This window comes from Sardina pilchardus, chromosome 9 (genome assembly GCF_963854185.1).
Source record: "Sardina pilchardus chromosome 9, fSarPil1.1, whole genome shotgun sequence".
NCBI lineage: Eukaryota > Metazoa > Chordata > Actinopteri > Clupeiformes > Clupeidae > Sardina > Sardina pilchardus.
Window position 1 is genome coordinate 18423534 of NC_085002.1, and position 72089 is coordinate 18495622.

The following is a 72089-nucleotide window of genomic DNA, read 5'->3' on the forward strand; positions in this document are numbered from 1 at the left end:
GGATAAACTCTTTAAGTGCGAGACAGGGAATCCAGGCTGTCAGATAGTCAGATATCACCTTTTTTTTTTTTTTAAAGATTATTTTTGGGCTTTTTATGCCTTTAATTGGATAGGACAGTAGAGAGAATGACAGGAAGTGAGTGGGAGAGAGAGCTGGGTGGGATCCGGAAAGGACCACGGGGCGGGAATCGAACCCGGGTCGCCGGCGTGCGGTGCAGGTGCCCCAGCCAGTTGCGCCACGGCTGGGGCCAGATATCACCTTTTTAATGCCATCATTTTATCTTTGCTGTTTCAAGTGGAAATACTCATCCATGGCATTGACTGCTTATTTTGCTCCCATAACACAAATATGCTAACAAGGATACAAACTTGATTTTCCCTGGAGGGAGTCTGTAAATAATACTTAAAGCTAGTTTAGAAAAAGACATGGTATTTACTAAAACATTGAAAAGGCAGGAAGTGAGAATTTAGTGCATCTCTCTGGTGAGAAACTGGAACGCAGCCACATGTCTGAGCCCTTAAGCATCTGGCCATATAACGGAGTCAGCTTTTAAAATGCCAGACGGGAATTTATGAGCATTTATGAAATCTGTGTCCCTATTTCCATTGACCACCCAGCCTTTATACACAGACACTCTCTCAAACACACACACACACTCACGCACACAAGCACGCACACACACACACCAATGTATACACACACTCTCTCTCTCTCTCTCTCTCTCTATCTCTCTCTCTCTCACACATACACACAAACACACAAACTCATTCTCTCTCTCTCTCTCTGTTTCACATGCACACACACACACACGCGCGCCACAAACACACACATACAGTACAAGGACCCCAGGCAATTTTAGCAAGTAGTTAAACGATTATTCTTTCCAGACCATACTGTATTTGTTTGTGATTGTTTATATAGAGAGATGTGTTTATGACATTTTGAATGTTGTGTGTCATTCAGCTGGAAATTTGAGGCATTTAGCGTTTTGTGTGGGCATGGGTTTTGTGTGTAGAGTTTTGAAAAATAGACAGTTTCAAAAATGTGTGTAAACAACTGTTTTTGTCAACTGTAATGGCTGCTCAGTATTGTTTTCATTTTCACTGTTGATGATCTGAGATGATCTGAAGGCAGTGTTTAGTTTCGAGCAGGTAACTGTTTTTGTTTCTTCAGTTTTGCAGAGCTTGTCAGAGGTTTTGTGAATTAGGTTTAAGATTGGTTTGTGTTTAGTTTTGAGAAAATGGCGGAAGGTTTCAAAAATGTGTTTTAGCAATTGTGGAAACACATTTGCAAGAGAGAGGGGTTTTTTGCTGAAGTGTTGGTGTAGCAAGAAAAAATGAAAATGAAAGTAAAGTGGTTTGAGTCACAAATGGCATTCCTTGGCACGTGGGGTAGTATCAGTTATTAGCATATTGCCATGTTTGGTTTGTTTAACAGAGCACATGGGAACCATGATCTTTGATTATGACAGCCTCTTTGGAGGCTGGAGGAACATCTGCCGTGAGCTTCCTGGAGACATAACCTCCCATATGTTGTGTAGCTGCCTCACTAGCAGCCTGAGCGGGTCTGCATTCTGCTCAGAGAGCTCCAGAATTTTAATCAGATGCTTGCTCCCTCTAGCAAGTAAGACCTCTTGCACCGTTCAAATGTTCACATTTGTCTTTGTCATAACTTCGCTGCACAGCAATAAGTCAGCAACTGAGTCTTCTCAATATCTCTCTGCAACACAGTGGCACATTTAGCACAGAGGAGAAATGAAACTGAGTCTTTTACGATAACACCCTTTGAGCTGCAGGCAAAATAGAGTGGGTAAAAGTACCCTACTGACTCGTGAGGCCCTCTGTCACAGTAGGCATTAAGGCATGAGGGGAAGGCTGGCTCTTTCTAGGAAAGCTCCCTGGGGGGATGGGCTCCTCTTCAAAAGGGGGGGGGGGGGGGGGCGCTTTCTCCTGAGACCTGGCTAACTCATCTGTTCTTTGTGTTGCGATTTGGCAGGTGAGGCCAAGTAGCTCATTAACTGGTGTGGCACTGACAAAGCAGCCATGTGAGCTATAGGCCAGACAGGGAGCTGGATGATTCTTTTGAGTTTTTATTTACCGCTTGCCTTGCACAGATTCATATTCCACACTTACCCCAGCTGAATCTGCTTGCTGGCAAATTGGAGGTCCTTTTCAGTACAAAATAGAGGACTTCCACACTGAAGTAAGCATCTATCCTGGAAAACAACCACAGACATCACGTCCCATTTTCAAAGCAACTTTGGTTGAGTAATTTAACGGAAATTAAATGCGTGTAAATAGTGACATTCAGTTCCCAAAACATAATTTAAAAATCTTGATGCAAAGTTTACTGTACACGATACACTAAATATTGCACTGATAAGTTAGACTGGGTAAACCCAGCCCAATTTGCCGGCGATTGGATTTTACAATACAGCTCAGACTCAAGACAAATAAGCCTATTCTGCTTCTTCCAGAGAAGCACTTTAACAGTGAATTTGCAATAAAGTCTTCGTCCTTCAAAGCTGTATGGATAATTTCTGGTCTAGGTGACGAGTGTCGTACTACAAAAAAAGGTCATAGTTTTGAGCCGATGACGAAACATCCAATAGAATGACATCTAGTTCTAATGACATATTGTACAGCAATTGGGGTTGAATTTACATTTGCACATCCCACCCAGAGAGCCAGGTGAATCTTTCGAAGGGTTGAGTTTTATATTCCGCCTGCACAGACTCTGATGCCACACTTGCACCAGCTGAATCTGTGTTCCTTTTGATTAAAAATGGAGGACTTCCACACCCACCGAAGTAGGCGTCTGTCCTAGAAAACAAAAACAGACGCGTTACCCAAGAGTAAAAGAATATTGTAATTTTAGCAACTTTAGTCAAGTTCACTCAGTGTTTGAGTCATCTTCAGGTGACTCAATCTGTACCAATTTCTAACAACCCTTTTTACAGATTTCTGTGGGCCTACAGTATGCCTAATGTATATAAGTACACTATGCGAGAAAGTTGTCCTCTCCTCCTTTTTCAGCGATCAAAGATCCTTCAAACCAATGCTTGAAAACAAGCAAGTGAATGTCCAGCCTGCAGCATGATCCTTCCATCCCCCGTTCCAGGCCCAATGCAACCCTGAAAAGCTTTCAGGGTGCAGCGTATTGCCGAACATGCCCAGCCCCGTGTTCCAGAGCCATCGCAGATGTGGACGGACACGATTCATAGCCTGCCTTGCTGCCAAACATGAGGGGTTTTTTTCTGTTTAAGGATATGTATGCCAGTAGCTAATGTATTAGCAGTAGCATTATGCCAGTGCTAATGGCGCCTTCCTGCCACATTGGACATCTGGTTTGGGTCAGCCACCAGACGAGACAGGGCAAGACTGCGACGGACAATAAGGGCTGCAGAGAGGATTATTGGAGCTGACCTCCCTTCCATCCAGGACCTTTTACCAGTCCAGGGTCAAGAAAAGGGCAGCAACAATCTCTACAGACCCCTCGCATCCTGGTCACAAATTGTTCAACCTCCTTCCCTCTGGGAGACGATAAAGGGCACTGTTTGCCAAAACCAGACGTCACAAAGATAGCTTCTTCCCCCAAGCTGTCACTCTGTCGAACACTCAGAAATAGCACCTTACAACAACAACAACAACAACAACAACAACAACAAGTCAAGCAACCTGTTCTGCTCATCTACCTCATATCATGTGCACTTCAATATTACAGTTATTACTAATACATTATCATTGCACTGAACTGCCTTGCACTATATTTCTATTTAATCCTAAACCTCAGTCTATACTGATACTGCACTATTGCCATCCTCTCTTCAATTGTATATTGCATCCTGCGTCTTGCCTGTGCCTGTTGGGGTGTCCACAACCATGGCAATGCTGACAGGGACGACAAGGCCACACTCCCCCTCCGGACAGTTGCATTACCCTGTCCCACCCATAGCATCTATTTATTGTAAATACTGTATTTATTGTTATACATAGCCTTGTTGCCATTATTCTGTTCTTTCTGTTTTTCTATGTCATTGTTGAGTGTTGTATTTGAGAGCAACGATTAACCCGAGTCAAATTCGTTGTTTGTTTACGCAAACCTGGCCAATAAAGCTGATTCTGATTATGACTCTGATTCTAGATATTCGGAAATTCCGACATCCGAATTGTAAAGTCGAATTGTAAACATCGTAACTCCTTCTTTCAATCTCAGATGCTGACCTCAGAACCTTGAGCTGACATGGCGTGCACAGTGGTTGTACCGTAAGGACCCGAGTTGGCCAGTGTTAGGCCAATATAGTTCAGTCTATTTAAATGATATTCATTAGCATTGTCATGGCATAGATCTATAACTGTCCAGGGAAAAGAGAACGTCTGGTCAACCTAATCAATGAGCAATGTCCCTGAATTTAAATGAGCATTAAATAAACAAAATAATGAATAAACAATCCTGTCTTTGCTTGGATATTAGCAAGATGAAAAAAGTGGTGTTGTTATTTAAAACCAATGTGTGACTTCAAATGTATTCTCATTCACATTTTCATTACGGGCCGTCTATGTAATCTTTGTCAGCCCAGAATGATACCTACCGCACAATACTTCAATCCATGTGTTGTTCATGCATGACGTCATCAATGACTCGGCAATGACTCATGGGTCACTCATGGGTCAGACTATTAAGTCATGTCAATTCCTGACGATTCATGAGATATTAATAGATGAAGTAAATTCATTTTGATAATTCCATTATGTTTGAAATTGTACCTGGTCCCTTACAAATATCAAATAATAAAACATGAACAAGCCTCCTCCATAACATGGAACTGCTGTTTGTCTGCTACAGGGCTCAGGCCTCCTGGCAAAGGCTTTCTCACTGGCTGGTAGCTCTAGGCAAACTCCCTAGCATACAATGCATCCTTACAAATCTTTGGATGTACCCCACCTCTCTGCAACACAAACCACCCAAAAACTCTTCCCCCCCTTTTCGCCCCCTTGGCTGTGCCCCAGTGAGTGCCTCTCCTGTGCCAGTGAGCAGACACCTTTCAACGTATAGCACAATCAGACACCACTACCTGTCAGTATGCTAACTGTGTGAAGTTGTTGGCCCTTGCTCACAACCATCAGCTGGACAATAACTATAATTTAGATTGCATTTATTATTTGGACATGATTTTTCCCTCCTCTCTCCTTGCACTCACCACTCTATATCTCTATGTGGTTGTGGTCGTGTGAGTAGCAATGCTGCACTGTTGGGATAAGGAAACTCTATTCAGAGGCTCACTCTCTCTATGGAAGTGTCCTTGAAAATCGATTTCATTTCCATAGTAGCCCTTATGTATTCCATTAAGGATAGGTATTATAATAATTTCTCATCCTATCCTATCTCATAAGTAATTCACTTAGTGTGTGAGTCATTTCTGAGGGCAATTGTTATAGCCAAATAAAAGGGCCACATGAAACGACCTGACTGCAGCAGGCTTGCAGTGAAGCACAGTATGACACACACACAGGGTCACACATCAGTAGATGTCTAAATAAACACACGCGTAGCACATACAACTTTGCTATTGGTGTCTCACAAACACACACAACCACACGCACCTACCGCAACCCACAGCAACAAATATCTCTTACGTCCTTGACTCAAGCATGTGTTGACAACAAGCTGGGCAATAAATAGTGAAACCATAACATGTGTAGTAGTATCACCTCACAATTTGATAGTAATGGTTTATACTGTATGCTTTCCATGTTCATCATCTTTAATGAATCAATAACCTTGCTCTTTCTTTAATTACTGTGATATGTTTTATTACAGCGATATATGGCTGTAAAATCATTAGGGTTGTCGTCAGCACTTCTTGTCATTTCCGCCTGGCCATTTCACTAGACTCCTTCCCTTGAACGTGTGCTGCACACACAAAATAATTGGCAGTCAGGGATTTTGGGGCTTTTTGTTTCCTTGGTTAGCACAGCTGCAGAGTGGAATTTCAGTTGCTGACTACAGAGCCCAGGAGAGTTCAAAATACATTCTTTAGATCTCTGAGTGATTGTTGTGGATATAGTCAAAACACAAAGCTAAAAATATTATTGCTTACAACAGCAATCATGTGGTCTATGAGACACCACTACAGAGTGGTTAATAAAGCTAAGAAATAAAACATAATGTTGCTTTGGGAATTCATTTCACCTCCACCTACTTTCTGAATCAAACTGATTCAATGAATGCAGGAAATCTGCAGTTTGGTTTTGACTGCTGTATATTTCTGGATGTTGCCATGGAATCAAATACACCAAGCTCAAAAAAGACTGTATCAAAATGTCTGCCACAGAAATAAGTATTTCTCATGACTTTGGTAGTTAGACATCCAACTGACATTATGTGAACATTAGATGAGAGGTATACTCTTATTTGAGACTCATAGTGTTAGCAGTTGGCCCAGAACCACAGGAACTCACATTTTTATAGTGAGTTTACTTGTCCATTTTGCATTAAATTTTTCTCTATGTTTTAAATCATCTTTGATTTGTGTGTGTGTGTGGGGGGGGGGGGGTTGGCAGATGCTATTTGCACCTGGGTGCAAATAATGAACATTACTATTTACAGGTGTAAATAATCAACAATACTATTTACACCCGATGTCTAACATCCATATAACCTTGATTTTGCTTACAAACGGACGGTTTTACCCGTTCACTGAACAAAGTTTATGGAAATTGAGCACCACTTTCCCATCTAAAATATTGTTTTAATAATCCTAAATGGTTAGATTTAGGACTTAGGTAGGCCATCTCCTGCCAAGATAGTCCTGCAGCACGTGAGCAAAATGTTTTAGTTGTTACGTCACAGGGTGTAAATAGCTCAGCTGTGTGGCCAAGGCTATTTGTACCAGGGGTGCAAATAGACACTTTTTTTTCAATATTAGAGGGGCCGGAGGGTTGCCGGTTCGATCCCCGATCAGTTCCCTTGAGCAAGGCACCTAACCCCTGCCTGCTCCCCGAGCGCTGCTGAATGAAGGCAGCTCACTGCTCCGGGTTAATGTGTGTGTCTAATAATTCACAGATGGGATAAATGCAGAGACCAAATTCCTTGTATACGCAAGTATACATGGCCAATGAGCCTGATATAACAGTTTTTGTTTGAAATTGCTGAGCCTGATCCAAGAGATAACATTTCAAACTTTTTGAAAGAGACGAACCGATCAGAAACTTAAAAGGAGGAGGAAAACAAATAATAATTTCCTGAGATTATTTTTCTCAGCAACATACACACACAGAGAAAAACAAGCACTGACATACCATAGCTACTACTTACACACAATAGGCATCAGGTGCACCCACTCCCATTCAAATACACACATTACACACACACGCAGACATATAAAGATTGTCTTCAGACCTCCCACTTCCTTCAGATAGCAACAGTGGCGTATACGTGCTTTTACCCTTTTCCATGGTAATAAAAGTTAGTCTGTCACAGAGAGAGGCAATATGACTCGATATGACTCACAGAAAGACAGAATGGGTGAGCTGGCCTCCAACCGCCGATCCCCTTCCTGTCTGTCTGATAAATCTCAAAATGACTTAATACCTGTGAGTGTCAGCAGCAGGATGAAACTGCCAGCCCCCTCACCCGCCCACTCCACCTCACTCAATTTCATTCAGCGTAGCCAAGAAGACTGGCGAACCCCCTTGGCATACACACTAAATCAACAGTGTCTCTGCAAGCTGTCATTTCAAACCTCATGAAATCCCTATGTTTATTTGATGTCACGTACATTACAGTAGCCTACGTCATGCGGTGATGTGGGATTGGATGTTTTACGTGTGTGTGTGTGTGTGTGTGGATTGTCCTTTAAATCACTTGGCATTTGACACTTGTGTAAATATGAATAGGCTGGCTTATATCTGATCATTCTCCGAGCATGTAAAGCTTTAGATAAATGTTCAAGGTTCACACCACGACAGATGGCTAGGCTATCAGTCGGATCTCAAATATCAGCTCAATGTATGGAAGTGCATAGGAAACATGTATCACTGTATACACGTGACCGACCTGTTACTCGGGCGGGGTGTTGGGCAAGGGCAATCGTGAGCAAGTGGAGAATGAATGGAGGTGAATGGAGTTTCTCCTAAAATCCACTTTTCTCTGGATATAATTTTTTTGTGTAGAAATCGGAATATTGCATGCGAAAGGGGGGTCAAAGAAAATACACACGGCTGAGTATTAGATTTTTTAAGTCCCTTAATTGTTCTAAAAAGCCTTTCAAATGTGTCAACTTAACTTAACTTTAGATTTCCCACATGCAAGGATTGCACTTGCACATAAATGTGTACATTTGTTTGTACATTTGCAAACTATTCCAAAGTTTACAGACTGATTGGTGCTTCGTTTTATAGACACCTAGAGCAAGCTGCTGAAAGCATATGACTGCAAGCCGTATGCTAACCCACTGTTTGCTATTTTGGGCTGTAGCTCTTGCCCGTGCTAGCTCTGTACTGCGTGATCAACGAAAAGTACTTCTTCCGTGGCTTAGTTGGCTTAGTTAGTCTCCCCAAATGGCACTCGGTCATGCTCCACTACTCAGGCGCCTACGAGAGGCATTGAAGGAGATGTATTGCAGATAGATTAGACTGTGTAGATGTGTTCATTCATCATTTTCAAACCTCTATTCATTTCCTACACAATGTGGACGCATTATCATTTCTGAACGTCATAAAGATCTGTTGTGTGTGTGTGTGTGTGTGTGTGTGTGTGTGTGTGTGTGTGTGTGTGTGTGTGTGTGTGTGTTTGTGTGTGTATGAGCAGAGGCAAGAGTGCCTTCTTTGAGTTCAAGCGGTCGGCACTAATCCACTGCAGTGGCCCTGAAATATAGATTTGAATAATGTATACACACCCACACATACACACACACACACACACACACCTTTTCAACTCCAACCCACAAAGAGAGCACAGCAGCATGACAATTGCCTAATATGGTCCAGGCTGTGTGGCAGTAGCAGAGATAGCCTTATCTCCACAGAAGTGTGTGAGATTTCAGCCCTCACTTTTGCCCCAATATCAGCTCAGCCCCAACCCCCCAGCTCTCCGATAGGCATTGCAGAATATCATAGGCCGCGTTTACATTATGTTTTTAAATTCCGAATTAGTTTATTCAGAATTTAATAGTTCGGAATTAAAATATTATCCTTTGAGTTTACATGGAAATAATAATTCCAAATTGGCGTTTACATGGAACATATGTGAATTCCGCTTTATTGTATTCCGCTTAACGTCTGGGGGTCGGGAAGGGTTCCGATTGGACAGGCGGCGCATGAATGTAGCCTAATTAAGGTCTACCGGAAGAAAACAAACTCTAGCTGGCTAGCGGCTTTTTTGTCATCTCGGGTTAACATTACAGCACAGACAATAAATAACATAATGAATACGGTTTTCAGTCATTCTGACAATAGGCTTACTATTTAACCAGCAGCTCGAGAATATTATCAAGCTTCACGTTTGCTAGCTGAGGAGGAGAAGAGTGTCGGAGAAGGGGTCAGAGACAAATTTTCAATGAAAGGAGCATGCGCTTCTTCTTCCTCCTCGTGCGAGCATGCGCCAAACAAACGGAATAAACTTGAATCGGAATAAAGGGTTTACTTGATCAAGTAATTCTGCTTTAACATCGGAATAAACCACCCACTTACTTCGGAATTAAGTTTAATTCCGAATAATCATGCGGACTAAGTGTTAGGTAAAGACCAATTTAGCCGTCTAGCCCCATAGACCCCCATCATTTTTGCACGGAACTGCAACAGGAACTGCAGGTAGGCTACAATGGAGTTAATAGCGAGTGGACCGGCTCTTCCTAGATGGGCTCTGGTGCTGCTGACTGGATTGTCTGCTGTTTGCGGCTAGCAATCACGTTAATCACACTTTGCCTAAACTTTACAAACTTAACTTTAACAATAGACAGCATCAGCCGTCAGGAAACAATGTATTTGGGTCTACCTTTGCCGTAAATAAATCTCCGCATTTATCCACCAGCATGTATTGACAGCAGGTGCTTCTGTTTACAATACTGTACGTTTCGGTTTCTTCTTCCCCGCTCATCACTGATTGGCCAGACATCTTTTTTGTCTGAGGGAAACAGTTATGAACCACGGTGTTCCAGACTAAGGGTGCCTCTCAACCTCGCTTCTCGATCCTCGATGCTGGTAGCCTGACTCTCGCCAGACCCTTGTACTGTAGTTCCGCCATGCTCCACCAGATGCGTTTCGCTGAGCTCCACACAGGGGTCTGGGCTCGAGGGCAATGCAAACTCCTTCAAGGGAGCAAAAAACAATGAACCAATCAGAATCGCCGGAGGGGATTTCATAGAATGTGACGTAGCGCCGAAGTGTGATTCAAACAACAATGGCGGCACGCAGCGAGGAGTCTTGTGCTGACGTTGATTCTGCTATTTCAACCGTGAATAGGGCTCGGGTACGCGCGTTGCATTCTAGGAATATTGCCGTCATGTTGGTAGCGCACCGAACGTAATAATCCATTCATTCAGATGCAGAAGACAAGAAGCAGAAAATGTATAGTATTAGCGACTTACGACCAAGAAGGCAAAATCTAAGTAACAGGAACACACTAACAGGCGGGAGTAAATCCTTACAAGGCGCATAGTAAACTAAAGAGTGAGGCTGCCAATATGGCTGCCCATGGAGTTTTCATGTCACGATCCCGAGCCCTATTGATGATGTTCCAAAATAATCTTACCGTTATTCAAACCTTCTAATAACATTTATTAATTCGCCACCTGATCATCGTTATCTTACATAGCCGAATTTGGCTCAGCTGGCCGGCAAATATGTTGTCAAGGTAAAGTCTAGCAACCGGCCAGCAGCAGCAGCAGAATAAATAACAGGGGCACAGCTGATATAAAGTCGACAAAGGTACTTGAAACGATCAGGCTTTGAGGGTCATGAATCCGTGCCCAAAATTCACATTCCTAACTCCGAACCACGATCATAGCATAAGTGGTGAAATTCTGATCTATGGCCATAGACTTCAATGGAACAGTCTATGCCTCTGCTCTGCATAAAGGGGGATTTTGATTCCCCTCCCCCCCTTGCGATTCGGGTTCCAGAAAGTGGCATTTCATGAAGTATCTTGGCTCCGGCCCCTATCTTTGGTGTCCCTGAAAGAAGCTCTAGGTGGGCGGGGCCAGGCTATTTTGTTGCGGCATGGCCTGGAATCTCAGATGAGAAACCCTGGGGATTAGAAAACAGCGATCAATAGACTCTTCAATCAAATCCCATAGGACAATCAAAGGCTATAGAGCAATCAAAACCTACTCCACTGAGAATTTCATGGATGCCAGAAATCAACATCTTGGTGCATTCCTGTTGGTTTTCGATCACTCCTGTCCCAGAACCCTGCCTCATCCACTGAATATGCACATACATGTATACGGTCGTTCGTGCTAAAGTGGGAGTGCATAGGCTGAATATGAAGATGTTTGTTAATTTATGTGAATCTTCTGATGAATATGGATTTGTTTTCTGAACATGTTTTCTCCTATGCTCACTGCATATGTGTGATGCCAGGCACGTCAAAGGCAGCAGCGTCTCAGTCAATATGAGCTATAATTGGGGCAATGTGCAGAGGAGCGTGTGTGTGTGTGTGTGTGTGTGTGTGTACGGTGTGTGTACTTGAGACTGCTGCCGCACTCTCCAGCACGTCTCAAACAGGGAACAAAGTCCTCTGACCCCCCCTCACTCTGAAGGAGCGAGGCGAATTGATACAGGCTTGTATGCGAAGGAACCCACAGACGTAGCCCGAGGAAATGCTGTTTCTCTGGTTGAAGTTTGTCTGGCGGAGCAGGCAGACTTTGCAGGCACCTAATTCTACGTGTTCAAGGTGTCATCGTCTTGATGCTGGTCAACCCATCCCGTCCCACTCCCATCCCCATCCCCATCCTAGGAAATGGTGTGGTCAGTGGCCCCTTCAGTTGTACACCTGTACGCACTGAGTGTACCATTACTCTACTCAGCAACGAGTAGAAAGAGAATTCCCCTGAGTGTTTATTCAGCTTGATGGTCGTTTGGGCCCCATATGAAGACCATATGACGTTTATTCACAAGTTGGCCTATACTGTATCTGCAGCTACTGAAAGCTAAATGGCTAACGTCTAGAGCAACGACTGTACAGTTTTGCACACCTGCCAACCTTACAGATAATTGAAGGCAATTATAGACGATGCCTTCACATTAAAGGGTCTTTAACTGTGTCTTAAGGCTGAGCATACAGTGTAATGATACTCAGCAGGACGTCAAGCAGGCCATCACATTAGCTCTCCACTAACCTTCTAAAAGGACACCATAATAGCAACACATACCTCTTTTATATTACATTTGTAACATTGCATTTGTCTCAACTTAATTGAGCGCTGCACTATATCAGCAGGGTAATGAAGTAACCTTTGAGGTGCCCTTTCCAAAGGCCTTTGGTAGTGTCTGTGGATGACTGCTCGCACCCTGCTGTTCCTTCTCCAAACAAAATGAATACAAACTGTCATTGTAAAACTAGCTGATTGACCTTAACACAGAGGTCATACATTGTCAGCAAATACATGCATTGTACAGATTGCTTTAGTGTTGGGTCTGTGTTATGTACCATAGCTAAGGAGAAAAAGGTTTAATCATTAATTGGCACTTCAAATCACTTTGCATAAAAGTAAGTGAATCAATGTTTTTAAATGTTAAAACGATAAAAGTCATGCAAGCTCCATTGCACTCCAGGGCCCTACAAATTAACCTAATCCACTGAGTGTGAAACTCCTCAAGGCAAACCCTATCGAGGCGCGTCCATAAAAAAAAAAAAGTCAGACAGTGGATGAGGTCACTGTGAATTTATGAATCCCCTTTTATGGCGTTGTGAAATTGGTTCCCCCATTACTCATTAACCTGGAAAAGAAGAAGCACGATAACCAATCAAAGAGGGTTTCTGCGACACACAAATCTCTTTAAAAGGAGACGGGAGGCCGGTGTTAGAGGCAGACACCAACAGTGACAGCACTTCAGAAGCCACTTCATCAGAAAGGACAACAAGCCTCCCAGAAAAACAACAACATGAAGACCATCTTTGCCGTCTCTCTCCTGCTCGCCACCCTCTTCCTGGCCTCTGATGCTGTCCAGGTCAACGTAAGTGCCGCGTTACAATTAATAAGGCCTTTTTAATTTGTCATGAAGGTTAGATTTTGTGGCCTATAAACCACTGTAGCCCCTTCTTCTTGCAGCCCAAGTCTGGCATGATTTAATGTGTTATTTGTGGTCAGAATACAAATACAGTGCACTTCATGGCCTCATGCCATTCTGAAAGCCTCAGCTTGATGACTCCTGGTCAGAATCCAGCTTGCAGCAATATGTAATGGCTTGTATGACAGATGGGCGCATCCCCTGGCGAGGGAGCCAGCAGATGAACGGCCATCTCACTCGAGCTCATTTTCTTACCCCCCCTCCCCCCCACAGGACGGCGGTGACAGCTTCTCTCTCGAATCGGTCAGGGTGCTCCAGGAGTTGGCAGCGCCGCTCGCCGGGAAGACCATGAAGGCAAGCCCCCGCGTGTCCAAGACCGGCTATAGTGCTGTCTGCGCCCACCCAACGCTGCCCCAGGAGTTTGTACCCTTGTGCCAGCAGGAAGGAGCTGCTATGCGATTCGCAAGGCTGAGTGAGTAATGTGGAGGGAAGCTATGAGTGTGTGAGGGGGAGGGTGTCTTGGCTCTGTCCTTGTGACCAGTGAACAAAATAGGCTACAAATGAGATTATATGGCATGTAAAGTGCAGCTAGAATCAGTACTAAGTGAAAAACGTATACTATGTCCCTACAATGGGTAGAGGCTGCAGAATTACATCGCTGTATTCATTCAAAGAATCCAACTCTGTTACATATATTATTAGCCTATAGACATTATTTTACATTTATTATATATTTAGTGTTATTACATGTTTTATTACAATGACATACATATTACAAGGTTAGAAATTATGTTATAATCATAAAAAAGCATTTACAAGACTGATATATCCAAGGCATATATTTTAAAATGTACTAGTGTAAGGGTGTGAATGTGAGTGTGAGTGAGGCAGGTTTGGGTTATCAGAAGCGTGTTAGGAGAGAATGTACTCTCAGAGGAGGTGCTGAAATCAAGCCCTTAAAATGATTCTGTTGAATAACCCCTATGTGTGTGTGTGTGTGTCTGTGTGTGTGTGTGGTTTTCTCCAGGTGCTGTCCCAATGGATGTGTGTGAGATATGTGCATTCGTGGCCTGCACTGGCTGCTAATTGAGTCCTCTCACACCCACTGGCTGACCAGGAGAAGCAAGCCCTCGCCATGTGCTATCTGGACCTAACGATCTGCCTTGATGTCCCTCTTTCCCTGACGACCACCATAGCGAAACATCATCGCAGATCTTAAATTTAGGGCAAAACTGCTTAGAAACTGTTACTCTTTCACGGCAAGTTCAGGACACCACTTTTAGTTTTTGTTTCTTTCGTTTTGTTACAAGCTAATATAGTTTATTTAATTTACAAGTATTTTTCTACAGCGTTGTTTACTGTTTTGTACGTACATCTCTGCCTTTTGTGTTCAATAAACTGCTTTTCAAGTCATACAGTATGTCAATTGTGTTTTATCAAAAAGCATTAATAACTAAAATGCATCATTCATATCTATACTGTTTATGAATTACGCATATCTCATAATAACGGTATCTCTATTCCAATATTTAATTTAAACTTGAACAACCCCTCTCAACATTTACAAGCCTGTCCTGTTGTAAATCACTCAAGAAAGAGTGTGTTTGTGTAAGTAGCTTGCATGTTTGACTTTCTAATCAGAAATGTCAATGGGTTCAGTGGCCACCCTAGTCGGTGCTCCCAGTTCTACAGGACATCAATTCTCCACACCAAAGAGTTCAGCTCATTTGGTTTGGTAGACAGAGGACATTCTCAATCATAGTGATAACATTTAACACAGCCATCACATCTGTTTCCTGAGAGCTGGGGGGAGCTGCATGCTTCAATAATAGGTAGCAAACCAAAATTAGCCTATAGGTGTAGACATGGGTCATCTCTTGCCTCCTCTGGAATTAAAATAGCCCCACATCATTACCCTTCACCATACTGTACCTAGAGATTGGTGTTTTCAGTTAGCTTATTATCCTGTTTGATGCTCATTGAGCTCAATGCAAATCAAACCAGCTAATAGGCTAACTCTAGGTATGGTGAAGGCTATGTGATGATGTGGGGCTTTTAATTCCAAAGTGTGCGGCCAAGAGAATTAGATCATAATCATGAAATAGCTGGCCTTTAAAGTAACACTCTATTACAATGCAGTACATGCACTTCAACACACAACTTCATGAACACCATATCAGAATGAATGATGTTACCCAACCAAATGCGCTAGAGTCACCATTGAACGTGTAGGGCCTCTTGTACTATATGGACTTGATTTCAAGTTTCTAAATCCTTCCAATGTCAAGATATGAAGTAAAACTGCAAACACATTTACTTTTCATAAACTCATTACAGTTGGCTCAGAATGCCAAAACATGCACTCGTGGGAACTTTTCTCAAAATCCACTTTGGGCTTGTAAGATGTTTTAAAGTAACACTCTATTACAATGCAGTATGTGCACTTCAACACACAACTTCATAAACACCATATCAGAATGAATGATGTTACCCAACCAAATGCGCTAGAGTCACCATTGAAGGGGTAGTAGTTTAGAAGGGCCTCTTGTACTTGTACTTGTCTCAAAATCAACTTTGGGCTTGTAGATGTTTTAAAAATAAAAATCTACCTGCCGCTATATGGGAATTTAACATAGGGGTGCAAATACTTATGCCCCCTGCATTTTAAGGAAGAACATTTATTTATTTATGATACATTCTTCATTCACAAAAAACATTGGTGTCCTTAAAGGATGGACTCTTTCTCATTATAATAATATATTTTTTTAAATAATTACGCCATTAAGATGAATTTCCAAAAGATGATTTTATGTTCCTCTTTTTAGTCAACTTTAGCTCAAATACTTATTCTCCCCACTGTACAATATGTACATACTGTATATCTGCATATACCAGCAACAAGCTTTTCTAGAAAGTGCTGTAGAGAGCTTTCTGCACTTGCATCCATCAGCAAGCCAGAGACAGAAAGATATGAAGTGGCACTTTAAATCACATAGACCTTTCAAAAATGTTTTATGCTGGTGTTGTATACAGCCAGGCAGTGTATCACTTCTCTGTATTCAAGGACCACAGTCTGTTTTTTATGTTACCTGTGGATGCCCTTCATGCATGGTATAAATATACTGTATATCAAAGCAATGTTGCCATATCAGCTTTGCCATCCTTCATCTCAAGGGAGATTGAAACTCTCCACTAGTAGCGTTCAAAGTTGTGCAAAGCTGTTAACACCAGGCAAAAGGCAACTATGTAGACATGGGTGACACAATGTCCAAGCATACAACCACCTCATATACCACTGCCACAATGCTCCCGGATCCCTTCACACACACTTTTGCCCTGCTTCTGTAGCCGTCTAGAAGATTAAACTCCCCGACACCAGGTCTGAAATCCATTTCTATCCTGCCATGATAAAGTGTAATGCCCCCAATGCTTTTTGTGCTAACCACCTCATCACAGGCATATGACGGCCCTAAATTGTTCTTCAATATATGACAGACATGGAGTTTGAAGTAATGAAAGATTTTTCTTAAATGAATATGAGACAATATCAGAGTGTATCTGATCGTCTAAAAGGGATCCGTGGCACTCTACTCAGTTGAGCTGTCAGTGTCAATGGATGTGTCCATTGGCACTTAACCCTTATGTTGTCCTTGGGGTCAATTTGACCCCAAGCAGTGTTTAACATCATAAAATATATGGTTCACTTTTTTTGTTTTGCTTCAAGTTTCATGACTTTTCCTTATTTGAAGGGTACAACAGAGTAAACATGAAATTTGCACAAAAATATGTTTCCAATGTCCTGTAAAAAAAATAGTTACGTTGGTGGTATTGGGGTCAATTTGACCCCATTTTTATGAAACATGATGAAAATGAATATTTGACAAATTATGGATATTATTATTGTAATAGTATGAGAACATGTAGCTATTATCATTATTTCATATACAAGTACATATTACATATAAGTTATTTTGGCAGGTCTGAAAAAGTCCAAAAAGTCAGCCTTTGGGCTGTTGACACTGGATTGGCCATATTGCCAGTCAGGGTTCCAGGGTTCATAAAGGGGTGTGGGGGGGTGGGATTGTTTTGTAGGGCTTTTGATAGTGGTTATTACACTCTTGTTAAGTACCTACCACAAAAAAAAATTGGGTAAAAAAAATAATTTTAATCATTTTTGAGAGTTTTTTGTAGCTGGGGTCAAATTGACCCCAAGGACAACGAACGTCGTAAGATTTTAGGACAACATGAGGGTTAAAACATTTTGTTGACATTAGATTATGTTGCAGACACATTTGTGCATTGCTATGATATGTGTCACTAGAAGCTCAATGTGTATAAGCTTGTCCTAAAGGCAAGGGAACTGCAGGGTGGAGGGCATGTAAGGACAATTTCAAGACCTCTATACACTTAAAGGGGGACCACTGAAATCCCATAACAGTTTATGCATTCAAAATATTTCTTTAATTAAAAAAGTAAAAGAATGTTCCATGTTTATAATGCTGTTGTGTCCCTCCAGTGTGGCCAGTGTTTTTTGTTTACTCCTGTAAACGTAAACAGTGCCTGCATCTGACACAGAGGTCACATTCAAACTATCTCAAGTTGTTTGTGCTTTTTCTCAGTTATATCCATCTCACTTTGTTGTGGAATCGCATTGACCCAACCTCACGCTCCTTGGTGGTAATGTTTATTTATGTCACTTCCCATGTTCCTGTATGCTTTACGATTGCACGAGGACTCTGGGAGACTGAGGACAGGCAGTTACCCACACTTTACACACAATACACCAGGGGACAGCCATGCACGTCATGTCACAGGAGCAGAAAACAATGGCTTCAACAAAGCAATATACACAGTGGCTTCAACAAAGCAATATACACAATCTGTATATAGTCTAGGTCCTGGGTAAGATTTGTATGTGCCTCATTTAGCGGAGAATATCTCAACTGTTCTAGACTAATATCACCCCATTGAACAAGGTGACACTATCACACTATGATATATAAAATATATAACTGTGCTAAAGATTTTATGCTAAATGTGTCTGTTTGCTTGCTTGTTTTGTTTTCTTACTACCTGGCTGATATGAAATAAGATTTCCTGCATTTTACGCACACTGAAATTGAAGAAAGGTTGAGGTAACGTATTCATTTATTTGTCCATTGAAATGTCAGCCTACAGATCACACAGTGTTCCATCTCCAGTCACCAGCTGCAGGTGGCCACTTGCTTCTGGAGCATCTGGTCGCTTCAAAGCAGAGCAAAAACAAAGCACAGCACGACTGAACTTTCAGCAACCATTGTTCACATTGAAGATAAAACATCCAGCATAAAAGCTGTGGTCAACATGGAGTATAGTCACCTGCGTGGATTGGACTGATCAGCTTTCCTGGTCCAGAGCTCTCTCAAACTCTCTATGGTCATAATGCACAGTGACTATAATAACAGTGTTTTAGAGGGTTCGTATGAGTGATGGCCACATAATAATAATCATCACCATACACCATATTGTAATGGTGATAAAAAAAACTGGCCTCATCCATTGGGAACTTTTTTATATGTGTGGATTATACAATGTTTGCCTAAACGGTTGAGTCTATTCATTTGTGGACACAAGCGTCAGACAACCTGTGATGTCTTATCGAGCCAGATAACAGGCTATTGAAAAATCAAACAGATTTATTGGATATTTCAAATATTTTCCCTTAGACGTGGCATAAATCACACATCCCCGGTGATGATGGTGGTTCGTCAAAAAAAAAAAGAGGATCTTGTTAGATAACTCCCAGATCCTCTTTTGTTATCTCTCAGGTGCCTGCAGAGCTCGGGACCAGCAGCCTCCTGAAAGGGTAATAGGTAACTTAGTAAGCTGTCCCCACCACCTTTATAAATGGCCTGCGTACATGGCGTACTCACAGTTCTTAGGGACCACTGCGCGCTACCCTCTACAGCAGCCCCGAAGGGACACCACCAGCTTCGAGACAACATGAGAGGACTCCCCGTTATCGTTCTGCTGATGCTCGGCCTTCTGGGAGACTCGCTTGGCGTGACCGTCTCAGTGAGTAAACGAAATGTTTCACCCGTTTAACCCTTTAACCCCCACGCTCAGGTGATCAAGATCTCTGGCAGGCTGAACAGGGTGCGGGGGAGATGAAGTGGCTTGCCAGTATAATTGATTTTAATCATAATCCCTCATGAAGATGCTTAGTCACCTGCAGATGCTTGTTCACTTTGGTGACGAGGTGATGATAGTCTTTTCCAAATTGGAGACAGCAGTAAATCATTTAACAGCCTTTAATCCAGATGATTTTTTTTTAAATTATTTATTATAAGGAATGTTTATTGTATGCTGATATGTTGTGTGTCTGTGTCTTGTCATCTGGCAGATTATGTAAACCAAATTTCCGTTTTACGGACAAATAAAGTTTTATCTTTATCTTATCTTATTAGGATGTTGAACATGTTTTAGGACTCCTGAAAAGCCCCCGGCAAGCAATAGGTTATGAGCTGAGTCTTGCCCTGTTCAGGATAATAGAGTCGGGTGGGACTTAGAGTATGTGCATCATTGGTCATTGTGCCAGTTAGATGCACCCCATAATATGCAAATGATTAGCTATGTAAGACCAACTCTATGGGAGACCAATGTCACTGTCTTGTATTGCTGTTGTACAAAAGAAGTTCATCACTAATATAAGATCATGTATTGAGATCAAGTATTAAAGTTGATGATCAAACAATACATTTCTTCCTCTGGTTTACAAGGAAGGCTCTGGGTGTTTTCTGGTTCGTTTCTGGATTGGGGAAACCCCTTCCTAAATGTCCAGCAGTAGTATAGTGTGACCATTCAAAGGTCAACGCCATAATCAGTCACTATTATTAACAAGTGTTTGTTCAACTGGTTCGGCCATGGTGCATTAAGCAGGCGTGTGCTTGGAATTTGTAATGATGGACTTTTGGCCTGAGTCTGTCTGCCTTTAAGCTACAACTGACTTTGAGTTTCAAAGCTTTGACTTAATCTTGCAGCATGCAGTATGTATGACTCAGAGATGATGTGCTACTTCATGCTGTTGATATTTTTTCTCTCTCTCTCACTTTGTTTTCTCTCTATCTGATAAGACAAACTCAGTGCTTTTTTGTTATTATTATCTCCTCCGACATCCGACTATAGAGAGATGTTTTGCATTTTAAGCACTGTGTTTCAGTGAACACAATACTTTAATAAATCTAAGCTCTTGTGTATGAGACATCAGTTCACATCATTCTGATAAGGAGCCTGTGTACCAGTGTGGACTGTGGATAATGTTGTTTTGGTAACAGTTTACATTACAATAAGTGGGTAATGTTATGGTAATATATGCAATTTCATGGTAATAACATTTTTAAACCAAATATTACAAATAATTAATGTGTAATTTCGAGACAATTACTGTGCAATTACCATACAACAACAATGCAATTTTTGTTTTTCCTCTCAGGATGGAGAAGGCTACAGCTTCTCCCTGGAGTCAGTGAAGGTGCTGAAGAGGCTGATGGAGAAGGATGCGATGGAGAGGCTGATGGAGATGGAGGCCCGTGCTAGCGCCCGCATGGTCCCTCACCGTCTCGCCCCCGCGCGACCGCTCTGTAGCAACCCCACCCTGCCACAGGAGCTGAAGCCCGTCTGTCTGGACCCCCGGTCAGACGAGGTCTTCGCCAGGTTTGGTAAGTGTCCTGATGGATGGATGGATGGATGGATGGATGGATGAATGAATGGGGGTTGCTGTGCAGGGAATAATAGTTGAGAGTTGCAGGTCATTTAATCCACTCAGTGTAACTTTTCAAAGACAGTGCCGTTTCACAAGTTTGTTTTACAAGTTTGATTTGATTTTTATCTTGAGTACATCCACTAAAATGATATGATATCACTGCACCAGTATATCTTCAAAAAGTAATTCAGTTCATCTCTGATTTACTACACACACACAGGGGTGGAGGGTTCACAGGAAAGGCTAATGTCTACTGCCTTTTAATTTAATGGGTAATAGAAGAATTTTCCTATAGATTTGATTAGGAAAGAACAAACTCCAGCACTCAGATAAATCCAGTTTAGGTGAGCGATGCAAACTGAATGCTGTGTTCCACTCAGAAGACCACAGGTAATTGCATTTTCCTCCAGGCCCATTTCTTCATCTGATTATTCCCGGGGGATTAGGAAGTGGAACAGATAGGTAACCTTGAACTTATCAGTGATCAGCCGCTACTTCACTGCACTTGAGTTGATTGATGCTTTTGCTTTCCTAACACCGGCATTCATCGCTAACATTCTGGGGCCTGGAGGCCTGGAGTTTGCCAAGGAAATTGAAAGGGATCTGTGTAAAAATAGATACAGTATAAGACATGCTGGTTCTGATATCTACTGTATCATCATTCAGGCCATTATAACACTCTATTTCCACTGTCAACAAGCCTCAAGCAACATCCATGGTTCATGAGATGTTCGCGCTGAAAATGATGCTTGACATCCGGACCCAGATAACAAGCATAATTCAATGCATCAGTGAACAAATGACAAACTCAGCATCAGCATTAATATTGATGTAAGGAATAATGTATAGAACACTGGTCATTATCGGTTAAAATAAGCAGCGACAAGGTGAACCAGACCCCTTCAGTTATGGTACATTATGTGAGTGATGCAGCACAAGAGAACATCAATATACTGTATAGATCCATTTTACTGATAGTTTTTGTCTTTGAAATATTCAGAGAGAAAAAAATGTCTCTGTGCATGCTTTGCTCCAACTACCAACCCCCCAGAGTTTACCTTTCAATTCCAGCTATACTGTATACGGAGCTGCCTCAAAGCCCTGCTTTTTTTTTTATTAGTGCTAGACCTTTTATCTTGTTAACTTGTTTATCATCATATCTATATCTTTTCGTCATCCTCTCCTATACCTGAGCGATGCAGACTAGAAGCACTCACATAACGTAACATAGTGTACAGAACAGGGAAGAGCTTTCCCTAGCCTAGTATTTTCAAAAAACAGGATTCCTCGACACATGTTGATTTGAGGCAAGAACAAAGTGAACATTTATTTTGTTGTTGTCCTACACCGTTTGTGTTCTCAGTACACTCCACTCACAGTACATTTTCTTTTATTTATCTATTTATGTCATTGTGCTTTAAACCCCCCCCCTCCATCTCCTTCCCTACTGTGCCTGAGGTGTGGGCATCCTGCCACCCCCCCGTGGCCCTAATCACTGCTCCTCAGACTCAGCCTGACAGAGACAACAGCCTCTGATGACCACCTGCACCTCAGGGCCACACACATGATGGAGGGCTGTTCAAACTGCCATCGGCGTGTTCAATTAAATGTACACGCATGCCATTCAATTAGTTCCATTCCATTCAATTTTGTTGCATTGCATTCGGTTGAGTTTAATGTAACGCTGCCTTTGGTCATTTGATCGTATATATTGTCAGCAAGTCATCACTGAATATGTTGGTTGAAACAGTTAGCAATTATTTCAATACCATATACTGTATGTAATTTCCAAACCATGTCAATTTATTCTAAACACATAATAGGAAATACAGATAAGCATAACAAGCAAAACCACGCAGAGCAAAGACTAGAACTAATTTAGTTGGTACAAATAAAATGTCTCTATTAGCTTTTTGATAGATTGAGAATATTTTCTCAATCTTCCTTGCAGAATGGTTAAAATTCAGTCAAATTCTGTGGGGAACAGCGATAGACTACTCTCTTCAAGTCAATCCACAGATTTTCAATAGGATTTAAGTCAGGGCTCTGACTTGGCCACTCAAGGACATTCACCTTCCTATCCTTAAGCCACTGCTTTGTTCTTTTGGCTGTATGTTTAGGATCATTGTCGTGTTGGAAGGTGAATGTGTTAGGGGGCGTTAGGGGCGGAGAGCAACGCATATTACCCAACGAATTTCAGGGTTGGTAAAAAGGACGTCAACTGAAGTAGGCTATCATACCGTGTGCTTTCTGCGTGTTGGCCTTGGCGCAAACAACATTACGATCGCTAATCTACGTGCATCTGACATCATGACAGCGAGGCATGATGTATAGATCTATCACCCACTCTGGTCATTAACATGACAGAACATGAACAAAAGGCCAACGCTCTCTGCAGTCGGGAAATCACTTCTACCGCCCAGCTTGCAACAGGGGCTGATAACATGCCCCTATGAACCCCCCCCCCCCCCCCCCCCCCCCCCCAGCATGTGGCCGTGTGTGTGTGTGTGTGTGTGTGTGTGTGTGTGTGTGTTGCCTGTCTGTGTGTGCATGCATGTGGACATGTGAACAGCTCATTAACCTTCCCACTGCATGTGTTTGCTCTTTCAGCCGAATTTATCACCCCCTCCGACCTCTGCGAGATCTGTGCCTATCCGGCGTGCACCGGCTGCATATATTAATGCGCCTGACGACCTCCAGCCATCACCTACCTGGCTTGTACACAATTCCGAATTTTAGAACTGGCCTCCATTCAATTCATGAATTGGAATTTGAATTGAATTGGCCCCACCCCACAGGAAGTTGAATTGGAATTGGAATTGGAATGACAGGAAGTGGAATTCAATTCATGGCAATTCAAAACAATTCCAGTCACATAACAGGAAGAATGTGTTGAATCTCATACATTCAGTTTTGGGAAGGTTACTTTGGAAATGTAATTGATTACTGTTTTCAGTTATAAGTTGTGTGTTTGTTGCGATCATATCTGACATATTTTGTGAAACTTCATTGTTAAACACCCTTAAATTATTTATATGAATTTCTTTGAATTTCATTGAATTTAAATTCTACTTCCTTTAATTCAAATTCAAATTGTAATTCTGCATCTTGTTTTTGACCTCAATTCAAATTAAATTCAAACTCAAGAATTTGATTGGAATTTAGGAGTCATTCTCAATTCAATTCTGAATTTTGCACAAGCCTGTCACCTACTGAAGACTCCACCACAGGAGAAGAAAAGCAGATCACAACTCACAAGCACGGCTCATCATTCACTTCAAAGCCTTTTTAAACCAAAACTCATAATGTAACTCAAACTAATATGTAAAGGTCACTGTTACTGCACATGAGCGAAAGCCTTCCTTTAAATATATATATATATAGATGTAATGTATAGATATATATGTTGTTTTCTTTATGTAGCATCGTTTCACTTTCACTACATAATTATGGGTGTACATCCTGGAAAGGCCAAGTACATCCCTACACTGTTGACTGATTAACGGCACATCAATCACTTCCACACACCGGCATGCTCTGAGCATCTGTAATTTAGGCCTGTAATGTCCTTGGCAGGAGCACATGAGTCACTGAGCCCTGAGCCCTGTGCCTTCTCTGTGACACCTGATAGATTTCTGAGCTTGTTGTGCCGGAGTTGAGCTGATGTGCAGCCGGATGTGTGGAGAGCGTGATCAGATTCTGTGAGGAGGTGCTGGCCTCTAGTGTGGGGTGACTGCAAATTATGGTTAAAGAACTAAAACATGATTCCATCAGCCAGATTCCAGATTTTCCATGCTATGATACTTTTTAAAAAATCTTTCTAATTTCTTTCTAATTCTAATATATTCTATTCACATATGTATCAGTTTTGTAACATTTTTATTTTTCAAACTATTCAAGTTTTATCTCAGAATTGTTTTATGTTAAATGGAGAGTAGATACAGTACCTTGTGTATTTACTACAGATTGCACTGCCCTTAGCACACTCCTAACATTTGTATTTTGAAATGAAAACACTGTGCTTAAATGTGTAACGGGGTAATTGTCCGTGTCCATTTGTGTCCATTGTCCACTCTTGAAGTGTCAAAATAACAATAATGTTCATATATACAGTACATACTGTATGCAGATCACGTTACTACTGACAGTTTTATAATAATACTACAGTATACTGTTCTGTGAATGATACAATCAAGCAATCAAATGTGACAGCCTCATCCTGCGGCATCATTGTAAATGTATAGAGAATGCCTGATGAAAGTATCGTGGTGTATCAAAGGTGGGTGACAACTTTATATGGCACCAAAAAGTATGAGGCCAGGAAGTGCCTTATCATGGCTCTCCTCTCTACAGTCTGCTTCGGCTGCATTAGGTATAGCTAATAACGTCTCCTCCGTGATTTGTTTCCCCTGTCATGTTTATTCATGTGTAGAACAATTTCAGTTCTGACCATCTTAGCTTGCCTGTTATATGTTTTAAAAGTGACTTCACGACTTCTCACAGGACTAAGTAATCACACACTTTTTAATAAAGAAATTGTTGAATAAAAAATGGTGATTATTACAGTGGTGATTGATACAGTCCTTATTGTGCACTAATACATACACATATTACTGTAGTGGCCAATTCTCACACAACCCCAAAAATGTTATTACCAGTGTTGGGGAGTAACGCATTACATGTAATTGAGTTACATAATTTAATTACAAAATAAATGTAACAGTAATATATTACAGTTACTGTAGAAAAATGTGTAATTCAATTACAGGTACTTTTGACATTTTTCAAAATTACAATTTGAATTACATCTCAATATTGTCAGCAAAACCTTGCAAAGATTGTACAGTATATAAAAAGAACTGTTTCCCTCCACAGCCATAGTTTGATATGGGACCTTCTGATAGGCTCTATCACGTCTACAGCGCCATCAGCGTACACAGTGTACAGTGTAGGCCTACTTGCCTGCCTGTAAACGTTTTATGATTATCATTATATTATCCTCACAAAAAATGTGATGCTAATTCATGTATTGAATGCCCTTGCTGCCTTGTGCGCTTGAGTACAGAACTTCTCGGCAGCCTGTAGAGTAGACGAAGGCCGAAATCTTCGCATGGATTTGGGGACTATATATCATTAAAAAATTAGGAAAAGTAATCAAAAAGTAATCAAAAGTAATTAGTTACGTTACTCAGAAAAAGTAGTTCAAATAGTTACACTACTATTACATTTTAAACAGAGTAACTTGTAACTGTAACACATTACATTTATAAAGTAACCTCCCCAACACTGGTTATTACTGTAAAAACACAATCTATCAATCTCTGTCAATCTCTCTCAAACTCACATTTAGCTGAACAATGGACATAGATATCATATTAGATGTTGAAAGTGACAAATATGACTGTTTTCATGGGAGATATATCAGCTCATTTTGGTGCCATTTGAAAAAAGTTGGGACAGGGGTAACACAAAAGGCTGTAAAAGTTGTGCATTGATAAAGACAACTAAAGGAGGAACATTGACACAAATTAGGTTACTGTAACTGGCACCACGATTGGGTGGAATGGGAGCTTCCCAGAGATGCAGACTTTCTTGCTAAAGATTATTCCTCACTCTGAACACCTGTGTGGGCAAATAATGAAACAATATTAGAGGAACAATGTTCTTCAACATTGCGGAAAATATATGAATTTCATCGTCTATAAAGTAATTAATAATGTAATTGTAATGTAATTAATAATTAGTAATTATCATCAGAGTAGAAAGGGTTCAGGAAAACTTCTGATTACCATTGTACAGTATATGATCACAATTTCATGCTCCATCCACAAATGCTGGTTAAAAACTCTACCATGCCAAGAAGACTGCTTTGAGACAAGACACAGAAATGCTGCAGTCTTATTTAAAATGGACTGAGGCAAAGAGGAAAACTGCCCTGTGGTTAGACCCATCAAAATGTACAATTGTTTTTTGGAAATCATGGAAACGGCATCCTCCAGGCTAAAGAGGAGAGGGTCTATCCAACTTGTCATTAGTGCGCAGAGCATTAGTGCCGATGGCATGAACATGTAGAACACCTTAAAACAGGCACAATTAACGAATGCAGCTTTTGAGCAGCATATGCTGCCATCCAGACAAAACATCTTTTTCAGGGAAGACCTTTTAGAATATTTCAGGAAAATGGCAAACTGATTTCAGCACATATTGCAACAGTATGGTTCCAAAGTAGAAGAGTTGACATGAATAACTAGATGTACCGCAAAGCGATGCACAATATGACGCCGCTCAGTCCTGCACATTCTCTCCGCAAATATCAATTTCAGGAGCAGGGGAGGAGGTGGGAGGCTTTGCAACTCCAGCATGATGTAAGGGGCAGCAAGGGAGGAGGGTTTTATACCCTATGACCGGAAGTTGGGTGAGTGATGCCTGTCAATCAACCCTATGGCCTCCTCCCGAACTTTGTTTAGAAAACATCATTAAATGTCTCACTGACTAATGACAATTCCATATTTGATCTAGCATGGCATCAAAATGACAGCTGAATTGTGTCTGTGTCTAAAACAGCTCTCCTTTCATGGGTCTTCGACTTCTCTAAACTTAATTTAATCAATTTCATTGAAATCAATTGATCAAATTGGGTTATCACAGCATGAATCAGTGTAAAACCTACATTTCATTCATGTGCAACTGATGTAGGCGACATGATAAATCCTCAATTTTTCTTTTTTTTTTCAGTGTACTTTTCCTTTCTCATATGCATGAAATATATAATTTGCTTATATGTTTTGTTCAGGTTCACTGATTATAGTGTCAACCTAAACCTATATATTTGTACATGCATTGTAATTTTTTAGTACAGCCACTAGAGGGAGACTTTTGACTACTACTAAGTGGTAACCTCACACACTTGCTGCATTCGTTTCTAGCTACAGATGCACACTGTGAATGATTAATAAATATCAAAACATGTTTCCCAGCACAAACATCAAACAATATATTGTGTGGTTTAGCCCTTTGTTATAGGGGACCTGCATTAAAGACAGACCTTAGCCTGTTGTAGCCTATGTATGTTTTCATACAGCCCTTTGTAACAGGGGACTTGTTGTATGTATGTGTTTTGATACAGCCCTTTGTAATAGAGGACCTGCTTTAAAGACTGAGCTTACTCTAAATGAACCGTTTGTGTTTCTGCCAAGGTCTGGCTTTATGTCCTGACTACTCTTAGTTCTCTGTGTCACAATGTCTGCATGCCTTTCCACAACGTGATAACGTTGTTATCATAGAAGCCCTCTGGCACAGACGGACCTAGTACTGTTGAGCTTCCTACACTTCTGGCCTGCTCCCTGCTGAGGCAATGGTAGAGGGGCTCCACGCTAACAGTGGATACACACACACACACACACACACACACACACACACACACACACACACACACACACACACACACATTTGATTACTTTTATTTGGACCCAGAAGACAAGCAAATGATACAAGATCCAAACACTGTGGGAAAAGTCAATGACATGGTGACAGATCTACTAGGCTTACACACTTATTAATGTAGCATTCAAGATTCAAGGATAAACAAAGCATCTTCGTCTCCATATTTGCCTACTACCAATGACAGCTGAGACAGAACAGAATTTTGCAAGTCTTTTTGCCACCTTTTTCTGCAGCCCCCCCATCTGCAGCCCTCTGATAACATTCTTATGTACATGGCCCAGACTTCCAAAGACCAGGACTATTAGCCTACAATCATATCCTAGCTCGGTAATGCGTTCCATTAAAGTTTGATATTTCAATAGTTTGGAGTAATAGCATGTATCCATGTACAGATCAAAACAGCAACCCACTTCAACAATACGTAAATACTGATTTCACAGATTCATTCACAATTACAATATCTGGAGTGTTTGGAATGTTCCTGAAGCAGTCATTGTCATATGAATTATTATCAAACCAGTTCATATTCACAGTACTATGTAAGTACAATTTGCAGTCATGTCCATTTCTTTTAACACACACACACACACACACACACACACACACACACACACACACACACACACAAACAGTGTGGTTTCACAAGTATCCTGAAATGCCTCGGGACATTCACAAAGAGAGTCAAATTATTTCATGCCTTTGGTTTTGATTTTGAAGTATAATAGCAGGATAATAGCAAAAAAAAAATAAATCCTTAATACTTGGTGTCTTCAAGGCCCGAAGCTCAACTTCCTCTGCTATTGAACTGGAGTTCAGCATGTCTTCAGTGGCAGAGCGAAGCAGTGCCCAAGCTAAATGGGGGTCAGTCTTCTATTCAGGACTCTGGAGGGTTGACTCCATGGGGAGTTCCTGACTCACATAAGCTCCGTGGAAGCTCATATTCATTAAGACAGTGCCAGTACAGTGGTCACTGGGCTGGGGAGAGGGAGTGTCTTTGGAAGGTGCTGTTGCCTGGATCACACCATTTACAGTTTTTATCTGATTGCTTAAAGGGATAGTTTGGGTTTTAAGACACGAACTTATATGGGTTCCCTGTCAGCAACGTTGTGCATCAGCACTGACTTACCCCCCCGACAGCGTCCTGTGAGCCGAGATCCAGCCGGTTATTGATCGTTTTTGATGCTGAAGAAAGTAGTCCGGCAAGTTTCTGGGGTCACGAAAGTAAAGTGTTTTTCTTCTCAAAACCATATGCGTTGAAAAGAGTGATATATTTGCACCACAAAAACGTTGTCCAGCTGTCAGTAGCGCGCAGTGATAGGAATCGAGAAAAATAGTGCCAAGATAACGAGGTTTGAATTTTTCCTGGACAACGTTTTTGTGGTGCAAATATATCAGTCTTTTGAACACGTATGGTTTTGAGAAGAAAAACACTTTACTTTCGTGACCCCAGAAACTTACCGGACTACTTTCTTCAGCATCAAAAACCGGCTGGATCTCGGCTCACAGGACGCTGTCGGGGGGTAAGTCATTGCTGATGCCAGTGGCGTCACCAGCCGATTTTACCGGGGCTTCAGCCCGGGGTAATTTGAGCCGAGCCCGGGGTAAATTTTTGTAATGCTTGAATCTATCAGCCAGTTTCAAAATCAACCTGCATTTGCCTGGTGCTAAATGTTGAGCACCACCAGTAGTAGGCTAAGCAAGCTATCGATTGGCATCACAATACAACACTAGCTTCACGTTTCTACATGGGCTAGCCCAGTGTTTGTTTCTCAATCTATGGGTACCGGGCCGCGAGAAGATTATTACCATCGGGCCGCCGGCCGACTCTCTCTGCCTTCTCCGAGAGACGCACCATGCGGCCGCGGCCGCACCCATTCTTTTCGGTCATATTGCTGCGAGATATTTTCGCATAGAAATAACAGGCATATCATATGAAACTACGTAACCTGGCCTTTACAGTGGCACTAGCCACTAGTTTCTATGATGAACGGTTCGCGAGATACTTAGCGTTGAAAATTACAGTTACTGTACAAAAATGAATCACATGCAGTTCTGCGTCATACCCATTCTTCTCTGTGAAATATCTCATGATTTCGTTACTGCCCTATGGCAAACTGCATATCAAAATAAACAGGAGATCATACTGATTCCAATGGCGTATAGAATGTATCTGTATAATTAGCGGTGATCACGAGAAATCCTTTTTTGAAATCACAATCACATCACATTTCTGCATTTTTTCATACATCATTTCCCCACTTCAAAATAATTTATTTTTCATATCAGAAGTTGTATTCAGACCCCTGTTTGTCATATAGCCATGGCAGATGCTTGATATGAATCGTTGGTAGGACTATGTTTGTCTACACACATTCTGAGAGGAGCAGATGAGTGTAGGCTAGGCTTAAAAGTTCAACTTCGAAAAGGAAAATTGTATGTTTTGATTTAGACCTAATAGGCTATGCTATATCTACTCAGACTCCTTGTCATCCACTGGTAGTAGGCCTAGCTGTGTGTCCCTGGACAGTGTAAGCTTATGGGTAGTTGTAACAGCTATAGTCAGATAAGCCTAATTTTTCTGTCAATAGTGCTCTTCCTATAGGCTATCTTGTGTTCCTTGTAAAAAATACAATGTAGGAGTATAACATTATATTTTACAGTAATAGGCTACTGTAGATCCTCCATTGCCTTCTTCATTTCGCGCACCCCTTAATGTCCCCTTAAAAAAATTTCACTAGGCTATAGGGGCTTAGCCCAGGTTGTCCTTAAAGTCTAGAAACGCCCCTGGCTGATGCACAACGTTGCTGACAGGGAACCCATATAACTTCGTGTCTTAAAACCCGAACTATCCCTCTAAGCACATTTTTGTAACTATTGGCTATTTTTGCCAAACAAACACACAAATAAGAAAACCTTTCACCAAATCAGCAAAACGTTGTTGTTCTTTTGCAAGAGCGAACACACCTTGCTTAACCCTTCACACCTTCATAAAAATGTTGTTTTCTTATCAAACAGTAAACACAACCCATCATTTAGTAAGCAATGTGGCAAGTACACACTGATGGTATGAATACAAAACACATCTGGCTTTCGCTTTCTCTGTGCATAAGGTATAGGCTATGTCAGTTTGAGGTCATACTTTTGCCATAGTTCTGTAAACATATACAGAGATCCAAGCTTCAAGTATTGGCATTTATTCACACTCATCAAAACAAAGACAAAGTCAAAACACAAAATAGTAATTTCACTGGGACAAGCAAAAAAATCTACATCATGTCGTCTCTCTGGGTCCGGGCACAAAATGTCATCTACATTGCATGCAATATCCTCCAGTCCAAGGCACCAGGGAAAATATGGAATACCTTCTGGAATACTATAGCGAGGCCTGACACGATGACTTGTCAATATCCCCACCTGCGTCCTCCATTGCCTGTTAAAGGGCTATGCATTGATGGGGATGTCAGTCATAGACCTTCCAGCGCCAGGCAGAGAAGAACTCTTCAACTGGATTCAAGAATGGAGAGAGGAGGTTCGGTACGATGAAGAGTGGGGGATCTGTAAACCAGTTGCAGACCAAAACAGTCCTATGGAAACTAACATTTCGGCTCGAGTTAGGGTGAACCCGTTGACCAGCTTCCCTCAGGGTCATTCCGTGGTTAGGGTGAACCCGTTGACCAGCTTCCCTCAGGGTCATTCCATGGTTGATTACATGGTCCACTATTGCAGCACTGATGTCATCAGTAATTCTATTTCTTCCTCTTCTTACCCTTCCTCTTCCCCTCCTCGTCCTCCTCTTGCTCCTCCTTGTCGTCTTCCTCTAACTTCACCTCCTTGTCCTTGTCGTCCTCTCCCGCTCACTTCTTCACCTCCTCGTCCTCTTCCTAGGCCTACTCTAATGCTCACTCTTCCTGCTCCCTCCATTGTACTCCACACAGACAGCTTCCTGTGCCTTATTTACACTGCTGCTTAGGCTGATTGCAGTGAACTAATTATATGAAACAGTTTTGAAGTGAACTAAAACAGTTTTCACGATGTGACAGTGTGCCAGACAGTTGGCAAAATAGTTTAAATAATAGCCATACACGTGTATAATTTTGCTATAGGAGTGTGTTGGAAATTTGGAAATTGAGTGTAAGTAGTGAGTTGTGCTTAAAGTTCTGCAAAAAGCACTTAGGCAGGGATCACATTAGCCGGCGGCAAGCGGCAGCGGCAAGCGTAACGCAACGCTCAGACCATAATAATAATCCAAAACATTCTATCTCGTTACTAAGTTCAATCTTTGTTGCTACGTTCTTAGACGAATCTAATTGGTTAAAATACCTAAACATTCCAAAACTGATTGTGACGAGCCGAGCGTTGCGCTTCAAAGTTGAACCAAGTTCAACTCACAGTTTGCTCAACGCTAGCGTTACGCCAGCGTTGTCACCATTCCGCTGCCGAACCATAGAAAACAATAGGAAACCTGCCGCTTGCCGCTGGCTAATGTGATCCCCACCTTATGCATTCAGAAAAAAACTGTAATACCACATTCTACCATGTGAGGCAGCTTTACAGTATAAAATACAATGCATTTGAATGCAACATTGCCGTGTGGCTGTGCTCGCAACTTACAGTAAAACCTACAGTATTCCACATACAGGCCCTTTAAGGATACAACTCCACACAGCAGGAGTTTGAGCAATGCATCCTGCTGTCACGAATGGAGGCAAATTTGTCAGCTTCTACCCTTCCTTATCTTGGGCCAACAAGATTGATTGTAGAAACCCACAGCAAAGCCAAACCAAAAACCAAGAAATTGTGCATTGTTTATCAAAAGGAGGTTATTGGTGGTTTACATATTCATTGTTGTGTACACACTGGCTATGTCTCATTCCGCCTACTTCTACCCTTCGACCACTTAGTTTTAAGTAGGTAGTGTAGATAACACAAAAAGTCAGTGCACTGAAGGTACCCGGATGACCCCCTAAAAACGGTCAAAAAGTTCAGTGTGGAACGATGGACCCTACTCGCACTAAACGGACGCCATCTTGACTAAAAAGCGGAAGGGGAGGGACCAAGGAGGACGTCGTGGAGGTTTTTCAAATTTGAAAACAATGGCGGACAATTCAACCGAGCCTGTATCGTCGCAGGTCCGGTTGTCTCTGCTTTCATAAATGTAAGCAATGGTGGTAAAACGAGACATTGTACTGTTGTCTAATGCATCACTTACATGTCCCTCACTGACTGAAGCCGACATAATTATTTGGCGAGTTAATAAGCCTAAAAGTTACAGGTTAATGCTACCTAGCTACCTAGCACGTTAAGCCAGACAGCCACTGGGATGAGCATGTTATACATGTTAACTCTGGTATTAATGTAAGTAACAGCAGAAATACAAAACGTTTACTGTTGTCTAATACATTAATTACATGTCATCACTGACTAAAGCCAACAATCATTGGGAGAGTTAACGTAACCTTACATGCTAATGCTACCTAGCTACCTAGCACGTCACGTTTGTAACGTTCATTCCGCCTGTCATTTCCTGTAAGTGTGTTAACAAAAGTGTTGATTTTGGGACAGTACTAATCATTGAAAGTGGGCACTACGGCAGTAAGTGGTCAGTGCACATTCTCAGGGCACTGACGAAAGTAGGTGGAATGAGACATAGCCACTGTAACACTTTTGAAGTATGTGCATTAAATAAGCATAAATCTCTCAGAAAAACAAACAGCGGCCCTGTGAATAATATAATCTCTGCTGGGTTTATCACATAGATAAGTCTGTGAATGTCTCACATAATGTGCTGTGTTCTCATTTGATCAAAGCTGAAAACTTAAACTTGGTAGGCTACTCCGGCCGTTTTTAACATAGAGCCCCGTTGGCCCTGTGATGTAGCCTCCAGTGCATACATTGATATTTCATCTTCTTTCAAAGTTTAGATCCCTTATTTTCTGAGATTACTCTCCAAGGTCTCTCCAAAGTGGACTCTCGACTCTTGAGACAACAGTTTCATCTCGCCCAACTATCTACCCTGATCAATCCTTATCAGCAAAATCCAGGTGTGTACGGAATAGGGAATCAGTTCACACAACCAGGAGATTGAGCCAAGATGTGGAATGAGCTCAACATCAACACCACAGACACAACAGGAGTTACATTGTCGTCAGCAGCAAGTACTCAACATGGTCCATCAGCCATCGACAGGAACAAAGCAAATGCATTCATATATGATAATATGCATATTGATTGCTGGATCCAGACCATTCTCCATTCTTTTCAAGCAACATCATTTTCTGTTATATACATCACAGCCCATGCTTAAGTGCTCATGAATCACGTACACAATGCATTATTCATAACTGAATGCTCCAATGTCTTCTATATTAACTCTGAATACCATGGCATTTAAAGTGCCTCACAGGCTATGTACTGAAACCAATCTCCTTGTACTATAGTAATAATAATTCAGTTTTTTTTCCTTCCCACCCATGGTTTTGATTCCATGCATCTGTTGTTATTTGTAACACACGGCGAGGCTACTGCAGCCCTGTGCCTGAGGGAACAAAGTCATAGGCAGGGGCCTGAGCAACAGGTTGCTAGACCACCTCCAGCTATTTGGATATATTTGTGTATGCGATTATGTTTACCGTTTGTTTGTTTGTTGATTTATTTGTTTATGAATATTTATGTTCTTGTGTTATGGTCATGTGGTCAGACGTTTCCTTTTTTACAGTGTATGCCTAACAGGTAAAAAAAAACGAAAGTGAATAAGACACATAAGACAATAAGGAGCTGCTGCAGTGTGTGGACTTTCTCTTTTGTTTACCTTTACTGGACTTTCTCCTGGCCTAGCTGGCATGTGCACGCAACCAGTCTGACTTTGTGAATGGCTATGCCTTTGAGTGTGTGTTTATTCGGCTGTGTGTGTGTGCCTTTTCATGTTTGTGAGTGTATGTGTGTGTTGGTATCCATTTATTATAATGTGTGTGTGTGTGTGTGTGTGTGTGTGTGTGTGTGTGTGTGTGTGTGTGCTTGTTTGTGTGTGTTTACACTTGGGCATGTACTGTGTGTGTGTGTGTGTGTGTGTGTGTGTGTTGGGAGATCCGAGAGCTTGGCGAGGACCTCTGTATCAAAGTTAATTACCGATTAATGGGGTGTCCTGCTGTTGCTGTCAGATGACTTATTGACCTCCAATTCTTGGATGCCCTGCAGGGAAAATATTTGCTCCTCACCAAGAGAAGCAGTTCATGTGAGAAAGAAACTTTGGAACCACAACACTCCTTTAAAGAGACCTCTCTGAGACACAACTTTGATTTTTAACACACCATTCTGGGTTTTCATTATTTTTTTCTTATTCTGCTTTTGTCTTTCGTGGGAAATGTGTAAAAGGGTTTACTGTTTTGTTGTCTCAAGTTCCGAAATAATAACATTTCATTCCATTCCATTCACAGTGATGGTAAATGATTCTCAAGCTGCCTTTTAACAGTGCTGTGCCACAGGACAACTTGAGCCCTTGTTAAATAAAATGTCACAAGGTTGTCTTTTCAGTCCTCTTTTCCTGTTGTTTTATAAATCATATTCATTCTTTTGACTTTTGTGTTAATATTTGATTTTCGTCCAGTTTTGTCATGAGTCACGGGCATCTCAATGTCCACCTGACAAGCTTTTGTTTACTGTGGGCTTTAAGGATTAAACAGACCCCAACTGTCACATGTATATACACACATCAGGGATGATGTATTTCAAATAGGATTAAGGGTCAGTACATTCATTATGGACACAACAGAGTTTGTGACACAAGCAAGAGTCGAACATATGTGGACTCGCATTTACAAGACTGGACAGAAATAATTTACGCATACAAAAATGAAAATAACAACAAAGTAGGAAAGAAAAATGCCTGTCCACATTATATGTGTATATTACAATATATCCGTACACACACTTTCATACAATGCACATCATATTTGCATACACACTTTCACCTATAGTTGAATGAATGCCATGTGATATTTATAGTAAAAGAGAACCGGCCCAGCGCTAGTTGGTTTGCATGCCAACTTTATTCATGCTTAACATTCTTTTACTATGCTTCGGTAATATTTGATAAAAGGATACACAATATCTTTAGAGGAGGGTCATATCAAGCTCATGACATTTTTTGTCACATTCAGCAATCATCTCCTCCACTAGCAGGCTACTCCGTGAGTATACTGTACACTGTTAAAAAAAAAAAAAAGGAAAATGAAAAAAAGCCTGTCTTTGTGGGCAGACCAGGCACTGAAATCAAGACAGAAAATCGAGACAAAAGTGGGGGGCAGCCTGTCCTTGAAAATGAAAATAGGAACTTCAATTTATCTCACCACATCATTCATGTAATTTTGGTTGGCATGTATTTTGAATAACATAGTTTAGCCTTTCAGCATTTTACACATACTCAACCTATTTGGAGATCGCAGTGTTGACCCCATGGGCCAATATATCTTTTGAACATGTAAGATGACACCTTTGTCTAATAAATATAGGAGAAGTAGTTGGAGAAGTAATGAATGGGGTGTCTCTAGTGCAGTCTACTGTTTATTCATCCTTTATATTAGCTTCGTATCTGTTCTGTTACTGTGTAAATGCAGATGCTCTGATCCTCCTGATGCCTGTAAAGGCTAATGCTAACATTAGTCCATTGGTCTTTGCAAGCAGTTTCCCAGGATACTCTGATGATTTCTACTTGAAGCAACCCCTTCTTGCCACCCCTTCTCAGATTAAACAGCTTCTGTTTGTGTGTGTGCGTGGTGTGTGCGCGGTGTGTATGGTGTGTGTGTGTGCGTGTGCGTGTGCGTGTGCGTGTGCGTGTGTGTGTGTGTGTGTGTGTGTGTGCACTCCTGTGCTCGTGCATGTGTGAATGATGAGCTCATTATCCTCCCCTCTGTATTATTTGTTTATTCCCCCAGCGTCTCTGATCTATACAACAGAGGAGGCCAGAGGAAGCATCAGAAATTCCAAACAGCATAGTGCTGCCAAATTTAAATAATAACATACAATGAGTTGTGTGTGTGTGTGTGTGTGTGAGAGAGAGAGAGACAGAGAGAGAGAGAGAGAGAGAGAGAGAGAGAGACAGAGCGCACCACGTCTGTCACGTAAGCTGGCACATTCCCGTCAGTTGAGAACAATGGGACCGGAGTTTGGTGTTAAAAAGTGGACGTAGGACGTGAAATGAGATGTTGTCAAAATGCATATGTAGAAAAGAAAAAGAATGACTATGTATTGTGCCCTTTTTGAGACGTACTGTAGGATAGGATAAAGCGAAGGAATATTGAGTAGGCCGTGCGCAGACATGGCTTGATGATCAAGGGGATGCACAACATAATGTCGGGGTATAGTTACAGTATTAGGGTTTCTTGTGCGCACAATAACACCTTAATGAAATCACTTCATATCAACTGTGTCCACCTTACCTGGTGTATACCTGTCTTGTGGGGTGCAGGGGTGCAACAGGAGTGTAGGAGGTGGGACCCATTTAAAGGGACAGGGGAAGGGACGGGGGGGGGAGCACTTATTGAGATAGGGGGACTGCAGCATAGGTTTATGATTTTACATGAATGTTAGAAAGTAAAGTGTGTGTGTGTGTGTGTGTGTGTGTGTGTGTGTGTGTGTGTGTGTGTGTGTCTGCGTCTGTGTCACTAAATAATGGGTTATACTACGTACATACAGCCTGACTGGACTGCTAGTGCGTTGCTGTGTGATTGGCGATCCATTTATCTTGAGAGCCACAGAGACAGACCACATGACCTTAATGTTTCCTGCTCTCGTGTCATAATGACATTATCATTCCACTAGTACAGTACAGGACACATTATGGATCTAATGTACAGTAGGCTACTTTTTCAGTATCCCTGCTTAATACATGACATATCCTGCTGTATTCTACCAAAAAGCACTCAAGACTATTTGCATTTTGCTTTATTTTATGCCAGCATTGCAACCCCCAAGACAGGGAATATGAATGAGTAACTGTTAATTGGATAAATTAATAATTACTATTTACCTGCTAGGGAAGATGACACTATTTATACATAGAACAGTGCAAGAGCTAGTCTTGTGCTGTAATGACTTTGAGGCATAGCATCTGTAGAAGCCACAGTGTGGGTTGATTTGGCTATGGTGATTAGATGGCCTCGATCTGTGGAGGAGCGAAAGGATGCATTTCATTCATGAGCTAGTTAAATAAACATGTACTGTATGTTGAACATTCCCTTGTTGTGTAGCCACAAGTGTTTCCCAATTCCAAATATGAATTCTGATGAGCCTTTTACACAGTTGACTGCTCTGGATAACTTGGTGAGAAGTGTTTGAGCTTCATTTGCCACATAAATGCAACTGATACTGGGTCTTTATGTCTACAAGGACAGACTTGTCTATTTTAATGATGCCTGATGTGTTATTAATACCTTGTAAACCTTGATTCTTTGGAGCAATTTCTGTCACTCATGATGGACATGAGCAGGATCAAACACGACTGTATAAGGTGTGACATTGAAGGACTAAACGTTTCCTAACTTGAAAGCTTGAATATCTGAACATTTGTTGTGTGTGCTTGTGTTTAGGCATTCACACATATTGAAATCTGACACTTAAAATTGTTGGATGAAATGTGAACACAGATACATACAAATTTGTGACTTGAACTCTGTTAAAATGAGTGATTTTTGCCTAAAATATTCTTAAAATATATGATAGTTTTTGTGGAATACCACTACTTTCTGAGTGCGTTTCATTTTTGTTAAGAAAATTGAATACTAAGACAGGAGCTATCTGAGAGAGACCAGACCACGCACAAGATTGAGAGAGAGAGAGAGAGAGAGAGAGAGAGAGACAGAGAGAGACAGAGAGACAGAGAGAGAGAGAGAGAGATAGGTTATAAGTCACTGACTTTTTCCACAGCTTTTGTCATGAAGAAAATACTAAGACAGGAGCTATCTGAGAGAGACCACGCACAAGATTGAGAGGGAGAGAGACAGACAGAGAGAGAGAAAGAGAGAGAGAGAGAGATAGTTTATAAGTCACTGACTTTTTTCACAGCTTTTGTCATGAAGAAAAGTATGAACACGCCTTTATGTAGAACTGCTTGTGTAATCAATTAGACATGTCATAGTGGCTTGGCTAAGTGGTAAATGCAGTTCTTCAGCATAAACCTGTCACATGGTTACAAAAGTTCTCATCAATGTGTCGACCTCAATGAGTCATTTAAAACTGATGGGAAAACCAATAACACATGTTTAACATCCCATTAATTCACTGGCCTTGGTTAGGAGCTTTCCTCAGCCCCTCACACACGCAAATGAATGTGCACAGCAAGGCTTACAATCCCGGTGCCTTTTTCCAATACTGGGGGACTGCCAAATCCACACAAATGAAACAAATAACCAGCTTTGCTCTCTGAGCTGTGGAAAACCTCATGTGTTACCTCACTGTTACATAACGTAGAAGGGAGGTGTGAGTGGACGGTTGACCTCAGTTGACCTCGCGAATGAACCTGTATCCTACGCCTCTTATCGATGCCTCCAGGCGCGGACAAAGCAGCGCTCTCTGAATGAGAGGCGCGCGCGGTGAGCGGGTCCGGAGAGACTCTTAATGATCATAAGATAAATAATCTGATTTCATGGACAGATGGTCGGGATATGAGCTGAGTGCAGATTAAAAGAGCGTAATTACTGGCTAACAGTAACGACGGCGGCAGGCAGCCATGCCAGAGCAACATGCGCTGCTAATGGAGAAAGGCCATGTCTGACGATGATCTTAAGCACTTTCTGTGAATATCTAATTTCATGTTAGTCAAGTCGCAGCGCGGACGTTGGGGGTTGTGTGTTTGTGTAGGGAAAAAATGAAGACGGAAGAGAGAGAAGAGAGAGACAGAAGAGAGAGAGAGAGAATGATGGAGAGAGGCCCACAGAGAATTTGTAAGTGGTTTGGATGAGTGTTTTTTCATTAAAGAGAATTAAAGCACGCATGTGAGGGAATTGAGGTAATTGCACTTGCACGCAACTGTCTGACTCAGAAGACTAATTTCGATCTGTTCTTGGAATCGCACCTGGCCAAAACACAAACTAAAATGCTACTCAGCATATGAGAGGAGGAAAAGTAAGAAATTAAGTAAGAAAACATAAACCCCATTAAATGCCTTCATGAAATGTTTTTTAGAACACTGTCACCTCCTGAACTTAGATATAAATAATTAATAAATTACAGATAGAAATGCTGTAATGAAATCCCTACAAGTGTTACCCCCCCCCCCTCTCTCTCTCTCTCTCTCTCTCTCTCTCTCTTTATTGATGATCCCTTTCTGAATCCATATAAATTCTCAAGCCATTTTATTTATCTTTGACGTGGTCTATAATTTTTCTCTAAAAGTCTGTACTTTTGACTCGACTTGAAGTGCTCTGATCAGAGCCATCTTTGTCTTGGTAGCTGTGCTATGCCCAACACTGCTTTCCCCATCACCACAAACCCCAAGAGCATTCTGTGTGGTTGTGCATTATCATTAACCAGGAAGCCACATCTGAATTTTCACCACTGTTTATGATGGTGTTTCCTCGGTACTGTTGTTCCTCTACAAATGAGCTATTGGCTTGAAATACGCCTTGATGCAAGGCCATATACAGGATTTGTAAAATACCGGGATCAACCGTGTCTGCATGCCTGCAACTAGCTATTGATGTTCTGACCGCTGATAATCTCTTTGGATCTGTAGATCTGAGCTTGATCTACAGCTAGATCTGAGCTGTAATACCAAGCCTATAATCATTTGCACAGGGGATAAGCAGATGCAGCCGACCATGTACTGTAACACCATCCATGCAATAACCTTCGTCAAGGCAAGGGAGCAACCTCGGGTATAGGACAGAAGGCGACAGCAAGGATCCTAGACTAGAATTGGCAGTTCTCTGTGGACCGGGAAAAACAGCTATGATTCCCCCAGCACATTGTTAGAGCCACCCAGAGACCAGATATCCTCCTGGTCTCAGAGAGCACCAAGACCATCATGGAGCTGACAGTGCCATGATGAGAAGATCGCATAGAGGAGCCTCGTGACAGAAAGAAGGCCAATTACAGTACGATCAGCGGGTCACCAATGACGTAAGCAGGACTGGTACGGTAGGCAGGGTGCGTGTCCATAGAGGTGGGCTGCAGAGGTTTTGATCGGGGACTTCACAAAGCCCTAAACGCATTGGGTGTAACAGGAGTGGCAAGAAGCAGAGCTATCAAGAACAACACCCAGGCAGCTGAGAGAGCCTCAAGATGGCTCTGGATTCGAGGATGGCGACATGTACAGTAAACACCACCTGAACACAAGCCGTGGCCTGATCAACCGCGGCTGGGTCGCCTGGACGAGGGTGTATGATGTTGACCAGATCACTGATGATGTGTTCTGGTGCATCAGTTGATGTATTTTAAGAGGTATATTTGTGGCAGTATAAAAACCCAGCATGGCACTTTAATACAATACACAATAGTTCCACTCGCTTCCAGAATTGTTTGGATTTCACTCAGACCGCTCCGCTAACACAACGCTGTTGTTATGCACAAAGACGAGCCGGACCATCTGCTATGAGGAATACAAACCCCCTCCTCCTGGATAATGGCTATATAATGGTGCCGGCTCTTTTAATTTGCTCTTTAATTGGGCACATTATCTCGTGCTGTAGCCATTCAGCTGGACCACCTCTGGTTCACTAGGCAGGTTAATTGGATATAAGTTGTATGCAGTCATTTATTGTAATTAGAGAAACACAGAAAGAAAGAGAGAGAGAGAGCAAGAGAGAGAGAGAGAGAGGGTACTGGGTATAGAAACATTCCATCAGCTGAGGAGATGTTTGTCGGTAACATCACTTTCAAAGTCCATGATTGATAAGAGCAATGGCAATAGCAAAGTCGAGCACTGACTGACGGGGACAGATGTTCTTCAGAGATAGGCTGTAACATGCCCATTTTTGAGTTTTAAAAAGGTCATGCATTTTTCTAACATTTTGTGATGTTATTTTTTATTATTACTATTAGGCATTCATTATGCATTTTGTGGTGAATATGTTGCCTTATTCATTGTATCGAGGGACTTTTATTTTGAATGCAGTAGTGATGAAGCAGTGTTCCATTGATTGCCGCGAAGTAAACTGAGGGAGTTAGAACTAAATGTCAGATGATTAGCACCCTCCGTAAGGGCACAAGTTCTTACGGTGGTGGTTTTGTTGCTGTAAATGAGAAGAGACTTCAATAAACGCCATCAGTTCAAGACCTTTGACTATCATTACGGTGGGGATGCTACAGTAAGAACTTTACCCACACCTGCATCTCGCTGGCTGGATAGCTAATCTACGGACGGCACGGTAGCCTTCAGTACAGTGAGTAGCACGTTGTGTGATTGTCAACGGAGACGGTAAGGATTTACTACTAAGCAAAATGGATGGAATTAAGGAAGAGATAAATAAGCTATACACGGAGATTCAAGAATATAGACGTTTGCTAAATATAGGGGATTATGAAAACATGTCAAGGCAGGAAATGAAAGAACGGATTGAAAGCAATGAAAACCGAATAGTTGAACTTCAACATGATTTGGATGAGGATGATGCTAATGAGCTAACTTTACCACGGCGTTCAGAACGTACGCCCGTGCCGACAGAAAAAATGCTCGAATATCAAAATGAAGAATTAATTAAAAAGGAAAAACGATTGCTCTGCCTATATGAACAATGGAAAATTCAAATCAGAGCATCCAAAGAAAATTTAAAGAAAGACAGAACAGAAACCGAATTGGCTACTATGGCAGACACCATTGAAAAGGGAATGCTTGAAATCATGAAACTTTATAAAGAAGTAAGAGAGAGAGGTACGCCATCTACTGAACTTAGACGGAGAGTTGATGCATGTGAGGCTGTAACTAAAGACATTGTTAAAGTAGTCTTGGAACGAATATCAGTTGTAAATGGTGAGTTTGACGAAGAGCAAGAAAGGCGCCGTCTTCATCAGCTACTAGAGCATGATTACGCTCACTCCATATATGGTACTGCAACTACGTCTCTGTCATACGGTGGCCCTGAAGTGCAAAACACAATACAAATAAGACAACACAACACAAATAAGACAACACAACACAAAGAGAGAAATCACGGCCCCAAAGTGCACAACACAACACAAAAAGAGACAACACAACACAAAAAAGAGAAAAAACGGCCTCGAAGTGCACAACACAACGGCAAATCACACAACACAACACAAAAAGAGACAACACAACACAAAAAGAGAAAACACGGCCCCGAAGTGCACAACACAACGGCAAATCACACAACACAACACAAAAAGAGACAACACAACACAAAAAGAGACAACACAACACAAAAAGAGAAAACACAACGGCAAATCACACAACACAACACAAAAAGAGAAAACACAACGGCAAATCACACAACACAACACAAAAAGAGACAACACAACACAAATAAGACACAACACAATTAGAGAAACCTCGGCCTCGAAGTGCACAACACAACGGCAAATCACACAACACAACACAAAAAGAGACAACACAACACAATTAAAGCCTACCTTACATTGCCAGACTTTGCAAAGATTTGGAAAAGATTTTTGAAAAACTACAGTCTCAGACCCTCTCACATCTAAAGACAATTCATTGAGTTTTTAGTCACAGTCTAGTCTCAGATTAGGATTTTGCAAAGACTGTGGGTCACTATTTACAAGACTGCTGCTAGATTCCTTCAAATTATTTCCATCGTGCAATAGGCTACACGTCATCATTCACAGGAAATCACATGATAGCCTACTCATATCAAAGTAATTTTTCGCGTTTCTGCAGCATTGTTTGATGTGTGACATCACTAACAGATATAGAGTTGTTCTGTCACGTAGAACAGCCGACTAATAAATTATAAGAAATGAAATAACAAATAATCATAAAGGCTACAGCTGTCGCCTATTTTGCCCCTTCCTGTTTCATGTTCGCGCAAGGTTACTATTGGTTTTTAATGTTCACGTCACTATTTGCATGAGCCACGACTGAAAAGACTTCCGATAATATCAAACATGTTTGATATTGTCGTAAGGGCAAAACTAGAAAAAGACTGCCTCCGACGGACTTAAAACCGCTAAGATTGGCACCTTACACTAAACGATTTAGATGACGGGAGCGCGCTGCGATTTCAGTACAACTCCCAAGATTTCCGCCCGATTTTGGAAATGTAGTCGCCGACTGTTAAAACAGACCAAAATCGTGCAATGTAAGCCAGCCTTAAGAGACAACACGGAATACCTTCGGGCCACATGAATCGTCGCTGGGACACGTACAGGCCTACAGCCCGCAGAAAATAGCATGCTGGGTCTTCACATGTCCATAAGAACCCACAGTAATGGAATATCCACGTTGTGTTTTATTCATAATATGTTTGGTGTATAATCCAACTCATACAAAAGCAACAAGTTCGAAACAAATCATCAGAAATCAGGAAGTAAAACAGCTTCTCTGTCACCGTTCTAGATACCGTCATATAGGCTACCATATGGTAATTTTTGTGAGATCCCCCTAGTTACCGTGGTAGCTAGGCCTATTTGCCGTTGTGTTTTCTCTTTTTGTGTTGTGTTGTGTGATTTGCCGTTGTGTTGTGCACTTCGGGGCCGTGTTTTCTCTTTTTGTGTTGTGTTTTCTCTTTTTGTGTTGTGTTTTCTCTTTTTGTGTTGTGTTGTCTTATTTGTGTTGTGTTTTGCACTTCAGGGCCACCGTACTGTCAGGAGCTAGTCAGCATTCGCAAACCAGCATAGCTGCCAAAAGAGCTGAAGCAGCGGCAGAGCTCGCTGCAAAAGAAGCTGAATTCAAAGCAATGGAAGAGGAAAGAAAGCTAAAGGAAAGAATAAGAATGATGGAGGAACAACATAGAATGGAGCTAGACATAAAGCGGTCTGAATTAGAACGTTTACAAGCAGAAAAGGACATGAAGGCTGTTCGTGCTAAACTGGAAACCTATGACAGACAAATCAAGCAAGAAAATGTTAGTCAGCCTATGCAACAACACAAGAGACATCCCATTTTCAATTCACCTCCAGATAATCAGAATTCTCACATTAATAGGTCATTGCCTACTACTGATGTTTCTTATCTGGCTCAAGCAATCCAAGAGAGCATTGCCACAAATAGACTTCCAATTCCAACGCCCACAGTGTTTAGCGGAGATCCAATCCACTACATTGAATGGAGAGCCTCATTCATGTCTCTCATTGACCGAAAAGGTATCTCCGCTGCCGATAAACTGTTTTACTTAAAGAAATACGTCAGTGGCCCTGCTCATAAATGCATTGAAGGCACGTTTTACAGAAGTGATGATGAGGCATATAGAGACGCATGGAATAAGCTCAACCAACGCTACGGTCAGCCATTTGTCATCCAACGAGCCTTCCGAGACAAGCTGTCAAATTGGCCGAAAATACAACCTAAAGATGCAGAAGGATTAAGAACATTTTCTGACTTCTTGAATGCCTGCTTACAAGCCATGCCCCATGTGAGAGGCCTAGAAATATTAAATGATTGTGATGAGAATCAAAAGTTGATGCACAAAGTTCCAGATTGGCTGGCGTCCCGTTGGAATCGTCAGGTCACAGCAGCCCTCATGCACGGATATGCGTTTCCCACTTTCAAGGAATTTTCTGACTTTGTCTCTGTAGAGGCTGAGATAGCATGCAACCCAGTCACGTCCTTACATGCTCTTCACTCCTCTAAGTCATCCTATGATAAAAAAGGCACAAAGGAATCAAAAGGAAACAAAGCTGATGTGTTCAGCATCCACACTACTGTAAACGGTGACAACCTACCATCAAGAAATGGAAAATCAAGACCCCCATGCATGTGGTGTAACAACGACAAACATCAAATACCCAAGTGCTCAGAGTTCATGGAAAAGCCCCTAAATGATCGACGGAAACACGTGAGAGAAAACAAGTTGTGCTATGGGTGTCTGAAACCAGGCCACAACGCCAAAGAATGTCGTCACCGCCACACCTTTGATGTATGCAAGGGAAGGCACCCAACCTGTCTCCATGATGACAATTACAAAGGGCGTGAAGGTAGAGTGGGTCCTGCATCCCCTGTGAACATCACTGCTAGCACTCCTGATGAAACCACGGCAGCCACAGCACTCAACGTCACCAGAAAAGGACCGTCACGCAGTACATCCATGATCGTCCCTGTGTGGGTGTCCTTGGTCACAGATCCATCAAAGGAGCAGCTTGTTTATGCATTATTAGACACTCAAAGTGACAGCACATTCATTGATAATGAAGTAAGCAAGGAATTACAAGCAAATACTCAACCTGTGAAGCTGAAGCTTACCACTATGCTTGGAGAGAGCTTGATCATGAAATGCGAAAGGATATCTGGTCTCAGAGTGAGAGGCTACAATTCATGCATCCACATCAACCTTCCTCCTGCATATACAAAGGACAGTATTCCTGGGAATCGTGAGCATATACCCACTCATGAAACCGCAAAAAGATGGCCTCACTTAGCAGCAATTGCCGATAAGGTGCCACACCTCCTTACCTGTGATGTCGGACTGTTAATCGGGTTCAACTGTCCACGAGCGCTAACACCTAGACAGGTATTAGCAGGAGAAGACAATGAGCCCTACGCCATTCTGACAGATTTAGGATGGAGTGTTGTAGGCTGTGCAACACATAGCTTAAATGGTACAGCCACCAGCCTGTGTCACAAAGTCTCTGTGAAAGAGCTCCCTCCGGTAACGCCAATAGATGTGATCAGTGTTCTGGAATCAGACTTTAAAGACATCAAAGGAGAGGACAAAACAGTCTCACAAGACGATCTCATTTTCCTGAACAAACTAAAGGAAGGAATAAGACAAGATGATCAGGGACATTATGAGATGCCTTTACCCTTCAAGCAACGGCCACACTTACCTGATAACAAAAAACTGGCAGAAATCAGACTCAACCACTTACAACGTAAGTTTCACAGAGATGATAAATATAAGAAGGACTACACAGCATACATGAAGGAAATCATAGATAGAAGTGATGTGGAAGAGGTGCAAGAACATGGAATAGCAGGTGAGCGATGGTACATTCCTCATCATGGCATATACCACCCTAAAAAGCCAGACAAACTACGTGTTGTATTCGACTGTTCTGCAAAGAGTGGCGGCACAAGCCTTAATGAACATCTTCTCCCAGGGCCGGATATGATAAATAACCTTACCGGTGTTCTCCTGAGGTTCAGACGGCATCCTATAGCTCTTATGTGTGACATAGAGAAGATGTTTCACCAGTTCCACGTGCCAGAGCAAGATCGCGATTACTTACGCTTCCTGTGGTGGAAAGATGGAGACACAAGCACACAACCACAGGATTACAGGATGAAGGTCCATCTTTTCGGTGCAGTGTCATCGCCTGGCTGCGCGAATTATGGACTGAAGTATCTTGCCAATGAGAACAGAGTCTCACATCCAATAGGATCACAGTTCGTGGCTAGAGACTTCTATGTGGACGACGGAGTCACAAGTACAGACACAATAGAAAAGGCCATTCAGTTGGCACAAGAGGCAAGAGAAATATGTGCCAAGGGAGGTCTCCGTCTCCACAAATTTGTCTCAAATAACCACACAGTCTTACAGAGTATACCCGCCTCTGAGCAAGCAACAGGCGCCAAGACAAAGGATTTGACATTCTCTGAAACACCCCTGGAGCGAGCTCTAGGCATACATTGGAGCATAGAAGAAGACAGTTTCAGATTCAACAACACTTTGGCAAAGCAACCAGGAACACGCAGAGGTATATTGGCTACTGTTGCCTCCATATTCGACCCTCTTGGCTTCCTTGCGCCATATGTCCTGACCGGAAAAAAGATCCTACAAGAAATGTGTCGTCAAGGTGTCGGCTGGGATGACCCCCTGCCAGATATGTTGAAGCCACGGTGGGAGAACTGGCGACGTGACTTTGTCAACCTAGAGAAAATAAATATAAATCGATGTTACTTACCTGTTCATTTCGGAGAAGTTGTGGAAACAGAATTACACCACTTTTCTGATGCCAGCACCAGTGGATATGGGCAGTGCTCTTATCTGAGAGTGAAGAATCAGAGAGGAGAAATTCAATGTGCTCTGGTGATAGGAAAAGCTCGTGTTTCTCCCACCAAGTTAACGACAATACCACGGCTGGAGTTAACAGCAGCCGTAGTTTCAGTTACTGTTAGCAACATGCTCAGAGAGGAGCTAAGTTACACTAATGTGAAAGAGTACTTCTGGACAGACTCCAAGGTAGTGTTGAGCTACATAAATAATGACTCAAGACGGTTTCATACGTTTGTTGCCAACAGGGTTCAGAAGATCCGTAATATCACAACCCCTCAGCAATGGCATTATGTGCCTACGGATAAAAACCCAGCAGACGGTGCATCTAGGGGAAGAACGGTAAATGAGCTGCTTCGATCCGACTGGTTCACTGGTCCCATGTTCCTCTGGGAAAGTGAAATATCCACAACAGAAGATGAGGTACCCGACTTGACTGTAGGAGATCCAGAGATCAGAAAAGCTCAAGCACTGCAGACGACTGTACTACAGACATCAGAACCAATCTGCATTACAGACCGTTTATCCAAGTTCTCAGAATGGTCCCGAGTCATCAAAGCTGTAGCCCGTCTTGTGCGAAGAGCTAGGAAGATCAAGTCAAATGCCCTCTCCACAGTGAGTGAGCGGAAAAGTGCTGAATGTCTCATAATCAGAGATCTGCAAAATCACGCATATGAAAGGGAGATCGAACAGTTAAAGAAGGGAAAACAATTAACAAAAGGCAACAAACTGTATCATCTTGATATGTTTATAGACACGGACGGCATCCTGAAGGTGGGAGGAAGACTGCACCATTCATCCCTCACAGATTCTCTTAAGCACCCCATTGTCATTCCCAAAGAGCATCATGTGACCAAGTTGATCATAGCGCACAACCATGAAACGACCAAGCACCAAGGCAAAGGCTTTACTGCAAATGAAATCAGATCTAACGGATACTGGATCCCAGGTATGAGCCGTGCAGTTTCTTCATTCATTCAAAGAATGAGTGACTTACCTGTAGAACGCATAGAGCCTTCTCCTCCATTCACTTATTGTGGTATGGACTGCTTCGGACCCTTCTTCACTACAGAGGGAAGGAAACAGCACAAACGATATGGACTGCTACTTACCTGTTTTTGCTCACGGGCCATCCATCTGGAGATGCTGGAGGATATGTCCACTGATGCCTTCATCAACAGCTTACGATGCTTCATTGCCATCAGAGGTGCTGTCCGTCAAATCCAGTCTGATCAAGGCACAAATTTCGTTGGTGCCAAGAATGAATTCAAGGCAGCTCTGCAAGAGCTTGACACTAACAGACTAAGTTCATTTCTGTCACACAAGCAATGTGACTTTGTCATGAACGCGCCCCACTCCAGCCACGCAGGTGGTGTTTGGGAGCGGCAAATTAAAACAGTCAGGAGCGTCCTGAACTCCACACTGTCACTTTCTCACAACAGACTCAATGACTCTGCACTACGAACTCTGCTGTATGAAGCTATGGCCATAGTTAACAGTAGACCCCTCACTGTGGACACTTTACTCAGTCCTGACAGCCTGGAGCCCCTCACTCCTAATCATCTCATCCAAATGAAGTCCAGCCCAGCCCTGCCTCCGCCTGGTATGTTCCCCAGAGAAGACCTCTACGGAGCAAAGACATGGCGACGGGTGCAATATCTGGCGGAGCAGTTCTGGAGTCGCTGGAAAACAGAGTATCTTCACAGCATAATCGCAAGGCAGAGATGGCACTCACCAAAGAGAAATCTACAAGTGGGTGATGTTGTTATGGACATTGATGATATGTCACCTAGAGGTGAATGGAGACTTGCAAGAGTCATAGAGACTGTCAAGGGTAAGGATGGACTTATAAGAAGAGCAAAAATCTCAGTAGGAGATAAGAGACTGAATAAAAGGGGTGAGCGGACGTGCAAACCTTCCTTATTGGAACGTCCAGTGCAGAAGCTAGTTCTGTTGGTAGAGGCTTTTTAAGCCCATGTGTTGTGAATGTAATACTGTTATTCCTTCTGTGAAATTATTCGTTGTTCATATTGTTAAATGAAATACTTGCTCATAATTTGGTGGGAGTGTAACATGCCCATTTTTGAGTTTTAAAAAGGTCATGCATTTTTCTAACATTTTGTGATGTTATTTTTTATTATTACTATTAGGCATTCATTATGCATTTTGTGGTGAATATGTTGCCTTATTCATTGTATCGAGGGACTTTTATTTTGAATGCAGTAGTGATGAAGCAGTGTTCCATTGATTGCCGCGAAGTAAACTGAGGAAGTTAGAACTAAATGTCAGATGATTAGCACCCTCCGTAAGGGCACAAGTTCTTACGGTGGTAGTTTTGTTGCTGTAAATGAGAAGAGACTTCAATAAACGCCATCAGTTCAAGACCTTTGACTATCATTACGGTGGGGATGCTACATAGGCCATTCACTCACAGCAGAACAGTTTGGCTCACTAAAGCACACAGATAGCTGGTGTCTTTTTTTAGAAAAGCCAAGACAGACTGACATTTTGATGCCACAGGATTTTCCTCACAGTCAACCAGTGACCCCTTCTTCCCTGCTACAATAGCAAAGCGATAACCCTGACTGAGCCAATCACACTGAATGGACGGAACTGACTGTGGTGGGAGTCATATCCAACCCACCTCAAGGGGATGTGAAATAGACTCAATCAAAAATCAACTGGGGTTGAAGCCTCGGAATGAAAGGGTATAGTCGTCTCAGTGGGAACCTCTCCTCTGGATAGTGCCACCAAGGGCTTGTGATGAGAGCAGGGGAAGAGAAACAGAGCGATAGCAAGAGCAAGAGTGAGCGATAGAGAGAATGAGTGAAAAGGAGAGGTGGAGAAAATAGGGAAAGTGGACACAGAGAGGAGGTGTGCGAGAGAGAGAGACCAATAGACATGGAAATTAATGGCCTAAATGGCTTTTTTACCCTTCCAGGAATCCACAGAGAGGCTTGGCTTTGAGTATCAGTCCGTGACTGAATAAACAAACATGCGCCCTCCTATGGGGAGTCATACATCTGTCATGTCCATTGCGTGACCACCGGTCCATATCAGAGAAAGCCAAGATCTCTGGCCCCTTACTTTGACTCATTAGCCTCATGTTGCTCATCACACAAACACAGATGTGTGTATTTATGGACTAAATCATCTGCCAAATAGCATAACCATAACCATGACCATCAAAGTTGGACTGATTAGGCCTTCTTTATCTCCTGAGCATGCAGCACGGACTCCTCTGTGATCAATCTGTAATCGTCTCGGCTGGATTCCATCATTTCAGTTCGCACTGAGACTTCATTTATTCTCCTCCACAACAGCCATTTCAGACCATGTATTCTCCTCAGTGGCAATATTGATTTATAAAAGAGTTGTTCATATTTTCAATATGATGACAATATATATGTGAGAGTGAGATTGTATACTATGTGTGTGTGTGTGTGTATATACAGTGCCTATAGAAAGTCATCATACCCTTTTGAAATAGTTACTTTTTTTGTCTTACAGCCTGAAATCAAAACCCATTTAAAAAAAAAAATCTTTTCCAGTTTTATTAACAAATTTAGCTGTACAACATCAAAATAATGAAAAAAAAGTAAACAGTTCTGAAAATTGATAAAAAATGAAAAACTAGAATAACAGGGTTGGAAAAGTCATCATACCCCTGACATAATACTTTGTAAAGCTCCCTTTTGCTTTCATTACAGCCATCAATCTGTTTGGATATGTCTCTATTATAGCTTTGCACACCTAGATAGGGGAATATTTGCCCAATTTTCCGTACAGAAATGTTAAAATTTAGTCAAATTCTGTAGGGAATGGCGATGGACTGCTATCTTCAAGTCAATCCACATATTTTCTATAGGATTTAAGTCAGGGCTCTGACTTTGCCACTCAAGGATATTCACCATCCTATCCTTAAGCCACTGCTTTGTTCTTTTGGCAGTATGTTTAGGATTATTGTCGTGTTGGAAGGCGAATGACCTCCCCATCCTCAGCTGTCTAGGAGAGGGACGCATGTTTTCCTTAAGAATGTGGGTGTACTTGGCAGCATCCATTTTCCCTTCTATCCTGACCAATTGCCCAGTTCCCGCTGAAAAGAAACATCCCCACAACATAATGTTGCCCCCACCATGCTTCACACTAGGTATGGTGTGTTTTGGGTGGTGTACTGTGTTGGTTTTCGCCAAACATTGCGCTTGGAGTTCAGTGCAAAAACACATCTGGAATATTCTGCTACCATGTGGAAAAAGCTTATATGGTCAGATGAGACTAAGATCGAACTTTTTGGAGACTAAGATTGAAGTTTTTGGACTGAGCTCCAGGCGCTAACCAAACACAGTATACACACCCAAACACACCCAAAACACACCATACCTACTTTGAAGCATGGTGGGGGCAACATTATGTTTTGGGGATGTTTCTCTTCAGCGGGGACTGGGCAATTGGTCAGGATAGAAGGGAAAATGGATGCTGCCAAGTACACCAAAATTCTTGAGGAAAACCTGCGTCCCTCTCCTAAACAGCTGAGGATGGGGAGGTCATTCGCCTTCCAACACGACAAAAATCCTAAACATACTGCCAAAAGAACAAAGCAGTGGCTTAAGGATAGGATGGTGAATATCCTTGAGTGGCAAAGTCAGAGCCCTGACTTAAATCCTATAGAAAATATGTGGATTGACTTGAAGAGAGCAGTCCATCGCCATTCCCTACAGAATTTGACTAAATTTTAACAATTCTGCACGGAAAATTGGGCAAATATTCCCCTATCTAGGTGTGCAAAGCTATAATAGAGACATATCCAAACAGATTGATGGCTGTAATGAAAGCAAAAGGAAGCTTGACAAAGTATTAAGTCAGGGGTATGATGACTTTTCCAACCCTGTTATTCTAGTTTTACATTTTTTATTAATTTTCAGAACTGTTGACTTTTTTTTCATTATTTTGATGTTGTACAGCTACATTTGTAAATAAAACTGGAAAAGATTTTTTTTAAAATGGGTTTTGATTTCAGGCTGTAAGACAAAAAAAGTAACTATTTCAAAAGGGTATGATAACTTTCTATAGGCACTGTATATATATATATATATAGCCTAGAGAGAGAGAGAGAGAGAGAGAGAGATGGCAAATCCCAGGACACAATTGTGTGTCATGCAGCCTTGCATTTCAACTGCGTCTCTCCCTAAAGCGTCTTTCAGGCCCATCATCCTGTGGCGTGGGCAGGGAGTGAATAGCCTGACGGGTTAGTCAGGACGTGACTTGTAGACTGACGCCTGTTCTCTCTGGCTCCCCCTCACTCTCTCCAGCTCCTCCACATGAGCCTCCCCTCCCGGCTGACTTGGCACAGACTTCGGTGGGGGATGAGTAAATGAGCAAGTGTGTGTGTGTGTGTGTGTGAGAGAGAGAGAGAGAGAGAGAGAGAGAGAGAGAGAGTGTGTGTGTGAGAGAGAGAGAGTTTATGCATGTGTCTTTGTGTGTGTGTGTGTGTGTGTGTGTGTGTGTGTGTGTGTGTGTGTGTGTGTGTGTGTGTGTGTGTGTGTGTGTGTGTGTGTGTGTGTGTGTGTGTGTGTGTGTGTGTGTGTGAGAGAGAGAGAGAGAGAGAGGAAATGCAAGGGTGGGTGGGTAACATGTGTAGCCATCCTACTCCCACAAACCCCTCCTCATGCTCAGGCGTCCTGCGCTGAGCTAAGTGCAACACTGGTCATATGTCATTAGGAGAAATGAGAGGGGACATGAACTCCTGCTGTTCAGAGTGCAAGGTGTGCCATGAATGCATACTGTGTTCATACTGTCAGATTCTTTAGAGGCCGACTCGAGACATTCTATTTCAGGGCACCACTCTTTAGGCTGCCATTTTTACAAGAAAAGAGCATAGACGTTTACGCTATGGCCAACATTATGGTGACCACAATTGCCTGTTAAAGATGGTTAGCCGAAACCTGGTATATCTTCCTTTCATTTCAAACTGTCGCGGTAGTCTTTTAAATGAATACACACAGACACACAGACACACAGACACACACATAACATGCACACATACCAACAGAGAGAGAAAGAAAAGAAACTCAAGCTTACCAACTTGCCAGCTTTTGTCAAAACCCTTTAAACATTCATTCGTCATAACAAAGCCACACCATGAAAGCTCTGTGTTTGAAAACTGCTGGATGCACAGAAACTACGGGGTTGCCCAATTAGCTGCATTTATAGGTTGTGGCTCTGTTTTCAGACATGTGGTTCCAATCTTGGGTGAGGCGGCCTCCTCTTGCAGAGACCTTTCCCCACCAGCACTTAGAAGCAGGGTGGCCTTAGGTCACTGGATCATCACACAAGTCCAGATCTGCTACTTTCTGTCTGTGTTCTTTTATCTTCTCATTAGTAAATCAATTTGCCTTTCCAATCACAATCCAGCGGCCAATTGAGGCTAAGCCGAGTGAAAGCATACATGCTTTTCAAGTAGCCTGACTCTCGCCAGACCCTTGTAGTTCCGCCATGCTCCACCAGAGGCGTTTCAATGAGCTCCACACAAGGGTCTGGACGCGAGGGCAATCCAAACCCCTTCCAGTGATCAAAAAATGAGCAACCAATCAGGAGCGCCGAAGCGAGTGTTTGATTCAAATAACAATGGCGGCACGCAGCGAGGAGTCGTGTGCTGACATTGATTCTGCTATTTCAACCGTTTTGTCGAATCTATCGAGTATTCATTCTTTAAAAGATTAACAGAGAATAGTTTTGAAGACCTTTATTGGTGGCAAGGATGTTTTTACTCTTCTTCCGACCGGGTTTGGCAAGAGCTTGAAGAAGCCTAGCACGTCATTCAAGATAACAGGCAAGTGGTTTATCAAATCACATGCGAGGATGTTTTACAAGGACCCGCCTTCATAAATACATCTCCTATCGAGAAGTCCCAGATCCTTGTGTGAAGCAGACAGCAAACTACAGGATCTGGCGAAAGTCAGGTTACTTTTCAAGAGCTATGGTATAGATTCTTCAAGAAATAACTCTTTGACCACCAAGAACATTTTTGATGCGCTTACCTTTGCCAGGGTACTAAAGGAGAACTCCACGATTTCTCACATAGATCTCCGTGTCTCACGGTCACTGAGTACTGTTGGTACAAAAAACAAACAAACAAAAAAAACAGTGGGTTTGACCAAGCTCAGGTTGCTGCAGCCAGCAGCTAAAGTAGCCAGGCAGCTGCAGCGCTACACTCTGGGGGCGTGTTTGTGAGCCCCCATGTCCATGCCCCTAGAGTGTAGCGCTGTAGCTGCCTGCAGCTGCTTTAGCTGCTATAGCTGCAGCAACTTGAGCTTGAGCAATTTTAACTTTTAACTGTTACTCGGTGGCCTCGTGAAATGAACATTTATGTGAAAAATCGCGACATTACGGAGCCCGGGAAGGGTGCAGGTGTGTGAATATCTTTGAGTGCACTTTTGCGTTCCCTCGCAATACTTTTTGCGTTACCTCGCAATACTTTCGCAAAACTATTGCGAGGGAACGCAAAGTATTGCGAGGGAACGCAAAGTATTGCGAGGGAACGCAAAAGTTATTGCGAGGGAACGCAAAAGTGCACTTAAATAATATTCACCCACCTGACCCTTCCCGGGCTCCGTAGGAAACTCTCCTGCAGTCAACGCGGCCATATAGAAAAAGGCAGTGAAATAAATAGTACATACCATAATAGTGTATTAACATACATAACTATAGGCCCTTTTCATGTACAGTCAGTAACACAGGAAAAAAGTATAGTATGCTTTTTTAATATACTATACTTTATATGTTAAGGTGAAGTCATTTTAAAATGAAATGTATAACAAGCTCTTTAGAGATGTGCATGCATTTGTCAGGTATTGTTTATGACAAATCTATGATTGTTTTATATAACTTTTCCATATGGCTGAAATGGGGAAACATACAGTAAGCAGTAACATCCCTGACACATCAATGAGAGCAGGTTTAGAAACCACAGGCATTGGTTCATGCTGTGAAGATTTCATCATGCTGTACGTAGGAAGGTTTACTTTTCTCTGCCCTGAACAAACACGTCTTCTCTTGTTCCCTACAATGTCTTAATCTCATTTCCACTCTTGGACAGGTCATGTTTCTCAATTTTGTCATGTGTCAAAAATGCTATGAAGTTACACAAATAACAGTGGGCCTCTGACTCACACTTTCACCAAAATCATCAGAAAAATGTGCAGTGGTTTCTTATTTTCTTTTCTCCAGAGCTGTATTATACAATAATAAGCGTGGCATGTTGTGATATGCAACTAGATTTAATGGTATTTTCAAATTCATTTTGATGGTTTATGATCTTGTGAGGGATACAGTCCTGTCATTCCCACCTGCCATCCAGGATATAAAGTATCTTTGATTCTTTGTTCCGGGACAGCAGCCTGGCTATCACCAGACCAGCTCAGTCTTTTACTGTAATATGAAAAAACAGTGTTCCTTTAATGATGCCCTCCTTTTCCCTGTTTTCTTGTTTGGATACAGTACAGTATGTGTCTCCTTTTGTCCACCTTAGTCACTAGTGTTCCTTTAAGATCGAACATTAGTCTGGGGGTCTGCTCTGTATTATCTTCTAAATAAGAGGTGGGATCAACGGATATAGTTCAAATGACTCTGTACGCATTTGTTCGCATTATATAGTCCTTCAACCGATCAGACCACCGATCCGGTGTGCCATGCAGGTGGATAAGCCAGTTTGTGATTGGTCCCCGCAGATTTATAATGAAAGCAGGACAGAAAAATGTGGAGGTTTCCTGCTTGAGCTGTAGGGGGAAATGCAATTGCCAGAACAGAACAACCCTACAGAAATGTAAGCAAAGCATTCACAGCACCACATTTCCAGTTATATGGCAAGAGACACCAGTCAGTACCAGTCACCAACCTCTGGTTTAAGTAGGACAATCTCAAAATTCCCCTTTTTGTATGTTTTAAACATACCGGGTACCCATTTAGCGTCTAGGCATTCTGGACACCCATCTGTAATATCAGGCATTTCTCATTGTTATTTCAATGTTTAAAAAGCAGAATTGAGTTGCTTTTACACTTAATTACAGGTGATAAATGAAATGTTAAAATGGCACATTGCAGTCAACTTGGAGTCCCTCTGTAATCCATGTTTTCACACGCACCCCATTGCACCAGGCTGTGGCAACATTTACTGGAAATGCTGCAGCCCCTAAAACCCTCCCGTTAACTGAGTTTATAAAACATCTCGTTACCACAGGCCCGTGAGCGGCACTGCTGGCTCTGCAGAGAAGGGAGCCCGGCGTGATTTTGGACTGTGGAGAAGTCCTTGACAGGGTTCAGGATATTAGTTTCGGGCACACACACACTCAAACACACACACACACACACACACACACACACACACAGGCTACACACACATGCAATTATTGAGGAGGTCTCGTCTCATGAATATTTTTTAGTGACATGAATTAAATTGCAGTTACATACAAAATGCATCATTCCAAGTGGCATTGTTTCCACCCATAGAAGTGGATATTGGCACATGTATCTATGGTGCCCATCACACTTACAGTTTAATGTATTTCCTCCATGGCCTTTCTTCCAGGATGGAATTTTGATTGAACTCATCACCTAAAGATGAATGTCTCACAGAACTCTCCACAGAGTTGCTTCGGTTTAAATTCACCATTTCTTTTAGAGGCTTTTCACCATTCATGTCTTTCATTGTGCTAAGCCTCCATAATTACAAAAGCTGGAAGCACAACAAAGCCAACATAGACAGTGTGTGTATGGGGGGGGTGGGGTGGGGGACAACCAAGCATGACTCTCAGTTCACTCCATGTTGAGATTCACAAACGAGCTCTGCACAGAGCACCAAAACGGCGACCTTCTTGAAGCACAAACCGCGAGAGAAATGGACCATGAAGGGCGTCCAGGGAACAAAAGCAGCGGCCGAAGATGATAGCATCGCATGAATATCCCCCAGCTTTTTAATTGTTCACAAATGCTGCCGTGGAATAGCAGGGCGGCGGTATTCACTGCAGTGCTCCACCACCGAGTTAATGACCCTGAGTCTCGCATCGGACCACATAAAGGACAATGATGCATTATACGAGGCTGCATGAAGGACCCAGTCCCATGATTGGACAGTAAGCCGAGGGAAAGAGCTTTCCTGCCGCTGTGGGGGCTGCAGGGAAAGGCTAGGAAATCAAAATGCCTTTGTTTTATGGCTTTTATTTACATTTTTGCCCCAAATATTGCCGGGAAGCGGAGCCATAAAGCTGTCTGAGGTATTTCTTGGCGTCTCTCTAGAGGAAGAGAGGGCGTAAGTGCTACATTTGGTCGGTGCGCATAAGAATGTGCCCGTTTTTGGCCTTTTGGAGTGTTGACCAGATCTGCATGCCATAAGGTCTATCAGATGCAGAACTGAACGTGCTCATTGCTGGCACAATAGGTCAGGAACTGTGTGACAAAAGGCCATTACCACCACACATTCCACTTCAACAGTGTCCAGTTCACACTGCATACAAGGCTACAAGAACGCATGCTGAAATACCTGAGTAAAGATATGGCAACATGTAATATTTCCTTTGTGGACTGATCCAACTGTTGACTTGGTTGAAGGGTTGACTTTGTCAAGTCATCTCATAGAAATAATTAGTTTCTTTCACTGAAATTATCCCATGGTCCCCTATACTGTACATACTGAAGAGTAAAGAGCACTAGACTACAGTAGATGAGTAGCCTATGCCCCAATTATGTGCTTATAGGGATGAACAGAGATCCAAAATGGATTAATTAATGGATTAATAGCTATTTTAAAGCTTCTAAAGTAGTTGTAAGAATGACTTGATGAAAGTGGTACAGCATTCCCCTTAATTCTATGTTGTTACAACATGTAACTGCAACAATTGATAGATAGATAGAAAGATACTTTATTGATTCCCAAGGGGAAATTCAAGAACAATATGTTGTTACAATTATGCAACTATGGTTAAGGTTAGCAGGAGGCTTTGGATTATCTTTAGTCATGAACAACACTATGTAGTTGCCTGATTACGAGTCTGCATAAACTCTTAATCCCTCCCTTAACCCTGTAAGTACCCAGTAAGTACAAGCAAGGCTGCTTTAAATGTGTGAATGAGAACTTTCTTGCCGTTTCACCTGCCAAAACACACTCCGCCCTGTGATGCCTGTCAGTTTACTATATTCAACGTTTACTATATGCATACCACACATTAAAATTGGTCTGTCCAGTAAGTAACCATGTGCATTTAAAAACCGATCAAGTGGTCAGACATCCTGGGCTCTGAGTGGAGGAGCCCGGGGGACTGTCAGCGGGGTCAGGTTGCGTGGGGGGGGGGGGGTGTTGAGGGTTTAGCACCAGTCGGGGCTAAAGATGGATCTGATCTCTGAAAGGCGATGCATTAGCGTCTTGTTGCAGCCTCAGCGCTCCTTTTATAAGAGGCCCGGAGCCTGTCAGTCAGGCTCCACTGCCTCCTGTCTCCTGTCTGAGCTCGGCCTCCACACGGACGCTGCTCGCTCGGGCTTTTTGATTCTTTTTCTTTTCTCTCCTCTCGAGCACTCGCCCTATAGTCCGTGGAGCCTTCGGACGCCATCTCGGAGGGAGGCCGGACTGGCCTGGGGTTACCCCCTGACTCTCTCTGAGGAAAGCGAGACCGTGCATGTCAGAACGGGAAGGTTTCTAAGGAAGAAACTTAGATTGCATCAAGAGAAAGATTTATTACCAGTGAAAGAGACAGGGACAAGCAAAATAGAGACAGAGACAGAGAGAGGGAGATAAAGAGAGAGTAAGGGAAAGGGTGAGATATTTATAGAGAGAGAGAGAGAGAGAGAGAGAGAGAGAGAGAGGGAGAGAGAGAGAAGTAGAACAGTGCTGTCAAGGGCCGGAATCAGTCATCGTGTCCCTGTGAGATTGAGTCCAGGGCCGACCGTGATCCTCACGAATCCTCCACATCAATCATGCCAGCGCGCAAAACAAAGAAACTTTGATTAGAAAATCTGATTTTCTTCTCGGCTTCCTTTGACCTCGGAACACTTCAAGGGGAAGAACTTGAGAAGTTTCTAGAATTTTTTCGCTCAACTCATGGCAGGGTTCAAACAGTTACTGAGTGAATATTTGATAAATCCTATCTAAAGAATTCACATCTCTGCCATTTCCATGGCCGTCTTGGTCTGCCTCAACTCTTTAGAAGGCAATGGAGACCCTTTTATTGGCATTGCCCATCATGAATAAAAGTGTTGATGGTTTAATGTCCCCCTGATGAGAACAGCTCAATTGTCAGGGATAAAAAAGCAATTTCTGTTGAGGGCCAAGCTTTTCTTTTCCTGTCATTTTCATACGCACAGTTGAATGATGGATTGGATGAAGGCTTGAATGTGTGCAGTGAGGTCAGTGAGGGTGAAACCATCTTGAAATTGCACTGGGGAATCCATCCATCTGTCCTGAAATGTGTTCTCGGGAGACTGAAGCACCGCAGAAGCATCACAGAGACACGCCAGAGTTAGCCGCCCGCCGCAGCCATGCGGACCAGTTGTGGTCTTCCAGCAGAAGGCTCAGAGGGTCTGACAGCATGCCAGAGACTGATTTTGATTGAGATGTGTTTGCGAAGACACTCACTTGTGGCGTATGGAATGTGTGCCTTAACCCAAAAATACCCGTGAGTCTGTGACTATTTGATACTTTGAAGGACATTACACAGAGATTTGATGCTCATGCATAGCATGTACAGTATAACAAATTTTAACAAAGTTCAGAATAACACTTTAAAGCTGAAAGGCTACAGTATAGTGTTACGTTAGTGTTAGTGTTATAGCCCGTATTACGTTTTTTGACATGTAAGTTAAATCTTGCCATGTGCTTGCGAAAGTGATGTAATAGTGTGTGAATGTTGGCTGGTAGGTTTAAAAGATTCAGAACAACACTAAACAAACCTGTTAACTGTTGCAAGAAACCATGAAGCAACCCTAAATGACATTTCAGATCATTTTAGATGGATTACAGTATGTGTTCCTGGGAACTCGAGTGTCAAGGGAAGAATCCTAAATCAGTTGTATTCCCCAGAATTTCCCTTTAGTCTTGGATGCTCTTAAGATACTTGGTCAAAATCATATTAATGACCCATTTTCTTTGGGACGACAAACGGTTCATTCTGTTGACAGTTACTGTAGAAATAAAAATAGACTTTGCATCACATGCAGGTTGCAGGTGGCCAGACTGGGCTTGGTTGACAGGTTGTTGAAAGTTGCTAGAGTTTGGCAGGAGGTAAGGTGACAGTTTGTGTTGAGCATTTGTTAAATACTTATTCTGTATAATACAAAATCTAAATATAACAGTATGTGTTAGAATAGGATTTCATTTCTAATGGATGATTTCCAGTGTTACTAGAGTGTCAAGTCCCCATCATTTGTATTTATCATGACAGGTTTCATAGTGCTTGGCTTAGTAGTAAGTGACACAGACTTCCATGGCATCTAATATGAGAGCTGTCATGGCAGACACTGATGGTGCTGATATGATGTACTGTAACTGATATGTTACTTGTCTGCGATTTGACTCTCTCACTGTTATGTCATCTCTGGCAGAATCATGATATCTAATGGCAGGGTGGGTTATCTTACACTAAATTATTTTGAAAAGGTTGTGTCAGTCTTATGATTGATGGCTCTGAAGCCTAATAAAATCCTGCTGGGATGAATTTGATGAACTGAGAAATGTGGCATAATAGCTTGCAAAGAAACAGAAAACTTGGTTCAAAACATTCTGTAAAACTTTATACAGCAACATAAATTTTTTTAAAGGAACACTTCATTTTTTCATATTAAACTACGTTATTCCCTTAACTAAGACGAGTTCATATACCTCTCAATGCATGCACTGCCTCCGGTGCGCGGCGCTACTTTGATAGCACTTAGCTAGCCCAGTTCATTCATTAGGATCCAAACAGAGATTTAGAATTTAGAAAATAGAATTTAGAAACGCCCAAACATCTCCATGTTTTCACGACCAAACATCTCTCTCATGTTTTCCCTATTAAAATACAGTATGGTGAGACAAAATAAACGTGTAGTATCATTACTCTTGCACTTTCAGTTTCACTTTGGAGTGAGGATATTACTGCGCCGAGTCTAAGTGCTCCCAAGTGTTATTCCGCCACACAATATAGTTATCCCTCTTAGCTACTTAGAAATGCACCACATTTTATTTTGTCTCACCATACTTGGTCGTGTGACTATTCATGTAACTGTATTTTAATAGGGAAAACATGGAGGTGTTTGGTCGCTTCTAACTTCATATCTGTTTGGATCCTAATGAATGAACTGGACTAGCTAAGTGCTATAAAATTAGCGCCGTGCGCCAGAACCAGTGAGTGCACGGCACACATTGAATCGTGAGAGGTATGTATCAACTCGTCTTAGTTAAGGGAATAACGAAGTTTAATATGAAAATCACTTTGCCAAGTGATGTCCATGATCCAAAAACGAGACACTTTGCCAGTAGCTCTGTGGCTGATAGCTCTATTATTCTTCATAACCACAACAAGGGAGAATAAGATGGACAAAACCGCATTTTTTTGCGTGGAAGAGTCTTTTCAAACCTCTAGACTAAATGCTCCTCAAAATGGAGATTCAATACAGATAAATATTTGCAGTAAATAATGCAACCACAACGTCTTAGAAAAACTGACATGGTGTTTTTATTGGCAAGGGAAACCCATTTTCCCACAAATATTTACTGTTATTTGTGTTGCTGGCATATGTTGTCTGCGGTCGACGAAAAATGAAACCATTCATTAAAAACAGTGACTTTCCAAACTATACTTTCCGGCATAGTCCTCTTGATTATTCTGACCACATTTCAAACACGTGAACTGGAGCTTTGCAAAAGGAAGGCCAGATGAATTTGGAATGCACAATATGCTTATGAAATGGTTTTTGATTCAACGACCAATTGAGGATAATAAGGAAAAGAGAACAATAGCTCTGAATAAACCTCAGGGTGGGTTGGTTCAGTCTCCTTTAGTCACTTGTGGCATTTGATGAAGTGGACTGAATCATTGTCTTTAACGACCTAATTAATTAGTAGCCTATTCCGTATTAATCTAAAAAAAATTAAAAAAAAACAAGACACAGATGGCTGTCTCTTGCTTTGACTTAAGTGATCTATTGCCAGTGAAGTCACTGGAACCATGTGTGCTTTGGCTACTCATTTTCCTGTGGAAATTTACGGCATTGTCCTGGAGAGCAGGACAGAGTTCACAGATCCGCAGAGTCTCGCACAGTTTGGCTGGACACATAGTAGAATAAAATGGCATTGCATAACAACAGTGACAATGAAAACCATCTCCAGCCTTAATAAAATGCAACCACTTCATTGTATTTTTGACTGACCTTTTTGAATGTCATATCCTGTGCTCTTTCTCTCTCTTCTTTTTTTCTCTCTCTCTTTCTTTCTGTCCATATAGGCTGCACAAAGTCCTTTAAAAGCCCTTGGGTTGGTCCCTTAGTCTATAAACTGTACAGAACTGCTTTAAAAATGAATACAATGTTTACAATTTAAAAATCTATTTAGAGGGAGACTGTGGTTCCATCTAAATGGTAGAGAAGAAGTGAAAGGTTACAGTGTGTGTGTGTGTGTGTGTGTGTGTTTTGTGTGTGAATTCCTACGCACACATGGTATGTGTGAGTGTTTGTTTATGTGTTTATGTGTTTATGTGTTTATGTGTATAAGAAGGCCAACATCTGCCCTTGTGTGTGTGTGAATGCCTATGTGTTCATATCAGTGTGTGTGTGTGTGTGTGTGTGTGTGTCAGAGAGAGAGAGTATTGGTGACTGCCTGTGCACATGACTCTGTGTACAAATGTAATTGTGTATGTGTGTGTGTGTGTGTGTGTGTGTATATGTGTGCATGGTCGCGTGCGAGCGTGCATGTGTGAAAGTCGGTGTACAGTGCACACTAATGCCTGTTTTCTCTGCCGCAGAGACGGCGCAGGAGGGGGGGCGGGAGGATGTGGGAGGGCGGGGCAGCGGTTGAGAGTTCTCTGACCGGGCTGTCAGCAGCGCAGCCAGGCTAGCGTGAGTGCCACGGCTAGCACGGAGACGGGCACGGCCCCGGGGCTGGGGCTGGGCCTCAGCCCCCCCGAGGAGGCCGCGCGGCAGTGCTCGCGGTTCTGCCCCACGCAGGCGGCGTAGGCCATGACGTGGGGGATGTAGTTCTGCTCCTTCACGCCGTGGAGCAGGTGGGCCAGCGGGCCCTTGGAGAAGATGGCCACGTCCTCCCCGCCGTGGGTCTCGTAGCTCAGGGGCACAGCCGACTGCGCCCGGTAGTTGTTTTGCTCTGAGGGGAGAAAGAGAGAGAGAGAGAGAGAGAGAGAGAGAGAGAGAGACAGTGAGCAGGGGAGCAAAAGAGATAAAGAAGATGGAGAGATAGTGAGAGAAAAGGGGGGAGAGAGCGAGAGAGAGAGAGAGAGAGAGAGAGAGACATATTTAACCAATGTGTTCAAGAGTGAAGGAGAAAATGGAGCTGCAGACATGGATCTGTTCAGTAGAACTATGGTATCATAACAGGAATGTTACGGAAAATGACTAAATCACTTCAGGATATTTGTATTGCTCAGAATGATTAGCACATCAAATGACATGACGCTAGGCCTGATAAGCAGTGGAGCATAGAGTGTATCTGACTCTGATCTGATTATGAATAAATCAAGAGGAGTACTGGAGCATTATCGGAAAATGACTGATTTTTGTCTTGTAATGAAAACAAGCTCACAGACATTTTTTATGTGTTATTAATGAGATTTCCAAAGGTCTAAAGATCTTTATCTTTAGCGTTTGATACATTTGTTTAGCTATTCCGTGCGAAACATTCAAGCGAAGAATTATTGAAGGTAAGATATTTATTCATCCTCACTGCCGCCCTGTTCTACAGAGCTTCTCTCTGACTCTCCATATACAGTAGCTGCTTATTCGATGAGGCAAACCGGCTTTAGACATCCCACACACTGATGGGCAGGTGACACATGCCTGTTATGGTTTTAGAAACACGGCTGAAAGGGTCAGGGGAAGGTCACGAACGAAAGAGAGGCAGAGTTCATAGCGTTCAGAGACACATGGGGGCGGCATGTGGGCTGTTGCTTTGGTTCAAAATGCCAGCAGAGGCACCCTATTTTTATTTCTCTCCCCACCATAGATAAGCAGGTCTTCTGATGTTAATGGTGGCAGCCCTAAGAAGATGCATCTACTTTCTGTCTGGCTTATGCACCCTGTTTTATGTCATAGATTAAATGGCACATTGAGTTACTGAAGATGTGTCTTCATCTGATATATTGCAATATACTAAATTCATATCCATGCTAAGCAGTCACTGATGGACCATAGGGTGGGAGAGATTCTTAGGCCAAAAGGGCATCACAAATCATAGAGTGGGATAGCTTTATAGGCCGATAGGGTGTCATGAATCATAGCTTAAAATATGTTCATATGCTGATAGGGTAACATGAATCATAGGGTGGGGTGAGTGCATCTGAAATAACCAGTAAAATCTTCCCTACGGCTTCAACACTTCCAGGGCAGGAGAGACTGAGGGCCCTATTCTGATGGTCTGAAACGTACAGTATGATCTGAGACATGCGGTCTAAGAACATTTACGACATGTCCAGTTGACATTTGCTATTCGAATGCCAGCCGCATTGTTCACAAGGGTTGTTCTTATATTTCTTGATTGGTCATGGGTGCGCTTTGGTCATAGCAATCCATTAAATCAATGAGAGTGACATTTGTCATTCCTTTAAAGAGCAAAAAGCGCAAAATTAGTTTAAATTAGACGAGTGAGCTCACCTCTGCAGAGAGAATCTGTGCGAGACCGTGCATGGAATACCAGGATTTCACCATAGCTTGCTTTACTAAAACGTGTGTGTTACAAGCAGAGTATAGTCTCGATAGATACATCTGCACTTGTCTAGACCTTGAACTCACAGCCTACTAAACAACAAAAAAGAGTGACAATGTGTCACTACGTCACAACTACTGGCTGGAGGGCAAGACCATCACTCTCCAGCAATGAAACCCAGTAAACTAATCAAGGATTTTGCCAGGACATCGACAGTTTTACTATGTGAAGTTGGTGTTAGTAACCACCGAGGAATATGTGGGGTTTTTTTTTTTAAACGACTTGTCAAGCTGTAATTTGCTAGAGGGTAGGGTGTACATACTCAGATGAGGACGGACACGACAGAACAGATGTCACTTTGTGTATAGCTACAAAACATGCAAAAGTTAGCCATTTCTGTCAGCATTTTCTTGCCCTCCATGTATCCATGGTAGTCATGTGGCTGCAAAGTATGAACTGACTGACAAGGGGATACAGTCAAAACACAGCCTGAAAATATTTTAATGTTTAGTGGCATTAAAATAGCAATTGTTTAACTATGCTCCTGACCACTCAATGGTGTTTTTTGCCCCCAACGGCACTTTCCAGGCAGCACAGCCTAAAAGGCACTACCTTTACCCTATTCCTAACCCTAACCCCCTCAACACTCATCCTACCCCTAAACTGAGGGGAGTAGTGCCTTGAAGGCAGCGCTGCCTGGAAGGCACCGTTGAGGGCAAATAATACCAAAGACCGCTCCTGACCACACCTACACACCTATTTTTCTCATTGACATGCCCCTGGGTGTGCAATGTGCACCTGACAAATTGTGAACCCGAGCACTTGGCAAAATAATCATAAATGCGCGGGGTGTAAGATAGGAACCAGACTTGCGCCATGCTTGGCGTCACGATGCCCTGGGTGTAGGATAGGGCCCTAAAAGTGTCAAGTCAGCAGAGACACCAGAAGATGGGTGATGAGGAGAAACGAGGAAGATATGGGTGGTTGTGGTCGAGTGGTTAGGGATCTGGTCACCTGAAGGTGAGTTCGATCAGGGGCCACCACCATTGTGCCTCAGAGCAGGGCGCTTAACCTCAATGTGCTCCACAGATTTCGGTAGGCTAGTTAGTCTGTAAGTCGTTTTTGATATGAGCAGCAGCTAAATGACGACTAATGTAACAAAAAGATGACGTACGGTAGTCCACTGTGGAGACGTTCTCTCTTAGGCCGTTGATCAGCTTGTATCCTGGGCCATTCCCATACAGGATGGACGTGAAGGGTTTCTGGTCAACATCACTCATCATTGGAGCCAATCCTATTGAATAATACCATAATTATACAAGGCAGCACAACATGTAATGAATCCAAAACTTAACCACAATGTTCTAACAATGCACTGGAAAAGTTCTAATGAATTTGATACAGTTGTGGCTCAAAGCACTATTAAAGATCATGAGGTCTGGGCAAGAAGACAAACATTCCTAAAATGTGAAAATGCAATGTACTAGAATTTCCTTAAAAATGGCTAACCATCTGGCAGAGTTTCACAATTAGAAACACTGTATTAGGAATTTACCAAATATGTTGTTCCCCCTTGGTGTATAGCCTCCGAAGCTGAAGACATGGGAGTGGTCCGCCGTGACTACAGTTAGGGTGTCGTGGACGCTGGTCAGAAGGCCTGCCCGGCCAATGGCGCGGTCCATTTCCACTGTCTCATGCAGCGCCTGCTTGGCTTTGCCGTCATGGTGACCATGGTCAATCCGGCCCCCTGTCACACAGATAATAATTAAAGCCACAGTTACGCAGTGTTGTACCAACTGAGTATTTTTCAAATGCTGACGAGGAGCCAGTTACATGACATCCTGCAGCTAATAAGTACTTTATAAATAAATCCCTGAACATCCATAACTCATGTACCTTTGGAAATGAAGAATTTTTTTATATAATTGTATTATATATACTGTATTGTGTGAATGGAAATGGAAATGCATCACCCACCTACTGTACAAAACAACAATGTCTGTGGAAGAACATGATTCCTTTCAGATGACTGTAAGTAACACATAGTATTTTTTTTCTCTCTCTCTCCCTCTCTCTCTCTCTCTCTCTCTCTTTGACAAAACTGGTTGAATACTTAAATGTATTCAAGGATAATATGAACAGTTTTTCACTCCTCGTTCCCATAGCACAAGAGAAGGACATCTGGCATCATGTCAGACTACCTCAGGGATTTCATAAAACCTCTCCTCCTATAATAAAAACTGAGAACAGTACAGCTCAGAGTTGAGCCTTGCAGGGGTATGAAGTGGGTGGGTGATTTTTCCATTTCCAAAACGCAAAGCACCAGGATCTATATCTAAATGAAACACGACATTCAAGAATCAATAATACCTTGAAAACTCGTATGTTAAATCATATCGCTCAATCACAAACCACACACTATTGTGATGAGTCAAAAACACGCTTTTTGTAGTTACAGTGTCATATTACAGATTAGGGAGCCATGAGATGTGATAACATTTGCTACAAAAGACTAAATACATACATTTACTGTGAATGTACTGTATATATATACTGTATATATATTATATAAGAGAGAACAGAGATAACATGCACAGTACTGATTCTCACTATGCGTTCTGTAACACTAAAAGGACATCTGATATCGGACCGTCAGACTACCCGGGGATTTCACAAAACCGCTCTCTTGTAAAAAAACAAAAGTGGCGACTGAGAGGAGTGCAGCTGAGAGCTGAGGCTGGCAGGCGGCTGAACACAGCAGATGATTTTTCATCACAACGGGAGGCAAACAGTAGGCTCTCACCCTCCACCAGCAGGAAGAATCCGTTCGGGTTGTTCTTGAGGATTTTCAGAGCCACATCCACCAGCTCCGTTAGCGACGGATCCGTCTCTTTGTTTCTCTCCAGGTCGTACGGCAGGTCAGAGGGTTCAAACAGACCTGTGAATGTGTGTGGGAAGGAGAGAGAGAGAGAGACAAAGAGAGAAAACGAGAAAGAGAAGTTTAAAGAAAAAGAGACAGCAAAAAAGAAGATAAGTAAGCACTCAGTAAACACTAAACAGTCACAACATAAAAAGTAAAAAAGGCATATTCCGATGAGAGAAAAATTACTCACCGAGAACGTGATCCACCTTGTTGGGGTTGAGCGAAAGAAGTTCTTTTTTGTTCCAGACATAGTGGGCCCTCTATAATTGTTGAAAAAGGATATACTGTAGCTTTCACACCAATATTCAAATTCAATCCAGAATTACTCAAGTTCAATTCACACCCTTTTACTTATGTTGCCTTTTCACTCATTTCTGCCTCTTCGCTCTTTCCCTCTTTTCAAACCTCTGTTTCATTGTTATGCAAAATACCCTCATTTATACTCTTTAATGTGTTGCATTGTGTTTAGATAATGTCTTTATTGAAGATGGTCTCTCAATAAGGCTTTACGGTTGGTTTACGATCGGTGATTTATGATTTATTGTAAATGGTAAACGCAGGCTAAGTCTCAAACAGTAAACTGCACAGAGTCATGATTGTTATTAGACGTGGGCTGCTGAGCCTCCTGACAGAAGATTCTCCTGGATTCGCTTCCTTGATCTCAAAGTCAGAACCTGACACAAAGTCTGTTACACTAAAACATACAAACGCAAATTATGCTAACATGGCCGGTACCAACCATTGTACAAACCCAGCTATGACCAGATGGAAAAATACTGACCCTGGACCAAAACAACGATATCTCATTTGGCTCATATTATGGCTAAGGCCTCAGAGAAGTCTCCTTGACCAACCAATCCTACGTGCTTGTGACATACAGTAGGCCTAGGTCTCCCTGATTCATGTCCACATCTGGTCAGCATTTAGTCACCACCAGGTTGTATAATGATATGGACCTCTCTGCGTTACATACTATACCCAGTAACATATGAACACATTAGAATACAGTGAGAATACCCCAGAATTCTACACATGTAAGTCAACAGGGTTGTTTTAAAAAGATTCTCAAGAGTCATATCTGAGAGCACCAATAGATGTTTCTAAAACATTTCTGGTTCCAGCCTTTCAGTGTTTTCATTTGAACTTCCCCATGGCCCAGATTACAGTTTAGCACAACTCCATGCTTTCAAACTAGATGATTGAACGTCTCCTATCATGCATTTTGAAAGGTAATGCCTTACAAAGGCACACACGTGTTACAGTAATGATCTCATAGAAGGTGAATTGTGGGTAATGTTTTGTCGAAATGTAATATTTACTCAGAGATTGAGATTTAACTTCTAGCTTTGCAGGGTTTCTGTGGGATGTTGCTCTTTGACTTTGTGTAAGCCATTTAAAAAAAAACTTTGATGACCAGGCTTCTTCCAAACTCTGGTTCTACAGGCCGATGCCTTGAGCGGCTCTTTAAACATTCAATTTGTTTTGGCTCTTGATAAATGATAACTTAAACACACTATTTCATGCAGCTTGCTCATTGTATTTCACCGCATTGTTACCATTAGCCAACTAATAGCTATGACCATTCTCCATATATCCATCTCTATTAAAATGATCATTGCATAAACAGATTTGACAACCTCATACATTCTCATGTTTTGCAAGAATCAAATACCATGCAGTGTTTTCTTTGCATTCAATTTCTTTGTGTTCTATGTGTTTCTCATAAGAACTGTAATTCCCAAGACCAGCATTGGACTATCTGGTCATTGGCACATTGCGATGTTAAGATTTCCCAGTGTATTGCGATGGCCATTGGCCATGAACCCAGCGCAGCCGAGCCTGAAGATTTTTCACACTGATAGTGAGTATTTGAGCCCTCTCTCCCGCATTCAATTATCTGGGCTGTCACTTGCCCTTGTCATCTCTCTCCCTGATATTACCAAGACTGGGCTGAACATACACTTTTGGATTATCTCGTCCCAAGTTTCCAGAGAGCAGGGAGCAAGGCATTAGCTGTGGAATGAAATGGAGTCGCTCATTAACGGGAGTGGGGTTGGGCTGGGGGTTAGTAGGAGGGGGGGGGAGGGGGGGGGGGGGCTGCTTGTTAACTTCATTTGGAGCTGGGCCAAAGCTGTCGTGTCTCCAGCGCACACCGCGCAGCCATCTGGGTCATCTGACCCATCTCTCACACTCACCAGTGGGATAGCATAAGTTAGTTATGTAATTCTAAACTCAAGTGAATGAATACAATTTTCTCATTCATGGCATGCTAATGTATGTGACAGTGGAACGCCAGCATTCTAGGCTAGGCAAACTCTGTTTGATCTGCCGGCGATGTACACATCTTCTGGGCCCAATCAAAAACTAGCTTATCCAAAAGGCGCACCTGGATCGTTGGTCTGATTGGTTGAAGGACTATCCAAATGTGCAGTAGAAATAAAGCGCAGACTCCCCAGACTAATGTTCGATCTTATAATATTGTGCTTAGTATGGTGATGGCCAGACCACCAGCACTTAGTACGGCACCAGAAATGATTTGTTATGTGAAATAACAGTATATAAATAAATGATCATTTGATAAACTATTACAGTTAATGAGGTGAATTGTTTTCTGGTGGTTAAATAGATTGATTGTTATTGTTATAGGGTTAGGCGAGGCAAGAGAAGTTTATTTATATAGCACATTTCATAGTCTATTAAATGTGTTTTACATAAACAAATGCAAATAATACAAATAAGTTA

At 42.2% G+C, this 72089-nt stretch overlaps 3 protein-coding genes across 5 annotated transcripts in view; 2 read left to right on the plus strand and 1 right to left on the minus strand.

Annotated features, from left to right (window-relative positions):
* The first annotated feature begins 13042 nt into the window (after positions 1 to 13042).
* On the plus strand, positions 13043 to 14646 carry si:ch211-220m17.5 (guanylin family protein). Its single transcript, XM_062545102.1, has 3 exons — positions 13043 to 13179; positions 13507 to 13705; positions 14261 to 14646. The coding sequence occupies exons 1-3, from the start codon at positions 13108 to 13110 to the stop codon at positions 14317 to 14319; spliced, it is 330 nt and encodes a 109-aa protein (XP_062401086.1). The 5' UTR covers positions 13043 to 13107; the 3' UTR covers positions 14320 to 14646.
* A 4520-nt stretch (positions 14647 to 19166) lies between these two features.
* Positions 19167 to 25485, plus strand: LOC134092305 (guanylin-like). The gene is made up of 3 exons (XM_062545107.1): positions 19167 to 19287; positions 20705 to 20930; positions 23585 to 25485. The coding sequence occupies exons 1-3, from the start codon at positions 19216 to 19218 to the stop codon at positions 23653 to 23655; spliced, it is 369 nt and encodes a 122-aa protein (XP_062401091.1). The 5' UTR covers positions 19167 to 19215; the 3' UTR covers positions 23656 to 25485.
* Positions 25486 to 63211: 37726 nt separating this feature from the next.
* Positions 63212 to 72089, minus strand: part of alpl (alkaline phosphatase, biomineralization associated) — a 27369-nt gene continuing 18491 nt past the window's right edge. For all 3 annotated transcript variants that reach the window (XM_062546078.1, XM_062546079.1, XM_062546077.1), the window contains exons 8-12: positions 69538 to 69607; positions 69228 to 69362; positions 67980 to 68171; positions 67599 to 67718; positions 63212 to 64870 (exon numbers count right to left, since the gene is read on the minus strand). In XM_062546078.1, the coding sequence (XP_062402062.1) occupies positions 64587 to 64870; positions 67599 to 67718; positions 67980 to 68171; positions 69228 to 69362; positions 69538 to 69607 (801 nt within the window). In that variant the 3' untranslated portion in view covers positions 63212 to 64586. The remainder of the gene's footprint in view (positions 64871 to 67598; positions 67719 to 67979; positions 68172 to 69227; positions 69363 to 69537; positions 69608 to 72089) is intronic.

Coding starts and splice junctions, on each gene's coding strand:
- si:ch211-220m17.5 (XM_062545102.1), top strand. CDS start 13,108: ATGAAGACCATCTTTGCCGTCTCTCTCCTGCTCGCCACCCTCTTCCTG. Junction 13,180..13,506: donor CTGATGCTGTCCAGGTCAAC/GTAAGTGCCGCG, acceptor TCCCCCCCACAG/GACGGCGGTGACAGCTTCTC. Junction 13,706..14,260: donor TATGCGATTCGCAAGGCTGA/GTGAGTAATGTG, acceptor GGTTTTCTCCAG/GTGCTGTCCCAATGGATGTG.
- LOC134092305 (XM_062545107.1), top strand. CDS start 19,216: ATGAGAGGACTCCCCGTTATCGTTCTGCTGATGCTCGGCCTTCTGGGA. Junction 19,288..20,704: donor CGCTTGGCGTGACCGTCTCA/GTGAGTAAACGA, acceptor TTTTCCTCTCAG/GATGGAGAAGGCTACAGCTT. Junction 20,931..23,584: donor CGAGGTCTTCGCCAGGTTTG/GTAAGTGTCCTG, acceptor TTGCTCTTTCAG/CCGAATTTATCACCCCCTCC.